This window comes from Gossypium hirsutum, chromosome A07 (genome assembly GCF_007990345.1).
Source record: "Gossypium hirsutum isolate 1008001.06 chromosome A07, Gossypium_hirsutum_v2.1, whole genome shotgun sequence".
Lineage (NCBI taxonomy): Eukaryota > Viridiplantae > Streptophyta > Magnoliopsida > Malvales > Malvaceae > Gossypium > Gossypium hirsutum.
Window position 1 is genome coordinate 26,193,348 of NC_053430.1, and position 72,089 is coordinate 26,265,436.

At 35.0% G+C, this 72,089-nt stretch overlaps 2 protein-coding genes across 2 annotated transcripts; one reads left to right on the forward strand and one right to left on the reverse strand.

The window, feature by feature from the left end:
• The first annotated feature begins 11,416 nt into the window (after positions 1-11,416).
• LOC107953089 (serine/threonine-protein kinase UCNL) lies at positions 11,417-12,964 on the forward strand. The gene has a single exon (XM_016888313.2). It carries the CDS (start codon positions 11,425-11,427, stop codon positions 12,769-12,771), a length of 1,347 nt encoding a protein of 448 aa, XP_016743802.2. The 5' UTR covers positions 11,417-11,424; the 3' UTR covers positions 12,772-12,964.
• Positions 12,965-22,632: 9,668 nt separating this feature from the next.
• LOC121203687 (uncharacterized) lies at positions 22,633-26,311 on the reverse strand. Its single transcript, XM_041074126.1, has 6 exons — positions 25,472-26,311; positions 25,163-25,265; positions 24,564-24,697; positions 23,180-23,393; positions 22,887-22,981; positions 22,633-22,731 (listed from the first exon to the last, which is right to left on the reverse strand). The coding sequence occupies exons 1-6, from the start codon at positions 26,309-26,311 to the stop codon at positions 22,633-22,635; spliced, it is 1,485 nt and encodes a 494-aa protein (XP_040930060.1).
• Positions 26,312-72,089: the final 45,778 nt, after the last annotated feature.

Sequence of the window (72,089 nt, forward strand, 5' to 3'; positions counted from 1 at the left end):
ATAAACAAAAGAAACAAATTGGCCCTGATCGGTGTAATCATGTAATGGACGTTGCCCCTAATGTTAACACAGAATTTCAATATTCGTACACCCAAATAATGAAGGTGGAAAACAATTGGTATTGCTCTTCTTTGAGAATCCAGAAATAAGATTAAAATAAAGCTTTAAAGCTGGTTCAAAAAACTTGGCCAGAAAAATCACACCCTTTTTTATTTGTCTTGCTTAGAATCTATTTCGATTCTTCATTTTAATCTAGTTTTTGAGAAAATTGAAAAGGGTATTTCCTTGTTCTAGGATCTTTTATCTTTGCCTTTAATCATTGGGTTTAGACATTACTTCGACAATATTTAATCATTTCAAAAATGGAAGCAACATGCCATTATTTCTATCTTTTTTTTTTCTACCAAAGAATCATATGAACAATTAATTCCCACATGATACACTTTTGATCAAAAGAGTTTTATCAATTCCAATAATTTTTCTTTTTGATTTGAAAATAGTTTGAATCAGATCCTTTCAATTTCTATATCACAAATAGACTTACAAGGTTGTTCCAACTTATTCATTTCCATTAACTAACCCTAGATCCTTGCCCTTGAAAAATGGATGTTTCTCTTCTAACTCTAACAGGACTAGCGCCATTGGATCATCACTTATTCAATAAAACCTTGAAATTAAGTCCAAAGATTCTTTGAGTAAGAACCATTGGATCATCACTTGTTCAATCAATAGAACAGATATAATAAATAAAAGTTCAAAGAAAAGAAATGTTTGTCCTTTGATCAAAATAAGCATAAACTAAATGAGAGTTTGAAAGATTAAAAAATCTTTCGATTTATAAATAATATAACTTTTTTTAAAAAAAATTTAGGTTCAATTCCCAGGAAAAGTTGGAGGGGTCACAAATAGTCCTGTTTAAAATCTAATCTCGTAGACAGAATTTCCTCTAATGTAATTTTAGTAAGATGCCAGAGTTTTAGAGAAAAGAAAGATGAAAGAATCGAGAAGAATGAGAGATGCTCTCATTTTGTTGCTTGGAAAAAATAAGAAGAAATAACCTCATATTTATAAGATTCTCAAAGTTGTAAAGTAGTCCAAAAAATTTAACGGTCATATTGCAACAGTCATATTCCAATGGTCATATTGTAATTGTCAGACTACAACATTCATATTTTTGCATTACCAACAAATTGTAAGGATGAAATGCATTCTTTAAAAATAAAGTAATTGATTTTCAATATAATATATATTTAAAAAATATATAAAACATATATATATTTTTAAAATTCATAACTTCTTTAAGAATTTCAAATTAATTATGAAATAAGCATACAACAAATCCATAGAATTGAGAAACAATAATGGATGTTGCTCAACAAATCTATATTATTTTTGAATTTAACTTCTCAATTATATATGATAAAATAACTATTTTTATTATATAAATAAGTTTTCATGAATATGTACGTGCTCCATTCCAAAAAGGATGCCCATGTTTGATTATTTGTGTCAAATGAATTTAACTTTGACTTGTATTTTAAAACATTATATGAAATAATATAATGTTTTATTTACGATATGGAAGTTGTAATTTTTGTTTTTTCATATTCTTTTCTTTGAAATTGTTTTGTTTATTTATGAGAATTCACTTTGAATTTTGTTTTAAATGATTAGATTATGGTGTTGCTACTCAATGTGTCTTTACCTTGATTTTTATTCTCCCATTATGCTTTAAATATTTTTTAATAAAACTTTTGATATACACTTTCATTGATATCTTGCTTTAATCGCTTTTTAATATACTAAAAATGAAGGGTAAGATGAAATTTGCATATATGCATGTCTTTTAAATGGTTATCTTTAATATGCAAATGAGTTGATCATCATGCATATGCTTATTTCTATACTGATATTCAATGTGTTTAAAAAAAAATATTCCATGAGGCAATATTTTGAAACTTAAATTTTCAAGGAACGTATTTACTAAGGGAGAGTATGTTTCAAAAATATGTAAATGACTTTGGGGGAATTTTTTAAAATCTAATTTTTTTTAAAAAAAAATTGTTGTTAAAAATTTCAAGATATAATAACATTTAAGATAAATTTTACACATTTATTCTTAAATTATTTTGCCTAAATATTATTAAACATTCTCAAAATTTTAAATACTAATAAAAAAATTAATAAAATGATTAGATATATTTCAAAATATTTTTAGTTAATCTAAAATGATTTCAAAGTGTTTTTAAGCAAAGAATTCATCCCCACAAAGATCCATCGTTTCTAAAGATAAATTGCAAGAGGGTAGTCCACAGGGGCAAAGGATCCATTCTCATTGAAAAGGATCAGTTTAAAAGGATGGATACTTTTTGTCATCTAATGATTATTTTTTTTTTCAAAAGAATGGATCTTCTATCGTGCAGAGTTATAACTAAAACACGATTTTCACCCTTCAATAACTATTGTCTCCAATGATTATAAATTTATTTAATGTAAGAAAAAAACCCATAAGTGCATACCACTTTTAAGTGGATCAACTTCTAAAAGGAAGTTAAATATTCTTTTTTTAAATGATGAAAACTACCAAGACGTAGTTAGTATGGAGAAAAACCGAAAACTTAATAAGAGTTTAAAATGGATTCTTCCATTGAAAAATAAAAAAAAGAAGTTCGAACTTATTAAAAAGATGTTAATGGCGAATGGCCATTTAAAAAAAAATAAAGGAAAGAACTTCAATAATTTTGCCGAAAACGAAGAAGAAGAAGAATGGTTCATGTTTCATGAAGAAGATGGCATTTAAGTCGTCGTTAATTAATGACAGTCGGCCATTTTTGTTAAAAATGGCGTAAGGCCATGAAATATGGCATTCGGGTAAAGTCGACAAATAAAATAATACTCAGATTTCACTATATATGTCAACAATTTAGATTCTGAAATTGTAGATAATTTTCATAACCTAATCTTGTCTCTTATAAGTGAATTAAGATTGATGTCACATCAAACGGTCCTGTAAGTTTATCAATATACCTCATGAACACTCCAAGAAATAAGAGATCGATATTCAAGCTAGAAATTAAAAAAAAATCATTAAAGATTTATTTTCTTCTTTTAGAGAACTTTAATGCAAATCTTTATCGAGTTTAACATTATCTTTTAATGAGATTAAACCTTGTAATCAATTACTTATTGATGGTTTTATTTGTTTACTCATTCCAAACCTTAGCAAAATGAGAAATTCTAGTAGAGCTTTGAAATTTAGGGAAAGAAATTTCTATTTTAGCCTAAGTAAAAGATAGGAATGGTAAAGGTTATTCATTATCTTGAATGGTATCAATTCAACATACTGAATTGAGAAAATTTGTGGCAAGTGAAGCTAAGGTAATGGAAGTGTAATGAGTTGTGGACCGAAGCCTGTAACATATGCACATATGTACATATGCACATATAACATCTTATGGAGGTCAACTGATGAAATGGGACTTATTTGACCCACTTGAACTAACGCGATTCGTGAAACACATAGAGAAACACATCTACTTGAAGTCTTGGTGGCCCAATGGAACACTTCAGTAAAACTAAAGTTATTATGGTGAATATTGTAAATCCTAAGGGATAAGATTGTATAGAGTTTAAATCCCTTAGGAATATCATATTGTAGATAGACTTTGATCTCAACCGTTGATGTAGTACTGTTGGATTTGGGGTAGCTCAACTATAAATAAAGGTCTTCCCCCTTATTTGTAATCATTTCACTCAAAGGTATTGAATATATTTAAGAGCATTTATTCAAACACGTGGCGTGCTTAAGTTTCTTGTGCCTTTTCTGTTTGCTTTTTGCTTATTTGCCTTTTAAGTTTTGCTTCTACTTTATTTTAGTGCCTTAGAGAATTTCCTTTATGAATACTCACTTTCAAGAGAAAGGCAGACTTAGGTGGATTTGAAGCAAATGAATAGTTGAAGGCACCGATTGACATGACGAAAGGAGTAGACGAGCAGATTGAGCCTAGGGAGACCCGTGGCAGAGGTAAGAAAACTAGTAGATCGAGGGATATTTCTGTCGACTTTGTAAAGTTGAGTGGTTATTTATTGGTTCAATTATATGTGCTTTTTAGACTTTTAACCCAGGATTTTATAATTTAATCCAACTCAATACAAGTTTTTCTATTCTCGAAATAAATATTATTTATTAAATTAATTTTAATTAAATAATTTTTTCAACCCAATTCTATTTTCATTAAAGTCATTGCAACTTTACCGTAAAAGAATCTGTGAGAAAATATATTTAATTTTCATATTCAATGGATTCACAATGATCAATTAATTTAATTTAATTTTGGTATTTCAATTATTTAATTAAAAATAATTCGAAAAGCTTAAATTAATTATCAGGTCATTTTCATACTTAGTGAGAAATGACATTCATTTCTAAATATAACTCATTTCTCTAATTTTATAATTTCTATCCATTTTTGTTCATTTGATTCAACATGCAATCCATTTATGGTTTCAAAGAGCTAGGGAATAGATCAATTGGACATATGTAATTAAAGCTCAAATGATTTATAATTAAGTTTTAGTTTTTCGCCTATTAATTATAAACTCATTTAGTCACAAAGTTATTTCACTATAATATTGTGACTAAGCTCTCCCCAATTACATACCATTAAAAAGCTACTCAATTAGTGCTCATTCAATGACCTTGTCATAAGTGTGTTACCATCATAGGATGTCCTTAATCTCTTTAGGATAAATTCGTTCCCCAATATGATCCTATTTTATCTCATAGTAACCATTATATTTGTTTTCATGAAAAGTCAATTACTATCAATTAGTAATTAAGTCATTCATTAAAAAGAAAAATGACTCATGGCCACGTTTACTTTTCATCTATCATGTAGTGCTAATGAGAGAATATCATTTACCTATTTCTTGGGCTATGAATTTCACTATTCTGAATGATTCTACATACTGCAGAAGTCGTATACCCAACAACCAGGTTTTGATTCCTTATCTATTTGAACTCAGACTTTTACTTACATCAAAATATACAAATTACACATACATAGTCCATCATCCACTTAGGATTAAGGTATGCCACACTATAAATGCCACAAGTGAATAAATGCATAAATGGATTTAGGATCTATTCTACTTGGGTCCTATCCGATGTCTTACTAGTCCAAGCAGTCACATCTGTGTCTCTATCTTCTAAGAGTCATTCGCATTGATGCTCAAGACAAAGAGTCTCCCCAATTGGACTTGATAAACAGAATATTCGGTTTTTCAATCGGTTTGCTCATTTTTTATTAGACTAAAGACATATTTAGGTTTATCTACTAATATAAGTTATCTTTTCGTTTATCTACTAATATAAGTTATCTTTCCGTATTACGTTTTAACCACGTAATACTGCTTAGTACTAGTTAAACATTAGATAACCAATGAGCTAATATTTGCTTCCATTTTGATTTGTATACAAAAAACCATTGAGGACAATATATAAAGGATATTAATGTAATTTATGGATAATTTTGTTAAACCAATTTTTCGAAAAAATACAAGTATACAAACGAATATACTAGACTTAGGGCACCAGATCCAACAAGATATGCATCAAACTTTGTGGGAAAAGTAGTGATGCAAACTAGGTAGTTAAAACGAGTAAATGCTATGAGTGAGGTACATCTTGAACACTTTCCTAGTGTTTTGCATTATGACTTACCATTGGCTTGGTAAAGATACAAGGACCCTTTCAGAGTTTTGAAGCGGGTAAGTCGAGGGGCTTACAAACCAGAGTTGGCAAAAATACTCAAGGTTAACCCACTATTCAATGTGGACATGCCTAATCCTATTTGTGTGGATCAATAGGATCCTGATCTAGGCAAGTCACAATGGGGGCAATTAAGAGCAATGGGCTCTAGTCAACGAGATTTACAAAAGAGAGAAATGGTTTGAGTTAGGCGACAGTGGAGACATAAGCCAAGGAAAATGTTTCGAGGGGCAGAACTAGCTGATAGAGAGACTAGTTGGGAATCGACTGAGGCATTGAGACAGTTTCAAGATGAGTTAGACCAGTGTTATTTTGAGAATGTGATGAAGGCGTCGCGAGAATGGGTGGAGGAGAATATCACAAATGTACATAGAATGTCTCATGGAGTTCAACTGATGAAATGGAGCTCATTTGACCTACTTGAATTGGCTCAATTCATGGAACACACGAAGAAACTCATCTACTTAAAGCCTTGGTGGCCTAGTGGAACGCTATAGTAAAACTAGAGTTACTATGGTGAATATTGTAAATCCTATAAGATAAGATTGTATAAAGTTTAAATCCCTTAAGACTTTCATCTTGTAGATAAGCTTTGATCTTAACCATTAATGTAATTTAAACTGTATCGTTGGATTTAAGGAAGCTCAACTATAAATAGAGGCCTTCTCCCTCATTTGTAATTATTTCATTCAAAGTTATTGAATATATTTGAGAGCATTTAATCAAACACGTGGTGTGCTTAGTTTTCTTGTGGCTTTTTAGTTTACTTTTTGCTTTTTCGCCTTTCAAGTTTTGCTTCAACTTTATTTTAGTGCCTTAAAGAATTTCTTTTGTGAATTCTCACTTTCAAAAGTAAGGCTAATTTAGGTGGATTTGAAGCAAAAGAATCACCTAAGGCTACGTAATTTAGTAGACTAAATTTCTAGTCCTATGACAGAAGTAAATAGTTAAGATTGAATCATTAATCTTATTAATCATTTCTCATCCTTAGTGAATATTTTTAATTACCAATTCACCTCCCTTCATAAATTTCGACCTAATGATACATTTACTCATGAATTTTTGTACTAACAAATTCTTTGGCTTTGTATTTTATAACAATGTCCATTTTATCATAACTCCTATCATAAAAAATGAAAAAGAATTAAAATATCATTAAAAATAAAAAAAAAGTATAATAAGAATTAAATGAATAAATTTAAAAACATAACTTTTATTACAAGAAAAAAGAATTAAATTAAATTATAAAATTATAAAATATTTTTTTTATTTCTCAAAATATCCATAGAGTAAATCTAGTGATTAATATTATGTGTTCATCGATCATAATATTAATACTAATATCTTAAATGAAATCTCAAACTTAAATATATATTCTAATTATTGGTCAACATATTTAATATAAATATATAGAATAATATAAAAAATAAAAAGTTTAATTGAGTAGGATGCCCTTAAGCTATGTTTTTTGTTTGAGTTAGGTATCTGAATTTTTTTATCGTATTAGATACTTAAGTTATAATTTTGTAACTATAATTTTGTAACTAATGTTAGTCTTTACTGTTACACTCTATTAAAAAAAAGTGAAAATCAATCAAAAAGTGTCAAGTCGCATTATTAAAATCTAATTAAATAAAAATATTAATATTAAATAAAACAAATAATATTTTCCTCCCTAGCCCCTCCTTCTCCCTCTCCCTCTCCCTTCCTGCGATGGGTGGTGCGTTTAGTTGCGATTAGTGTAAAAATAGTGGTGACAGTGAAATTAGATACTGTAACATGAAACCACAAAACACATGAACCGCACCCAATCCCACCTCCATCTTCTCCCTCGCACTCTTTATTTTTAAATAACAATTAAATACATTTAGTTCACTTATTATTTGTTCTTATAAGTTTAAAGCAAATAAAAAAGATTATATCAAAAACCATTTGTAATAATTAAAAATATAACGCTTATCGTTGATATTATTCGATAAGTTTCAATTCATTTGAAAAAATCAAACTCAACAAACAATTTTTTGTAACATAAAAGGTGCTGTCTGTAAACTTAAATCTCAATAAAAAGTGAATTTTGAAGCATTTATTAGTTTTTTTTTTTCCATGATGTTCTTTAGTCTCCATTAATCTTAGTGTAGGGTTTAGAACTCGGCATTGTAAGAACTGAAGAAATAAAAATATCCATAAAATATGGAAAACTTATTTAACAATGGAGGGGAGCAGGAGGGTGGGAGAGAGAAGATGGAGAGGGACGGTCGAGAGGAAAGCCTCTGTTTTAAAAGCAGAAAACATTGGTAAAGAAGTTTGAGTATTAAATTAAAAGAATTTGTAAATGTGAAGGGTTAAATCTAATGAATTATTTAGAATTAGGATTAAATTGATAGAATATATAAGTATTGAGGATTAAATATGTTATTATACCACTTAGAAAAAAAAACTTTTATATTATTAATTTAATGGTGAGTTACCAAACCAAGAAAGAATTCATATATTAATGCTTAAATTGAAAATTTTTAAAGTTAGGTGACCAAAATAAGAATAAGGGCATAGTTCCATGACTATTTGAATAGTTTACCCTAATTATAATTATTAAGGATAAATATTATTTTTAAAATAATTGTAAAAAATATAATATTATAACTAAAATTAAATTTTGTATTTATATGTGAAATGATTTTTAATGTTGTAAAACACTTTTTTTTAACTTAATGCTGTAAAACACTCTATTCATTAGTCTTTTAGAAATAAAACGTCTAACCCATATGGAACTAAAATGATTGGGTAAACTACGTATTGGTTATTTTTTTGGTCACTCATTTTAGATAATTTTCAATTATTTAATTAATTAACTTTTAAATTCTAAAAATTTAGAAATCCTCTTTGTTATTATATTGATTCGAATAAATAAACCAAATTAATAATAAAAACTTAAATGAAAAATTAATTCAATTTTATAATAAAAAAAGTTAAAGCTAAATTTGTATAAGCTCAAAAATATTTGAGAAAATGAGAAAGAAAAACTAGCATTGATTGAGAAAGAAAAGTGGAGACATCGGGGGAATGTGTGAAAATATAATAAATTTTAACAAATTTTAATATTTTTTTATAATTTTTGAGTATTTTATATATTTTTATAAATTTTAATACTTTTTGAATTTTTATGTATTTTTTCATTTTTATTTTTTATTTTCTTAGTTTGTAAAATTATAAAAAAATTAGTATAATGTGTAAATATTAAGGATCAAATTTTTTTCAAAATCACGATTATATCAAGCCTAGTCAGTATTATGTTTAGTGACTAAATCCATTTTAAGGTATAGTGGCTAAAATTGATAACTTATCTAACAAAAGTGATTAAAGTTGACAACTAATCTAAGAGAAGTGACTAAAATAACAAATTTTTTAAATGGACGGGTAAACCTGGATGACTAAATATGAAGTTTACCCAAAACTTTGTATTTACCTGAAAAAAGTTAAAAACCCTAAACACCTTGAAAATTCTTATTTTTTATTCAATATCGATGGCTACTGCGATTCAGCAAAAGACTTGTAAAATCTTTCAAATCAAGCTTTCCTCTATCTCTATCTCTTTTTCGCTTTTCTGGGATATTTTTCCTTTTGCGTACAGATTGTGAAAGGAAAACTTTTTTTTTATTGTCGTTTCTTATAGGGGTTGTTTCAAAGAAGATAGGTGAGATTGGCAGAAAAACATGGTTGGCATTAGCTGCATCCTTTTCAACCCGTCCAGTTTTAGAGTGTAAGAAAAGCAGGAAGAGTCGCAGTGGCAATCTTTATAATTCCACCAAAAAGTGTTAGACAGGATCATAAATTTTGTTTCTTAAATGTCTTGATTTTGAACTAGTTTAGGAGAAGCCCTGAAAACATAATTACTATGAATTGAGTTGTTGTATTGGAATCATATGTTTTGATGGTTAGATGATGTTCTTGACTTGATAATTAGATTTTAAGTGAAAGAGTATAACCTCAAACACACATGTATTGAAATGGTTGTCTCAGATGTTTAAATCTTGGTGTGAAGAATATGATAGAAGGTACCCCTCAGAGTATGAAGAGAGAGATGTAGAAATGGTTAAACACAACAAAAGGGGTCTGAATCAATTTTGTGGTCTGACTTCTGGAGAGGTGGCCAAGAAGTAGAGAATCTGTTGAAAGGAGCAAGGCAAGAGCAATGAAGTCGGGACTGATTGATAGAAAAGAGAAGATGAGTTCCAATGAACAGCTATGGTTTAGGACCTGATGAGTATCATCTTAATAATATGCTGTTTAGTTTGACGTGTATTTTGATGTTTGAATGACTTGTTGCTAAGGTTATGCTATTTTATTTATGATCACTACTGCACCAAAACCCAATGCTTTTACATAACCGTTAAACTTTGTTTGATATTTTTGATATTTAAAAAAATTAATTAATGTATTTAATGAAATATAGAAATAAATCTTTATCAATTGAACCTAAGTATTTATTTAAAATATAATAAGAATAAATATGATATATTTTATTAATTATATGAACTATTTTAAAACTTTAACTAAATAAAAAATTTGGCAAAAAAAAAATCAAATTAAAACAACCAAAGTTGAGGGAACATGTTATTTTAAATTATACACATGTAAAGACGATAGATCATCCGTATAAAAAAATATATTTTAGAGATTTTGATTTTAATATATAGAAAATAAAATTATAAATATCCTTGGAAAAAAATTAATGAATAAATAATATGTTGAGTAATTAATGTATTTTGTGTCAACGATAAATGAAATCTCTTTTTAACTTGTGATGTTGTATTATATTAAATGTATTTGGTTACATATAAAATTTGTATTGTTATTTATATGTATATATAAAATTTTAATTTAATTCTATATATTTTAAAAAATTGAATATATGTATATTTATTTTTATATTGGATTAATATAATTATTTGTTTATATAATATCTCATGTAAAATTGTGCTAATTCGGTAATTTGTTAGTGATTTTTAAAAATTGAATCAAATAAAAATTTTATGTATAAAATTGCACAAAATTAAAGTTCATGCATAATATTGCATAGGCATAATGATTTATTTAACCCTCTAACTTAATAAAAAAAAAGGTCGTTTTAACCATTCATTTAATTTTTCGTCTTTTTAAGTCTTTAAACTTGTTTATCAAATTACCCAAAAAAGATAGAATAGTTAATTTTGTTAGTGTGATATACACATAGATGATATATTAGTAATTAATTAATTTTTTAAATTTAAAAATTCAAAAAATTCAAAATATTTAAATATATATTTAATATGTTTATTTTTAAAAAATTAATTAATAGTTAATATGACATATATGTTGATGTCATATCAATAAAATAAATAAACATTAACTTTTATTTATTTATTTTAAAATGATTTGATAAATAATATAAGTTTAAAAATTAAAAGAAAAGTAAGATTAAATTAAAAATTAAAATAAAAAATGATTATAAAGTAGATGTATCCCTAAATAATATAATGAGTGGTTAATCTATTTTTTTGCCATGGATTCTCTTTTTTACTTGTGATGCTATGTCGTTTGATATATACAAATACTTTGATTTTGAAGGAAAATATCGGAAACGAGGGAAAAAAAACATTTTAAATAGCCGTATATAAATGAAACCAAACCATCTAAACATTCTCTCTCTCCCCAATAACATTCTCATTATATTTCCTTCCTCTCCCTCCCCTGTCTCTCTCGCTTCGCTCATTCTTTCTTGTCTCTCTGCAATGGAGAAACCGCCAGAGTTAGATTTGGAAAAACACAAGGCCATCAGAATCCTGGGCAAAGGGGCCATGGGGACTGTGTTTCTCGTCCACGACATCTCTACCGACCCAACCGCTCGTTCCCCCTTCGCCCTAAAGGTTGTGCAGAGATCCAAACATGACGCCGACCGTCGAGCTCGTTGGGAAATTGGGGTCTTGAAAACCCTTTCCCCTCCCGACCCTGCCCTTCAACACCCTTTTCTCCCTCGTCTTTTGGGTTGTCTCGAAACCCCCGACCTTCTTGCCTGGGCTGTCCCTTTTTGCCCTGGCTCCGACCTCAACGTCCTCCGTTACCATCAAAACGACCACGTTTTCTCCCCCTCTGTCATCCGCTTTTACCTCTCCGAGATCCTATGTGCTCTCCAATACCTGCATTCCCTGGGTATCGTTTACCGGGATCTCAAGCCCGAAAACATCCTCATTCAACACTCCGGTCACGCCACTTTAACTGATTTCGACCTTTCCCGCAACTTAAAGAAAAAACCTCCCTCAGAAATTTTAGCTGACGACAAAAAGGTTCCTAATTCTTTGCCTCAATTTACGGCTCGACGTAAACATCGACTCAAGTTCTTTCGATGGATCCCCGTCGTACCCGATAACAAATATAACTATGCTTTGAAGAAAGCGAAATCAGCCCGAGTCAGCCCAGTGAGACGACGAAAGCTGAGTTTCTCAAACGAGGAACGTTCCAACTCTTTCGTGGGCACCGAGGAATACGTGTCACCGGAAGTTGTACGTGGGGATGGACATGAATTCGCCGTCGACTGGTGGGCTTTCGGAATTCTAACCTACGAGATGCTCTACGGGAGGACGCCGTTTAAAGGGAAGAACCGAAAAGAGACGTTTCGAAACGTTTTGACCAAAGAGCCCAAGTTCATGGGTCAACCAAACGCTTTAACGGATTTGATCGGACGGTTATTGCAGAAGGATCCGGAAAAGAGGCTTGGATATCACGGAGGCGCGTGCGAGATCAAAGAGCACGCCTTCTTTAGAGGGGTCAGGTGGGACCTCTTAACGGAAGTGTTACGGCCGCCGTTTATTCCGCCAAGAGACGATGGTGACTTGACGACAGAAGTATCCCCAGGAAATTTTGATATAAGAGAATATTTCCAGAGTTCGAAGGCTCCAAATCCGAAGTCGATGCCACCATCGCCGTTGTCGGATCATAGACGGAACGTTTCATTCACAGGGTACTAACGCACATGAAAGGTTCAGTTAGATAAAATTATTTTCCTTTTAGTTTTCAGTTCGTAGTGTACATAACATAAAGGTAGAAGACGATGTTAAAATGGCAGGATTATAACTTGTAATATTTGAAAAAAAAAAGATTTGTCGTAATATATAATTGTTAAGACAGTTATCATACTTTTTGCCTCACTACTTTTTTTTTCTTTCTCTTTATTTACCATTTTGCATTCTTCTTTCATGACGCGTGTCTTCCACGCTCCGCCATGAGGCTTGAATTTGACGTAGAGAATTGCTTCCTCCTCCATCCTATAAAAGGAACCACAAATATGTTTGTTCTTTACAGTAAAAGAGATTCTTGCATTTGCTAGTAGTAGTTCTCCTAACAACCTTACAGATGAAGGGTTATGGGTAATTATTCGATTGTAGAGTTTGTGGAAACTCTCATTTTATGGAAATAATCAAATGCATAAATATATAGATTGTTCATGTACCATCGTCAGACTTTATATTATAAAATCTGGCAAATTAAACCTTGGTGATTTGTAATAATGTTATGCTATGTTGGAATAAACCAATAATATATATTTGTCTTTTTTTGATAGTCAAATTTGTAGGGAAAAAAAAGTAAAGTAATGCATTTTCATAATTTCAGTTTCGTTTAACGATGGAGAAGAAAGAAAGTAATTCATTATAATTATTTTTCCAATTATAACTTCTTTATGAAATAATTAAATAAAAGATTAAGAGGATGATAAAGATATTTTATATTTGATTTTTTTAATTTATAATTAAATAACTAACTAGATCTCTTCTAAATAATTCACACATTTGACATTAGCATGGGACTTAGAATTTGATATCTTAAAGATTTTGGGGAATCAACCTTAGTTTTGTCATTGCCATTGAACTAAGCTTCATTGTCTTATATTTATATATTTATTTATTTTATTTTACTTTTCTTTCATCAAATCGAAGTAAATAAAAATTGAATGAATATTTAATGTATGCTCAATGTATAATTCTCAAGTGTTGTAAGTGAACAACAGCATGACATTTCATCATTAATAAAATAAAAAATAATGGACTTATAAATAAATACTAAATAACTTTATTTAAATTAAACTAAACTCGAAATCTAAAACCTAAAACTTAATATAAACCCTAATTCCTAAACTCAATCATAAACCTTATAAACCCAAACTCATATAAACTCTAAATCCAAAACCTAAAACGGGAGCAAATATAACAATTATAAGGGTAAAGTACATCAACAGTTACTAAACTTTAAAAAGTTACAACTCGGTCACTAAACTTTATGAAAAAAAATAGTTGCTAATGTTACTGAAAAGTGAAAAATTAGTCACCCACTAACATTTTCCGTTACAGACCTAACGGGACAAGTGACGTGGCTCGTTAACTAACTAATGTGGCCAATTAACTAGCCATGTTGGGCTTGAGCAATCGAAGGAACATCATTTTGGGGGGTGGGAAGGGACAGGCAGAAAAGAAAAAAGAAAAAAGGGAAAATTGAAATTTGGGAAAATGGTTCTAGAAGAGCTTTTCAAGCTGTTGAAAACATCATCCATGGCAGCAATGATCATCTTTCATCTTCTACTTCTATTTCCATTGAAGCACCAAAGGGTTATGTAATGCCCTATACCTGACCCGATTTATCGGACTTGGATATAGGATGCCACAATACAAAAATACTTAACAAAAGTTTTACAACAACAAAAACCATATTGAACATACTTCTTATTTATACATATTCTTTCTAAGTCAAAAGATTTTAAAAGAGATATTTACTAAAAACAACAGATTTTCGAAAGTAGTTTAATGCATTACAACTTAAAACTTTGTTAAACCTACTTAATCATGGCGTAGAGTATTGTTCGCCATATTCCTGCGAGTGCCCCTCTGTATGCATAATATCGCTCTTCAAACTGCCAGCTAGGCGCATTCTTGGCTTGGTCTCTTCTGACATACCGGTTAAATGCCAAGAATTGCAATACCAATAGACGCATGTAAGTTCAACAGAACTTAGTAAGTGTCAAACAATATTACCTTTATTGTTATTTTTGGATTCCTCTAATTGAAGATTTTAGACCTCCCTTTAGACTTTGACGGATACTTCTTTAATTCCTGGCGGATAACTATACACCCATCTCTACACTTAACCACCTTATACACATTTCACCCAATGAGCAGATCACAAGCTTTACACCATAATGTAGATCCTACTTCACACCATACAACCATCACGTGGGAAGCCAGATTACGTTGTAACTCAAGGTCCCAATAGATAGTGATTATACAGTCTAGGGTTGAAGCTTAACTAGGGTTTCAAGTTTAAAAATGTTATGCTATCAAAGGATAGAGAATAAATGGGTCTGTATTTGACCGTTGTTATACGGGCACAACAACGAGTTCTTTTTATCAAAAGAAGATACTTTATAAAACTCAAATGTTACGAGAAAGAAACACACAAAGACGTTTCAGTATAATCAAGTAATGCATCTTATCCATCACTACTAAAGGCGATGACTCCGTTATTATAACATGTGATAGCATTGGGGTATAACAGATTGTACTAAGAAGGTCACCGCCTTCAGTGGAGAGGGAAAACACGGATTACTTGATTATACTAGAAGACGCCTCACCATTTCTTTCTTCGTGCTTATGTTTGAGTGTTATGAAGCGTGCTCATCTAATGAGGAGAAACTCATTATGGTGCCCGTATTAGCATAGTCAACTACGAACCCAATTATGCTACATCCTTTGACAACATAACCTTTGTAAACTTGAAACCTTAGTTACACTTCAATCCGAGATGATATAATCACCAGCAACTTGAACCTTGAGTTGCAAAGTGATCCCAGCTTCTCAAGTTATAACTCCATACTCACACGATAGGTGAAATTTTATGTTATCGAGATCCATAACATCACTATGAACCCAAACACAACTTAAAACTATGACTATACCTCTCTCAATGTAACACCCCAAACCCGACCTAGACGTTATGGTTGAATTTGGTGAAGTCACATGAGAGTGTTTTAGAAAATGTATTGACCTTCAAATCGTTCTTTTTATTAACTTTTACTCAGTTCGGGAAACCAAATTCTAATTGATTTGATTCAAACATCTCTTTTATGTAGAAGCTTTTGAAACCCAAATAATTAATTTTACCTTTTATTTAAAAAAACCTTAGTTTTTAGGAAAATCGTGTTTTGATGAGTTGCAGTTTAAATAATCACAAAACTGTCATAAGTCTCGAATTAAAAACCTATAACATCTAGAAATAGGGCCTAGTCGGAATAGTGGTTTTGGGACCACAAATCCGATATCAAAACATGTATTTTATGATTATTATAAGGCCTAAAATATGAGTATATGCATGTGTTAAAGTTTCATGAAAAAATTCTTTGAGTAAGGTGTTCAATTGGAAATTAGGGACTAAATTGAATAAATTGCAAAACTTGAATTCTAGAAGCAATTTGTATGAAATTGCTTTGGATTATAAATTAAAAGGTCTTGGAGAGTAAGTTTCCCAATTTCTAAATTTTTGGACAAAAATGGGCTTGCATGAATGAAATTTTAAAGAAATGACATAAGGGAATTTTGGTCATTTGGCTTTTTAATGAAATAAAATGGGAAAAATCAAGCCAAAATCAGCCATTCTTCTTCTCTATGCTGCCGAAATTCTCTTGTCACCATAGGTAGGGTTTTCAAACATTTCAAGCTCAATAGTAAGTGCTCCCAAGCCCCGTTTTCAATGTTCTTTGTATTTTCAAAATCCCGGTGGCTTGTTCTCTTCATTTCTACTCATATTTCATGCTAGGGTTCATGTTTAAAAATTTACCCATGCATGGTTTATTTGTATTTTGATGGATTATGGAGGATATGAAAGATGAATGTGTGTTAAACATATTTTCCTAGGTGATTTTCATGAAAAACCCTTGTAAGGACCATTTTGCAAAAGTTGTAAAATGTGTGGAAGAAATTATAAATAATGGGAAATATGGGCTTCCATAAGAGAGAAAAGTGTTTGGCTAGGCTTGGGTAAGATAGAAATTACATGTGTTTCATTATACGAGCCTAGGGACTAAATCGTAAAAATGTTAAAGGTTAGGGGCAAAATGGTCATTTGGGATGGGGGTGAGAATTAGACTTGTAATGTATAATGTGGGCTATTAATGATATAATTTTGTTGTTATAAACCCCGAGGAACAAATTTCGGAGGTCGATCGAGGTAAACGCAAGGTTTCGGAATAACCGAAACATAACTCCGAAACTAATACCAGGTAAGTTCAGATAATTTAAAGTAAACCCCTAATATGCATAATTGTATGCTTTATGAATGCATGATGATTGCATTTATTATTGGCATGAAATATCATAGAAATGCATATTTGATGGTAACATGTGAAAAATGTCTCGGTTGAGGTTGACGAAAAGAAATTCTATGGATAAACCCTGATTGATATGTGTAATGAGATCCTGCATGTGTTGCAGTAAGGATTTAGCCTGAATGGGTAATATGTTGGTCTCAAATATAGAAAGGATCTCCCCCGGACGGGTGTTCCTTGAATGATCGAGCCTCCCGAAGAATATGTGTGCATTATGGATTTAGCCCGGACGGGTAATTCGATTAGGGTCTGAATTTAGCCTAAACTGGTAATTCATATTCGAGCTCACTAAGGGTGTTTGTCGCAATAAGGGATTTAGCCTAGACTGTTAATCCCGACATCACCTTATGAGTTCATAAAATGGGGGATTTAGCTTGGACCGGTAATCCCGCCATAAGATGTGAGGTTCGTGGGAGTGCATACATGGAATGATCATTCGTATGAATTGATGGTTAATGGGTATTCCATCGAGATTCCTTAGAAACTCAACGAGATTAACATGAGATGTTAGTTTAAATGAGATGTTGAATGATGAGCTCATCTAGTTAAATTTCATGATGTTTGATTATGTTACTAACTCATTGATTGAGTGCATATAATAGGGAACCATTTCTTAAATGTTGGTTTCCTTATCTATCATGGATGCATATTAAATATTCGGTAAGTTTACTTTCCTGTTATTCGAGCTTACTAAGCATGTAAATGCTTACTCCTCTCTTTTTCCCTGTCTCACAGAGCTCGAGGACTCATAAGGACTGGAAGACGATTGGAGAGTCAATACACTATCAACTAGACAAGCTTTGGTATAAGGACATTTCTATTTTGTTCAATGGCCTGTATAGGATTTTTGAGTACTTTGTTATATGTGTCATTTGCTTTGCCAAATGAAGGCATGTAAAAATATGTTTATATCGTTGTATATGGCCATGAAAATTGGCTTAATTGAAGTAGGCTATGACCTACGAATCTATGCAAGATTTTATTTACATGTGATAGGTTATTACCAATTGTCAATGAGTCGAATGAACGAGCCAATTTCGAACGAATTAAAGTGACATGAAAACTCATAAACCCCAAATGGGAAATAACCTTTCATGTTTGAAACCAATGAAATGAGGTTTCTATACAACTAGTTTTATTAAGATTATTTACAAGTGTATAATCATGTTTTTCCTTGAAATCGGTAACCATTAAGTATAAGTGATAAGAAAGGTGACCAAAAGCTTCGAAAATAGCCTATAGGGGTCCATATGGTTAGACACATGGGCGTGCGTCTAGATCGTATGTGACACACGGCTTTCTCCCATGGGTGTGTTCTATGGCCGTGTCTCCCCTGCACTTTAAATTTTCAGCTCAAAGTTGCACACGGGTAAGCCACATGGGCGTGCGCCATGGCCGTGTTAAAAAGACAATGTTGTCCATGGGCAGGCAGCACGGGCGTGTGCCATAGCCGTGTTGATAAGTCAGTGTTGCACATGGCCGAAGGGCATGGGTGTGTCCCAAGTCACACGGGTATGTATGACCACACGGCCTACTCATGTGGGCGTGTGATACCTCAAATTAAGGAAAGATTCCTAAGATGCCCAGGGCTTATTGAACACTCCTGGTTTTGTCCCGAACTGCCTTAGGGTGCGTCTAGGGCCTCGAAGGCCTATTTAAGGGACGAGTTGTTTATGGGTGAAAAGGGTTAAAATTTTAGCGAAAATTTGCGATCCAATTATTGTGTTACAATTGTAAAGTCTCAGTAATGCCTCGAACCTTATCCCAACGTTGGATACGGGTGAGGGGTGTTACATTTAGTGGTATCAGAGCTACGATTTAGTCAGTTCTAAGACTATCGTAGAGGATGTTAAAGTATGGGGCTGAGGAATTCAGAGCTAAAGTTGACGATGACGTTGAAAGAGCCGAGTTCTGGCTTGAAAATACTACACGGGTGCTAGATGATTTGTCGTACATACCCGAGGAATGTTTGAAGTGTGATGTGTCCCTTTTGAATGACATTGCATACCATTGGTGGAAGACCGTATCCTAGGTAGTGCCGAAAGAAAATATTACTTGGGATTTCTTCTAAGCAGAGTTTAGGAATAAATACATTAGCCAGCGGTTTTGGACTCGAAACGAAAGGAGTTCCTGGAACTCAAACAAGGGAACAAGATTGTAGCGGAATATGAGAGATAGTTCGTACGACTAAGTTAGTACGCAACTGAATGGGTCCAAACTGAATCGGAAATGTGTAAACGCTTCGAGGAAGGTTTGAATGAGGACATCAAGTTGTTGATTGGGATCTTTAAAATACGGGAGTTTGCCGCATTGGCCGATCGAGCCAAGAAGGCTGAGGAACTTAATAATAAAAGAAAACAAGCTAAAAGAGAGGCTCGAGTTGTGAGCAAGAGGTCTAGCAGTAAAACACTTGTTTTCCACGAAGAAAGCCAAGAGCCAGCATGAACGCTCCACTTAGTCAGTGGGATATTCAGGTAAAGCGAGAAGCTCTAAGCGACGAGGTCAGAAGTCTTCTTCCCCGATGGTGACTAGTGTGGGGAGTGTAGACGACCAAAAATCGAAGTGTAAGAGCTGCAACAAATTTCATTTCGGAGGGTGCTGAATGAAGAGTGGCGCATGTTTCAGGTGTGGTTCTTTTGATCACTTCCTCAGAGACTGCCCAGAGCGAGTTGAAAAAAAAGTGGATGTAACCCCGAAATCGAGTACTCCTATTTCTCGAGGTAGACTTCTGAGATACCCTGGAAGTGCTAGTGGCAGTAGAGTCGTGACTAAAAATGCTTCAAAATCAGAGGTTCGAGCCTCGACAAGAACGTATGTGATACATGCTCGAGAAGAAGCCTCTACTCCTGATGTTATTACGGGTACTTTCTCTCTTTTTAATATAAGTGTTGTTGCTTTAATTGACCCGGGGTTGACGTATTCATATATCTGTATGAAATTGGCGTCTAGTATGAACATGCCTGTGGAACCTACATAATTCATCATTAGAGTGTCAAACCCGCTAGCAGATCAGTCCTAGTTGACAAAGTCTATAAGAATTGTCGTTTAACGATTTAAGGTCATTATTTCCTGTCTAACCTTATGTTGTTACCATTTGATAAATTTGATGTAATACTTGGTATGGATTGGTTATCCCTGTATGATATAATTGTAAATTTTGGTAGTAAGTATATTAAATTGAAATGCCTGGATGGTGAGATTCTGCGGGTCGAATCAAGAGAATTGGGTTCGCCACCGGTTGTAATCACAACTATGGTTGCTCAGAGATATATGAGGAAAGGATATGAAGCCTACCTTGCATTTGTACTGAATACTAAGGAAACCGAGTCGAAGATTGAATCTGTACCGATAGTATGTGAGTATCTAGATATATTTCCAGAAGAATTACCCAGATTACCTCTTGAAAGGGAGATAGAATTCGGTATTGAATTGATGCCAGGGACAACTTCTATTGCTATTGCTCCGTACACAATAGCACCAACTGAGTTGAAAGAGTTGAAGGCACAGTTGCAAGAGCTAACGGATAAAAGATTCACAAGGCCAAGTTTTTCACCTTGGGGTGCCCCCGTATTGTTTGTAAAGAAGAAAGATAGTTCAATAAGATTATGTATTGATTATCGGCAACTGAATAAGGTAACCATCAAGAATAAGTATCCTTTACCAAGGATTGATGACTTGTTCGACCAGTTGAGAGGAGCCACTGTATTCTCTAAGATAGATTTGAGGTCTGGCTATTATCAGCTGCGAGTTAAGGACTCGGATGTACCCAAGACAGCTTTCAGGATGAGGTACGGTCATTATGAATTTCTTGTTATGCCGTTTGGGCTGACGAATGCACCGGCCATTTTTATGGACCTAATAAATAGGATCTTTCGGCCGTATGTGGATAAGTTTGTCGTTGTGTTCATTGAGGACATTTTGATCTACTCTAAGAATGAGGCAGAGCATGCAAAGCACCTAAGAATCGTGCTACAGACCTTGCAAGAAAAGCAGCTGTATGCCAAGTTTAGCTTGAGGGAGTTTTGGCTCCAGGAAGTCAAATTTTTGGGTTATATTGTTTTGAATGAAGGCATCTGAGTTGATCCATGTAAGATTTCTACAATTGTCGAATGGAAACCGCCTAAGAATATAACTGAGGTTAGAAGCTTTTTGGGTTTAGCCGATTACTATCGAAGGTTTGTGAAAGGATTTTCCATGATAGCGACTCTGATGACGAGGTTGCTACAAAAAGATGTTAAGTTTGAATGGACGGAGGAGTGTCAGCAAAGTTTTGAGAAGTTAAAGACATTGCTGACTGAAGCTCCTGTTTTAGTATTGCCTGAGCCGGGAAAAGAATTTGTGATAGCGATGCATCCTTGAACGGATTGGGTTGTGTGCTTATGCAAGATGGCAAGGTGATAGCCTATGCTTCGAACTCTGGATCCCTAACTTACCAACACACATCTTAACTACCAGACTAGTAGGCCTATTCTGATGTGAAATTACAAATACTTAAATATAAGCCCATTGCTCAAGTATCAGGCTTAATTCAGAAAAATACCAAAATTTACCCAAGCTAATGCTTGAACTTGGGACCTTTCAAACACTTCCCAGAACACTTAACCACTGAAGCAGATACACATTTGTGTGTAACAATTTAACAGAATCAGAACATGAAATTTAGGGCGTTACAACCCTACCCCCTAAAAGAAAATTTCGGCCTCAAAATTTTACCTGATCAGAAAAGGTGAGGGTATTGCTGACGCATCGACTCCTTCAGCTCCCAAGTGGCCTCCTCAGTGCTATGATTCCGCCACAGCGCCTTTACTAAAGGAATAATTTTTCTTCGTAGAACCTTAATGTTATGATCTAAAATTTGAACCGGCTCCTCTTCAAATGTTAGATCTGGCCTAACCTCAATCTCCTCCACCAAAATAATGTGCTTGGGATCAGAGCGGTAGTGTCTCAACATCGAGACGTGGAAAACGTCATGAATACAGTATGGCCCAATAAACCTAGGGCTTAGCTTACCTTTGCAACCGAACCTCAAAATCTTCTTCCATGGCGAGACCTTGAGAAACCCTAAATCCTTCGTAGAATACTCAATCTCGCGTCTCTTTAGATCCGCATAAGACTTCTACCTGTCAGAAGCTGTTTTCAGATGATCCTTGATCAATCTAACCTTATCCTCTGTCTCAGGGACTAATTTGGGACCTAGTACATTTCATTTGCCCAACTCAATTCAACATAAGGGAGTACGAAACTTACGGCCATACAGTACCTCGTAAGGTGCCATCTGAATGCTAGACTGGAAGCTGTTATTATAGGTAAACTCTGCCAATAGCAAGTACTCCTCGAACCCATCTGTCTAACCATCTGCCAATGCCAGTATCTAAATCACCCTTTCCGTCTAACCATCTGTCTGAGGATGGAAAGCAATACTGAAGTCTAACCTCGAACCCAAAGCCTCATGCAGTTTCTTCTAGAACCGAGACGTGAAACGAAGATCCCTATCGGAGATGATCAGGACAGGCACCCCGTGAAGTCTCACTATTTCGGAAATGTAGAGCTTAGCCAATTTCTGCAGAGAGAAATCCGTCCTGATCGGAATGAAGTGAGCAGATTTGGTTAATCAATCCACGATGACCCAGAAGAATCTTTCTTAGTGGGTGTTAGAGGCAACCCACTAACGAAATCCATCGTTACTCGCTCCAGTTTTCATAACGATATCTTAACCGACTGCTGCAAACCTGAAGGTAACTGATGTTCAGCTTTAACCTGCTGACAAGTCAAGCATCGAGCAATGAAGTCAGTAACCTCACGCTTCAACCCTGGCCACCAGTATAATTCTCACAGATCTCGGTACATCTTGTTCCTACCGGGATGCATAGCATAAGGGCAACTATGTGCTTCCCTCAAAATACACTGTCTCAAGTCCTCATCATTCGGTACACAAATCTGACCAGGGGAACACAATACCCGATCCTTATTAATCCTAAAATCCATAGTAACACCACTCTCCACCTAACGGAAACGCAACTCTAAAGACTTGTCGCCCAACTGTTTATCTCTGATTTGATCAATCCATGTCGGTTTCACTTGAAGTTCAGCCAGTAGACTCCCATCATTGAAAAGACTCAGTCGAGCGTACATCGCTCTCAGATTGGTCATAGCCTTATGACTTAACGCATCGACCATCACATTGGCCTTACCAGGATGGTACTCGATTGTGTAATCATAATCCTTAAGCAGTTCAACAGTTCAACCCATCTACGTTGCCCAAGATTTAACTCCTTCTGGGTGACGAGATATTTGAGGCTCTTATGATCAGTGCAAATAGTACACTTTTCACCATACAGATAGTGCCTCTAAATTTTCAGAGTGAAGACTACTACTGCCAACTCCAGATCACGCGTCGGATAGTTAGCCTCATGAGTCTTGAACTGTCGAGACGTATAAGCAACTACCTTTCCGTCTTGCATCAGAACACAACTCAAACCCACATGCGACGCATCACTGTATACCACGAAGTCTTTACTGGGCTCAGGCTATATCAAAACAAGAGCCTGAGTTAAAATCGTCTTGAGCTTATCAAAGCTCTCTTGCTGTGTATCAGTCCAAACAAAAGGAACTCCCTTACACAGTAGCTTAGTCATCAGAGCCGCGATCAAAGAGAACCCTTCTACGAAGTGTCAATAATATCCTGTCAGCCCTAGAAAGTTGCAGATTTCAAACACATTCTTTGGTTGTTTCCAATCCAACACAGCCTTAGGCTTACGAGGATCCACTCGTATCCCCTCAGCAGAAACTACATGTCCCAGAAATGTCACTTCCCGAAGCCAGAACTCATACTTGCTGAACTTCGCATACAACTGTTTCTCATGAAAAATCTGTAGAACCACTCTGAAATGCTCATCATGTTGATCCTTTGTCTTAGAATACACCAATATGTCTTCGATGAACACTATTACAAACTGATCCAGATAGGTCTGAAATACTCGGTTCATTAAATCCATAAATGTTGTCGCTGCATTAGTAACCAAAGGGCACAACTAGGAACTCGTAATGTCCATAACGAGTCTTAAATGCCATCTTATGCACAACGGCCTCTTTAACTCTCAACTGATGATAGCCAGAACATAGATCAATCTTAGAAAACATAGATGCCCCACTGAACTGATCAAATAAGTCATCTATCCTCGAAAGTGGGTACCTATTATTGGTCGTTAGCTTGTTTAACTGACGGTAGTCGATACACATCCTTATTGTCCCATTTTTCTTTTTCACGAAAAGAACAGGTGCTCCCTATGGAGAGACACTGGGACGAATGAACCCACGATCCAACAACTCCTGAATCTGAGCCTTAAGCTCCGTCAACTCTTTCGATTCCATTCGGTAAGGGGCGATAAACACCGGAGCTGTACCAGGAATTAACTCAATTCCAAACTCTACCTCATGGCTCAGAGGCAACCCCGATAACTCCTCAGGAAAGACATCCGAAAAATTTCTTCCAATTTTAATATCCTTAACAGAAGAGTCCCTAGAATCTGAAACACTCACATAAGCCAGATAAGCCTCACATTCTTTTCAGACCAACTTTTCCGCCACCAACGTAGAAATCACATTAGTTAGAAAATCCTGACGTTCCCCAATCACAACTACCACGACATCCTCCTCAGTTCTTAGAATAACCCTCTTAGTCATACAGTCCAGACTTACTCAGTGCTTGACTAACCAGTCCATTCCCAAAATTAAATCAAACTCCCCAAATGGAAGCTCTATCAAATCTACTAGAAATACTCTCCTTTGGACCTCTAATGGAACGTCTCTATACAATTTGCTGACTTGGATAGATCGCCCCAACGGACTCACAACAGTTACCTTGCTAGAAGTACTTTCAACCGGATGCTCAAGGTTTTAGACATAGTACTAGCTATGTATGAGTGTGTATGAGTGTGTAGAGTCTATATCTATCAGTGCAAGATAACGTACATGAAATATTAAAAATGTACCCATAATGACGTTCGGAGCATCTTGGTCTTCACGGTGACGAGCAGCATAAACCAAAGTAGGTTGCCTCACTTCGGACGGTCCAGCACCTCTGCCCACTGCCCTCTGTCCTCAGCCCATGCTGTTACCACCCCTGGCCTGACCTTAGCCCCTAGATGGCTGTTGAACTACTATCGGCTGCTGTACAGTACCAAAACCTAGAGCTTGCACCTGATCAGTTCTCAATGGGCAATCTCGAACACGATGCTCAGCCGACTCACATCTCAAGCACGCCCTAGTAGTTCTCCAACACTCGCCCAGATGGCGTTTACCACAGTGCCCACATAGTGCCACCCAGTAGGTGCAATAGGAGGCCCAACTCTCACTGGCCAGTCAAATCTGGCCTTTTTCTTAGGCTTTATCCTAGAACTCGAGGGCTCTGAATCCCTCTTGTTCTTACCCCTCTCGCGATCTTTGTTCTGGCATTCTGTGCGCTTAACATCCTCAGCAATGTTGGCCTTTTGGATCAAAACAACAAACTCACACTCCTTTTGCGGAGCTATCAGCACTCTCAGGTTATCCCTAAAACCTTCCTCAAAACGGACACATCTTTCATATTCAGTCGCCACCATGCCTCGCGCATAATGGCTCAGTCTCAGAAATTTAGCCTTATACTCGGCCACTGAACGGTCACCTTGGGTGAGATTAAGGAACTCACGCCTCCTAGCATCAATGTAGCTGGCCTCTACATACTTACCCTGGAACATAGTTTTAAAATAATCCCAAGTCAATCGGTCGAGCTGAGTGCCCTCCTTAACCATGAGCCACCATTGGTATGCCTCATCACACAACAAAGAAACAACCCCATTAACCTTCTGCTCAACCGTAAAATCCAGGTCGTCCATAATTCTCTCCATAGACTCCATCCAGTGCTCAGCCACGTTAGGGGCGACTCTAACGACACCTCTGAATAACTCGGCCCCATTGGACCAGAGTCGTTCCGTAATCGACCCCCGGCCTCTAGAACCAGTATTGGGCCCAGCGACCTTCTCCAAAATCTTGAACATAACCTGGGACAATGCATCGTTCCTGGCCATGCAATCACGAGACCCAGTCTCAGTAGCAGACGACACTGGTATCTCACTTGTGTCAAAATTCGGTATATTATCCATGGAAGATGACTCAGCTCGAACCCCTCTACGGCATCTACCTCAGCCTCTACTACCACGATCGCGGATACCTCGTGCGCTCATTGTCTAATCAAATTTATCTATATTACAAATGTTATGGATTAACTAATGGTTTCGATATTTTATTAACAGATATTTTATGCAATACAGTATCAGAAGTTTAGATTCTGTTATCGCGAATCGTTGTCTCACTACTGGTTTCAGTTTTACACTTCTTAGAATGATTTCAGTATGGTATACTACCTAAAGTAGTTTCAGAATATCCTAGTCATATTTTCAAACAATTCTAAACAGAGTTTCAAAAAACTTACAAGATCGGCGCCGGAGACTCGGTGTGCCACATACTTATTCCAAAAATATTTCAAATTATTTACAAATTATTTTTTAAAATCAATCTTTAAAACCTAAATCCACAGTCGAGTTTTGTAACCTGGCTCTGATACCACTAAATGTAACACCCAAACCTAGCCTGGATGTTATGGCTGGATCTGGCAAAGTCACATGAGTGTGTTTTAAAAAATATATTGACCTTCAAATAGTTCCTTTTATTAACTTTTACTCAGTTCAGGAAACCAAATTCTAATTGATTTGATTCAAACATATCTTTTACGCGGAAGCTTTTGAAACCTAAATAATTAATTTTACCTTTTATTTACAAAACCCTTAGTTTCTAGAAAAATTGTGTTTTGATTAGTTGCAATTTAAATAATCACAAAATTGTAATAAGTCCCTAATTAAAAACCAAACAATCCAAGTCCAGAATTACATCAAAAACCCTAAATAAGTAATAAAAATTGGATGTAATAAAAAAATAGTCTAAAAATTTACGTGTGGCTACCATTGAGTCCACCGCTTCACCGATCCGTCAAGTCTAAGGATTACCTATACAGATTAAACAGAAAAAAGGTTGAATTTTTGCAACTCAGTGTGTAAAACCCTCAAAAAACATGCTTACAGTCATACATCAGATCATAATCATAATCAGTCAGGGCCAGAGCCCCTTACAGAAATCAGTGTAGGCCTTAGCCTACTCAGATGCAGAATCAAATATAAATATTAGGGCATTGGCCCATCTCAGATACAATATGCAGAATAGATCAGATTAAACAGAGTCCTACCCACCAGCCTCTACACACCAACTCCGTCCAACCCTATACACCATGTAGGGATAAAATCGACCCACCCAACCCTACACACCATGCTGTACTAGATGCAGCACATAATCAGATAATTGCAGCTGTGCTGTCAGATAACAGGCTAGGAGCCTTTTAGAATACTTCCTCCATTTACAATAACCCAACCCCAATGCAATGCAACATAGAATACATGACGTGCAAATATGCAATTAACAGATCATACATACAAATTTGTCTACATGCTAAGAGTAACAACCTAGAGCACATATATCACATAGTCAGATCATGTAACCAGGGGTCAAGTAACTTTTACCGACCCTACAGTAGGTCCCAGTCGACTTGAGCGACCCGAGGAACCTTTTAGAGTATTTCAAAAAATTGGGTTCACACGCCCATGTGGCCTGCCCATGTGGGCCCAGAGGCCCAAATAGCCTTAGCTGTGTGGATCACATGACCTGGCCCAGAATTCCACATGCCCGTGTGGTTCACCCGTGTGGGACCACATGGCCTAATAGGCTAAGCCCGTGTGTGACACACGGGCTCACCGGCCATCACACGACTGTGTCATGTGCCCGTATCTTGCGCACACGGCCTGGCTCATCGATCATACGCCTGTGTGTTTCCACAGGCCGTGCGGCATCAACAGAAAGGTTTTTAGCTTTCGCCAAAACCTCATTTCTTACAGTTTCGGGTACACACCTATTATGATTTTGCTCCTACACGCAATCACGAATCTTTAGAACTGAAGCGAGCTAAAAGCCCAACGTTTAAAACTCTGCAAAAGCACCAATCGCTACTTGATTTCCACCAAAACAAGCAAGTTCAATCACTGGACAAATGGAGGCACAAAAGAAAACAAAAGAAAAGAGGAAGAAAACAATGAAAAATTTGGCAGCACAGTAGAGAGAATTTTGTAGAAACCAAAATTTTGAAAAAGATTTGAATTAAAATTGATAACTTCCCAAATCCCTGAATTATCTCCCCATTAACCCACTACACAAAATTCCAACTACACTGAAACACCAACGTAGAGTTGAACAAAAATAAAACTCCCCTGCTTGCGGAAGGATTCGAACTCTAGACCCTCAACACACCAACACACATCTTAACCACCAGACCAGTAGGCCCATTCTGATATGAAATGACAAATACTTAAATATAAGCCCACTGCTCAAGTATCAGGCTTAATTCAAAAAAGTACCAAAATTTACCCAAGCTAATGCTTGAACTTGGGACCTTTCAAACACTTCCTAGAATACTTAACCACTGAAGCAGATACACATTTGTGTGTAACAATTTAATAGAATCAGTACATAAAATTTGGGGCGTTACACTCAAAGTGGGAAAGAAATAAATCTTTAAACCCAAAAATTTCAACACGTAAGAAAAAGAAAAATAATTTAGGATACTAAATCAAGGGGATGAAAAAGTGCATTTGTATAGGGGATAGGGTGGGGTAAAAAGGGAATTTTTTTATCCTGAGAATTTTGAGCTGCAATGTATGAAATTTATCCTAAGAATCTCGGGTTATAGAGGCTCAAAGTTAGAAGCAATCAAGTTGGCCTAGAGGTTGAAATGGCTAGAGAGAAAACACCCATTGTAGGTGGCGTTTTCATTTGACATGATAGTAAAAACACTTTCTACAAGACGCGTATGGCTGGAAAACACCTTCTACAGGATAGTTTTCACTATCATGTTCAATTAAAACGCCACCTGCAGGGGGCTTTTTTCTCTAGCCATTTCAACCCTAGACCAACTTGATTGCTTCTGCCTCAAAGCCTCTATAACCCGGGATTTTCAGGATAAAAATTTCATGGTTGACGAAAAATGCTGCTGTGGAGGAGCGCTTTCTCCCCCCACAAAGGAGCTTTATAGAAAGATCTCAATACAAGTCATTGATTTCCCATGCAGACCTTCGAAGCATATTGTTGATAGGAAGGATACCTGGAGTAATCGACGTTGTCGTGAAAACTTAGATTTCATTCGTTAAATTACGTGTAGATTTAGTGTTTTGGGTGATGAGAACTATATTTTTTTAATATTTTCCTGGTTTTAAACATGTGAAACAGGCTATTTGGTTGAAGATGAGACAATGAGTCAGAGTTGTTATCCATTACAACGGGCAAATATGTGAGACCGAAATTACGCCCATTTTTGTATCAGCACAATCTAAAGATTTGGCATTCAACCGGTCCATTACATTAGAAGATCTTTAAACAATGATTAGGTGCAAAGTTGAGATTGGAGAAGAATTTTAAGCCTCAAATGTATATATTTTTTGTCATTAGACCCCGCTAGATACTCCATTTTTGAGATCACTAAGGACAACGATCTAGAACAAGTGATTGAATCTTATCGCTCTAGTGGGAACGCTATACTATAGTTATGTGCCGACTTAATCGAAGAGGACGAAGGTGGCCCGAGCTCAAGTACACTGTGTTCGCCAAATTCAAAGTAAACTACAATATGATATGGTGAAATTTAAACTCACAATATGATATGGTACAAAGCAAACCAATTTTGTAACAACCCGTTTTTAGTCAAAACAGAATAGTGGTTTTAAAACCATAAAGCTGAGGTCAGAATAATGATTTTATTATTATTTTAAGGTTTACAGTATAATATTATGCTGGTGTGAAAATTTCGTTAAGAAATTTTATTGTTTGATTAGTTAATTTGATAAAAATGACTAAATAATGTAAAGTGCAAAAGTATTGTTCTAATAGTTAAAGGCATCTATTAGCTATAAAACCTTAAAGTTAAGGTTCTTAAGTGATAATTAACCCATTAGTGAGTTAATGGATGATAATGGTTTGGCATGTAGTGAAATAACAAATATTCATTAAGGTTATATTTTTAATTTGGTAATTAAGCATAAAATAAATAAAACAAAATGATGAAATAGTGCCCATCTTTCATCTAGCCAAAAATTTGAAGAAGAAAAAGCCATGGAAATAGCTTGAAACTTTCGGCCATTGTCTTGCTTCATTTTAAGTCATTTCTTACTTGGTTTTTAATAATTTTTACGTTTTTGAGATCGTTGCTTCGTATTCTAGCTAGCCCAAACCTTAAATTTTGAAACTGTTAAAGATTTATCATGTTGCCATTATAGAATGCTTGAGTAATTTGATGATTTATGATATATTTGGGAGGTTTAGTGTTAGATTAATAGCTTTTGCAAAATGATTTTGACAAAAATGTTAAAAAGGGATTAAATTGAGAAAATGTGAAATGTGGTGGTTAAAAGTGTGAATAAATTGAAAATATGGGCTGCTAGTAACATGTATTAAATTTGGCTAAGCATGGGTTTGTGCTAAATTGCATGAATTTTCAATTTTAGTGATAAGGACTAAATGGTAAAAATGTGAAACATTAGGGGTAAATGTGCAAAATTTCCAAATTGTAAAGTTTAGGCTAAATTGAATAGACTGAATGTTAAATGAGTTAATTTTGTATATTTTTAAATCAAGAAAAATGGAATTTGGATCAAGATCGAGGAAAAATGAAAGTTATCGACTAATCGACTCGATTCGCCGTTTTAATAACTGAGATAAGTTCATATGAAATAAGCACTGTGATAATTATGCTTCTTAATGCTTTGATATTTCATAAATTGTATATACGGGACTACAGTCATGTTTGACGACAAATCACCTATATATGGCACTTAGTGTGCGATTCGATAAAGCTTCGACTATATATGGCACTTAGTGTGCGAGATCGAGATAGCTTCGACTATAGATGGCACTTAGTGTACAATTTGAGATAGCTTCGGCCATGTATGACACTTAGTGTGTGAGATATCAAGTATTCAACGGTATTCCAAATATGGCTTGTTATGAATTGGTACAGGTATGTACATGCATAGTATGAGCTTTAAATCAAAGAAGTTACGAATTTTCCATATAAGTGTATGAATAAGCATGTGAAAGGTTTGTTAGAATCATGAATTTCATGTTAAATATGTTTAAATTAATGAATGGTGTATTTGTGATTAGTTAAGTTTATATCATGCGAGCTTGCTAAGCTATAAAGCTTACTTTGTTTATTTTCCATGTCTTATAGTGATTTCAAAGCTAGCTCTGATTCGGGGAATCATCGGAGACTATTTCATACTATCCAACCATCACTTTGATACTTTTGAGCTTATGGTTTGGTCATATGGCATGTATAGAATATTGGTCATGTTGGTTATGTTTTGGTAGTGAGTTTTTCTATTTGAGATGGCTTGTGAATGGTTATGTTTTGGTTTGCATATATATATATAGTTGTTAGACTTAGATTAATTTGGCTTGTTTGGTTGTGTTTATATAAGTGTGCTTATGGCTTATAATATGAGGTTTGTGGAATTGGTATCATGCTTGTGAATTGGAACAAAATGATGTATGTTAGGTAAATGTTTTTTAGATGTGATAATGCCATTTGTAATGGGTTTAATGTTACTTGGAAATGGTTGATGAATTGATGATGTTTGTGATTACGGTTTAGGCTAAGAAATGCTTAGATTAAATGGTAGGAATTATGTTTGATTTGGTAGTTTTGGGTTGCCTATTATACTTTGTTCTGGTGCCATATGTGTAGGTGAAAATGTGTACCAAATGGGGTGGAAAATTGGCTTGATAAATAGCCTATTTTAGTCCACACGGGCAGAGACACAAACGTGTGTCTCAGTCGTGTATGACACACGGTCATGTTATATGGCCGTGTGTCCCCTGATGTTAAAATTGAAATGAAGTCAGTATGCTCCACACAGTCTCAAACATGGGTGTATGATCGACCATGTGCTACAAGTCAGTATACCCCCTAATTTGCACATAGCCTAGCACACGAGCGTATGACTTGGTCGTGTTTCATAAGTCAGTATACCCTATAGGTTTGGCACAGCCTAGCATACGACTTGGTACACGGGCGTGTCTGGCCATTGTTTGGGCGCACGGGCTAGCCACACGATTGTGTGTGTTGGCCATATGACCCAAGTCAGTGAGTTACACGGGGTCGGGCATGGGCAGGGACACGACCATGTGCTCCCATTTTGAATGTCCGCACGGCTTGTGACATGGGCATGTCTGGTCACATGGCCTAGCCACACGGGCGTGTGTCCTCTATTTTGAAAATTTTTTTCAAAGTTTCGTGAAAGTTACTTGAGTTATTGGTTTAGTCCCGAACCACTTCCATTGCATGTTTAGGGCCTCGTAGGCTCGTATAAGGGATAAATTGATTAAGATTGAATGATGATGGTAAGTAATGATTGAATGTATGAGAAAAGTATGTTTAATTGTGTTGTAAGTCCGTTAATGATCTGTACCCCTATTCTGATGTTGAATACGGGTGAAGGGTGTTGCATTTATTGGTATCAGAGCTACGGTTTAGTCGATTCTAGGACTAACGTAGTGTGTGTGAGAATCTAGTTATACATGCCATATATAAACTGTGATAGTGTAATGACTTCTGAAATTTTTAAATGTGCTTTCATATAGTAAATTGATCCCAATCGAGCTATAGTTTATGAGGTTGAGAGTAATGCGCCCGCTCCCGCTCAAGGGGCAGTGCTGTTTGATTCTAGACCCGTAACGGGCAGCCAAGGAATAGAGGTTAAAGAAGCCTTCTTCCAAATGATGAACGAGTGGTTCACTCACGAACCTGACTGCTCAACAACCTTCACCCCCTCCTAATCCCCAACCGGTTCCTATAGCTCCTCTAGGAGTTGAGCTTTTAAGATTGAATAAGCCTCCAGTTGGCAAGATCCGTAAATACGAGGCTAAAGAGTTCAGAGCTAATGTTGAAGATGACCCTGAGAGAGCCGAGTTTTGGCTTGAAAATAAGATTCGAGTGTTTGACGAGTTTTCTTGCACACCAGCTAAAAGTTAAAGTGTGCTATATCCCTCTTGAGAGATATTGCGTATCAGTGGTGAAATACATTAGTATCGGTAGTGCCAAGGGAGTGAGTTACCTGGGAATTCTTTCAGACTGAGTTTCAAAAGAAATACATCAGTCAACGGTTTTTGGATCAAAAGTATAAAGAGTTTTTAGAATTGAAATGAGGCCGCATAACTGTAATCGAATATGAAAGAGAATTCGTACAATTAAGCAAGTATGCTCAAGAGTATGTTTCTGCTGAAGAGATAATGTGTAAGTGGTTTGCTGATAGGTTGAACAAAGATATTAAACTTCTGGTCGAGATTTTAGATTTAAAAGAATTTGTTGTGTTAGTTGGTCGGGCTTGCAAAGTCGAAGACTTTAGCCAAGAAAAGGGAAAGGCTGATTCAGAGGCAAGAGACTCGAAGAAGAAATCGTTGAGTAAACCTTACAAATCCTCGTCGAAGAAATCCAGAGACTATTTTAACCGATCGACAGCTTCAGTGGGATATTCCAATAGAGATCATGGAAAGTAATACACCAGTCTTAAGGCTCAAGTTACATCGGTATCGAGTGTTGGCAATGTGAAAGATGTTAAACCCAAGTGTCAACAGTATGGAAGATGGTATTTTGGAGATTGTTGGATCAAAAATAATAATATAGCTTGTTATAGTTATGGTTCGCGAGATTATTTTATCCAAGATTATCCTGAGTTAAAATGAAAAAGATAAATCTTAGAATGTAAGATCAAGAAATATAGCTACTCGAGGGAGGCCGGCAAGAAATACGGGAAATGTAAGTGGTAATCGTGGTACAACAAAATATTCTACAGTGAGATTTGAGGCTGGAGTACCTCTTAGAGCTTACGCTATTCGAACTCGCGAAGATGTGTCATCACTAGATGTTATTATCAGTACATTCTCTCTTTACGATACTAATGTGATTACTTTAATTGATCCTGGATCAACACACTCGTATATATGTATGAATTTGATGTCTAATAAGAGTTTGTTTGTCGAGTCTACTGAGTTTTTGATTAAAGTATCGAACCCCTTAGGCAAGTATGTTCTAGTTGACAAAGTATGTAAGAACTGTCTTTTAATGACTCAGGGTCACTATTTTTCGGTTGATTTAATGCTTTTTCCATTTGATGAGTTTGATGTGATTTTGCATATGGACTGGTTGACTATGCATGAAGCAGTTGTGAAGTGTAGATGAAAGATTATCAAATTGAAATGTCAGAATGGTGAAATTTTTTGGATTGAGTTTGATGATTCAAGTGAATAACCTACTGTGATATTGTCTATGTTAGCTCAGAAATGTATGAAAAAGGGCTGTGATACATATCTTGGATATGTACTGGATACAATGGTGTCTAAATCAAAGATTGAATTTGTATCTGTTGTTTGTGAGGTTTTGGATGTATTTCCAGAAGAATTACTGGGTTTGCCACTGATCAGAGAGGTTGAATTTACTATTGAATTAGTGCTGGGAACTTCACCGATATCTATAGCTCCGTACAAAATGGCTCTAACAGAGTTGAAAGCTCAGTTGCAAGAGTTAACAGATAGAGGTTTTGTATGACTAAGTTTTTCACCCTGGAGTGCACCAGTATTGTTTGTTAAGAAGAAAGATGGGTTAATAAGAATGTGTATTGATTATTGTCAGCTCAACAAAGTTACGATAAAGAATAAGAATCCATTACCTAGAATAGATGATTTGTTTGATCAGTTGAAACGTGCAACAATGTTTTCAAAGATTGATTTGTGATATGGCTATTATCAGTTGCGAGTTAAAAACTTGGACATGTCGAAAACTACGTTCAGAACAAGGTACTGACACTATGAATTCCTTGTTTTGCCTTTTGGAATAACTAATGCTCCTGCCATTTTTATGGATTTCATGAATTGGATCTTTAAACCGTATTTAGATAGATTTGTTGTTGTGTTCATTGACGATATTTTGATCTATTCACGATATGAGTCTAAGCATGCCGAGCATTTGAGGATTGTGTTTCAAACCTTGAGAGATAAGCAACTGTATTCTATATTCAGTAAATGTGAGTTTTGGCTCTAAGAAGTCAGATTTTTGTGACATATTGTCTCGGCAGATGGTATACGAGTTGATCCGAGCAAGATTTCTATAGTTTTTGACTGGAAAGCACCTAGATATGTATCTAAGGTCAGAAGCTTTTTAGGATTGGCTGGTTACTATCGATGTTTCGTTAAAGGGTTCTCAATGATTGCGACACTGATGACCAGACTACAACAAAAAAAAGTAAAGCTTGAATGGTCTGAGAAATATCAACAAAGCTTTGATCAATTGAAAACATTGCTAGCTAAGGCACCAGTGTTGGTTCAACTTGAGTCGGGTAAAGAACTTTTTATTTACAGTGACATATCATTGAACGGGTTAAGCTGCATATTGATGCCAGAAGGAAAAGTGCTACCCTATGCATCCAGATAGTTGAAGCCACATGAAAAAAATTATCTGACGTATGATTTAGAGTTGGCTACTATAGTTTTTGCATTAAAAATTTGGCGTCATCATTTGTACAGTGAAAAATGTCACATCTTTACTAATCATAAAAGCTTGAAATATATTATGATTCAGAAAAATTTGAATTTGCGACAACGAATGTGGCTTGAGTTACTAAAAGACATGAGTTAGTAATAGATTATCACCCGGGGAAAGCTAATGTAGTTGCAGATGCTCTGAGTAGAAATCGTTGTTTGCTTTGAGGGCAATGAATACACGGTTGACATTACCTGATGATGGTTCAATTTCAGCTGAGTTAAAAGCTAAACTAGTAACTCTTCAGCAACTTTGCGAAGCTCAAAAATGTAATAGTGAATTGCAAGCTAAAAGAGTGCAATGCGAGTAGACTAGTGATTCAGAGTACCAAATTGGATCCGATGATTGTTTGATGTTCCAAGATAGAATTTGCGTACTGAAAAATTCAAGGTTAAGTCATAAAATTTTTATGAGGCACATAGTGGTTGCTTATCCATTCATCATGTGAGTACCAAAATGTACAATGATTTGAAGAAGTCGTATTGGTGGTCGGGTATGAACATTTCTGAATTTGTATCGGAGTGTTTGATTTGTCAACAAGTGAAAGCTGAGCATCAAGTGCCTTGAAGTTTGCTTCAGCCTGTAATGATATCCAAGTGGAAATGGGATAGAGTATCTATGGATTTCATTTCGGGATTACCCCTGTCTTCGAAGAAGAAAGATGCAATTTGGGTTGTTGTAGATCGACTAACGAAATCCGCACATTTCATTCAAGTACATACTGATTTTCCACTTGATAGATTAGCTGAATTGTACATTGTTGAGATTGTTAGATTGCACAGGGTGCTAGTTTCTATTATTTCAGATAGAGATCCGAGGTTACACCGAGATTTTGGAAGAAATTGTAAGAAGCTTTGGGTACGAAGTTGAATTTTAGTACAGCTTTTCATCCGCAAACCGATAGTCAGTCTAAGAGAGTAATTCAGATTCTCGAAGATATGCTCAGATGTTGTGTTTTAGAGTTCGAATGCAACTGGGAGAAATATTTACCATTGGTTGAATTCGCGTATAACAACAGCTTTCAATTGAGCATAAAGATGGCTCCATACGAAGCTTTATATGGTCGCAAATGCCGGACTCCATTGTACTGGACTGAGCTTAGCAAGAAACGAATTTACGGGGTTGATTTGGTTAGAGAAATTGAAGAGAAAGTGAAAGTAATTCGCGATTGTTTGAAAGCAGCATCTGATCGTCAGAAATCGTATGCGGATTTGAAACAAAAAGGAATTGAATTTCAGATTGGTGATAAATTATTCTTGAAAGTATCTCCGTGGAAGAAAATACTTCGTTTTGGTCGCAAAGGCAAATTGAGTCCACGTTTCATCGGGCCATACGAGATCATTGAAAGAATAGGGCTAGTAGCATATCAACTATCTTTTCCGACTGAGTTAGGAAGATTCATAATGTATTTCACGTGTCGATGTCACACCGTTATTGATCGGATCCATCACATGTGATTTCTCTGTCAGAGATCAAAATCCAATCTGATATGATATACAACGAAGAACCGATCAGAATTTTAGCCCGAGAGATTAAAGAATTGAGAAATAAATGCATAGCTTTAGTGAAAGTATTGTGTAAACATCACGAAGTGGAAGAGGTTACATAGGAGCCCGAGGAAGCTGTGAGAAAAAAGTACCTTAACCTTTTCATTGGTAAGATTTTCGGGGACGAAAATCTCTAAGGGGGAGAGTTATAACAACCCGATTTTAGTCAAATCAAAATAGTAGTTTTGGGACCACAAATATGAGGTTAGAATAATTATTTTATTATTATTTTAAGGTTTACATTATGATATTATGTTGGTGTGAAAATTTCGTTAAGAAATTTTATCGTTTGATTAGTTAATTTGATAAAAATGACGAAATCGCGTAAAGTGCAAAAGTATTGTTCTAATAGTTAAAGGTATCTATTAGCTATAAAACCTTAAAGTTAAGATCCTTAAGTGATAATTAACCCATTAGTGAGTTAATGGATGATATGGTTTGGCATGTAGTGAAATAACAAATATTCATTAAGGTTATATTTGTAATTTGGCAATTAATCATAAAATAAATAAAACAAAATGATGAAATAATGCCTATCTTTCATCTAGCTAAAAATTTGAAGAATAAAAAGCCATGGAAATAGCTTGAAACTTTTGGCCATTGCCTTTCTTAATTGTAAGTCATTTTTGACTTGGTTTTTAATGATTTTTATGTTTTTGAAATCGTTGCTTTGTATTCTAGGTAGCTCGTACCTTAAATTTCGAAACTATTAAAGATTTAACATGTTGCCATTGTTGAATGCTTGAGTAATTTGATGATTTATGATAGATTTGCAAGGTTTAATTTTAGATTAATAGCTTTTGTAAAGTGATTTTGACAAAAAATGTTAAAAATGGATTAAATTGAGAAAATGTGAAATGAGGTGGTTAAAAGTGTGAATAAATTAAAAATATGGGCAGCTAGTAACATGTATTAAATTTGGCTAAGCATGGGTTTGTGCTAAATTGCATGAATTTACAATTTTATGTGATAAGGACTAAATGGTAAAAATGTGAAACATTAGGGACAAATGTGTAAATTTGTCAAATTGTAAATTTTAGGGTAAATTGAATAGACTAAATGTTAAATGAGTTAATTTTGAATATTTTTAGATCAAGAAAAATAGAATTTGGATCAGGATCGGGGAAAATGAAAGTTATCGAGTAATCGACTCAATTCGCTGTTTTAATAACTGAGGTAAGTTCGTATGAAATAAGCACTGTTATAATTATACTTTTTAATGCTTTGATATTTTATAAATTATATATACGGCACTACAGTCATGTTCAACAACAAATAAGCTATATGTGGCAGTTAGTGTGCGATTCGACATAGCTTCGGCTATATATGACACTTAGTGTGCGAGATTGAGATAGCTTTGGCTATATATGGTGCTTAGTGTGCGATTTGGGATAGCTTCAACTATGTACGGCACTTAGTGTGTGAGATATCGAGTATTCAACGGTATTCCGAATATGTATGAGCTTGTTATGAATTGGTACACGAATGTACATGCATAGTATGAGCTTTAAATCGAAGAAGTTACGAAGTTTGCATATAAGTGTATGAATAAGCATGTGAAAGGTTTGTTAGTAATCATGAATTTCATGTTAATATGTTTAAATTGATGAATGGTGTATTTGTGATTAGTTAAGTTTATATCATACGAGTTTACTAAGCTATAAAGCTTACTTTGTTTATTTTTCGTGTCTTATAGTGATTTCAAAGCTAGCTTTGATTCGGGGAATCGTCGGAGACTACGTCACACTATCCAACCATCACTTTGGTACTTTTGAGCTTATGGTTTGGTTATATGGCATGTATAGGATACTGGTCATGTTGGTTATGTTTTGGTAGTGAGTTTTTCCATATGAGATGGGTTGTGAATGGTTATATTTTGGTTTGTATATATATATAGTTGTGAGACTTAGCTTAATTTGGCTAGTTTGGTTATGTATATATAAGTGTGCTTATGATTTATAATATGAGGTTTGTGGAATTGGTATCATGCTTGTGAATTGGAACAAAATGATGTATGTTAGGTAAATATTTTTTAGATGTGCTAACGCCATTTTGTAATGGGTTTAATGTTACTTGGAAATGGTTGATGAATAGATGATGTTTGTGATTGAGGTTTAGGCTAAGAAATGCTTAGATGAAATGGTAGGAATTATGTTTGATTTGGTAGTTTTGGGTTGCCTATTATGCTTTGTTTTGGTGCCATATGTGTGATGTGTACCAAATGGAGTGGCAAATTGGCTTGATAAATAGCCTATTTTTGTCCACACAGGTAGAGACACGGGCGTGTCTTAGCCGTGTGTGACACACGGTCATTGATAAACCATAAAAGTAACATATTTTAATCCCATACTTAGCATATTTTTGGATGGTTTATCATATAATTTAGTGAATTAGATGCTCCTAATCTCTTAATTTCATATTTTATACATAGGAGAGCATAGGGGAACAAAAAGAGTATAAAACAGGCCAAAAACGGACAAAACGGGCTGATTGAAATATCCACACGGCCAAGAAGAATTCCACATGGGCTGAGCACACGCCCGTGTGATCCATACTGGCTGGACGCACGCCTATGTGGCAGCCCGTGTTGATATCGCTACCTGTTTCCCAAATATATAGAAAAAGCCAAATTTTAGGGTTTCTGAGTATTCCAAAGTTTTTATAAACACACTAGAAGCAGACCTAAAGGGACACGCATAGCAGAAAGCAGAAATTACTTAAAGGAAGCCGTTGGAATTGTCTCAGAAGTAAATCCACATCAAGATTGAAGATTTCCATTCAATTTTCTCTCGAAGTTTATTTGGGTTTTTCATGTCTTGTTGTTTTTCTAAATTTGAGATGTCCTCCTTTTATATTATGAACTAAATTCCCTAGATACCTAGGGAAGATGAAACCTAAGATGAATCTTATTATATAATATTTTGAATTTAATGATAAATACTTGTTCTTGTTCTTAATTAAGTGTTATTAATTCTTGCGTTAATATTTTCAAGATATTATTCCAAGCTTGATATGCTTATTCAGTGGAGCAAAACTCCCTGTTTAAGAGTAGATCTCACATAATTAAGCGGAGTTGCATGCAACCCTAGAAATAGGGTGACATAAATTTTCTAGGTTAGAGTCAAATCTAATAAGGGAATCCATAGATCGAGTTAATGCGACGATAGGGGTTTTAATTAGAAAGAGATTTCGATTAATCAACCTAGAGTTAGTTGTTCTTAGTCTAAAAAGAGTTATTAACAAAAATTAGGGATTTCTACGGATCAAGACAAGTGAATAAATCGTTTGATTCAGTGTCAGAATAATAAGTGAAGTCTAGGTGGGTTCTTCCTTGGGTATTGCCTTTATTATTGGTTTATTCGATTATTTTCTTCACTTTCTGTCGCGTGCAGTAGTTAATTAGTTAGTTAATTTTAAATTAGAACAAACCCCTTATATTTTAGGCTAAATAATAGAAAGAAAGTTAATACTAGTACTTTTAGTCATTATGGATACGATATTCTGGACTCACCATAACTATATTACCATTCGATAGGTGCGCTTGCGTTAGTTGTGATCGTAGTCTAGTTTAGTGGTTCATAAAATGATCATCAATCATGTTACATGGCCGTGTGTCTCCTAGTGTTGAAATTGAAATGAAGTCAGTATGCTCCACACGGTCTCACACACGAGCATGTGATCAGTCGTGTGGTAAAGTCAATATACCCCCTAATTTGCACATAGCCTAGCACACGGGTATGTGACTTGGCCGTGTTGCATAAGTCAGTATATCTTACAAGCTTGGCACGGTCTAGCACACGGCCTGGTACACGGGCATGTGTGGCCATTTTTAGGCCACATAGGCGTGTGTGTTGGCCGTGTGACCCAAGTCAAAGAGTTACACGGGGTCAAACACGGGTTCAGACATGGCCATGTGCTCCCATTTTGAATGTCCACACAGCTTGTGACACGGGCTTGTTTGGTGGCCGTGTGAGACACACGGCATAGCTGCAAGGGCGTATGTCCCCTGTTTTGAGAAAATTTTTCAAAGTTTCGTGAAAGTTACTTGAGTTATTGATTTCGTCCCGAACCACTTCCAGAGCATGTTTAGGGCCTTGTAGGCTCATATAATGGACAAATTGATTGAGATTGAATGATGATTGTAAGTAATGATAGAATGTATGAGAAAATTATGTGATAGAATGTATGAGAAAATTATGTTTAATTGTTTTGTAAGTCTAGTAATGCTCTGTAATCCTATTCCAGCGTTGAATATGGTTGAGGGGTGTTACAAATTTAATAAACACATTCCGTACATTGTAAATAAGTGTACATTTGGGATGTAAAACAAAATATACAATTTTGGAAAAATAGAAAAAAATTTAAAAATTGAGGATTGGGAATATAGGATGGAAGAATGAGTTGAAAAGAATGAAGTTTGGACGTATTTATATAGGAAATTTTATGGTTGTTGGAGCCCTTGTAGTTGTTGAAAAAGTTATTGTTATTGTAGAAAGGAAAACTTGTCTTAAAGGGTGCGTTTTCAGTTTTCTTAATAAATAATTAAAAATTAATTAAATAGGTTATACCAAAAAATTAAATAGATAAACATTAATAACCTTAAAATAAAAAGTACATGGCATGGAAAAACTCAGGCAATACATTAAATAAAAAAAAGTTAATGATGTATTTGATAAATTGAAATTTTAAGTGTTGAAAAATTAAGTATTAAATTTTTATTACTAAATTTTATAAGTTTTTAATTTATATTAGAAAATTATTTGGTAAATTATTAAAAAAATATTGAATATAATTATGTTGTTTGATAAAAATAAATATTAATTTTTAAAATAATATTGATTTTTTAATTTTAATCTTATTAATATAATATTTTATATTATTCTAGATAGTCTAGATGAAAGATAAATATATTAATTCGAATGTTTTATTTTTTAAAAAGTATGATTTATTTCAAATTTTTAATAAAATAAAATCTATTTAATATTTTCTACATTAAATGATAAATAACTACTATCTCTTTATCTTATTCAACATTTTTTATTGAAAATTTCATATTAAGTAAAATTTTATTTTTTAACCTAATAAAATGCCATGCCAACAATTTACACATGACTTAACAAAAAATTGTGCCACATAGATAACAGGGGTTAGTGAAATGTGAAAATTGAACCAAAATTAAAGTTTATTGTATAAAGTGCACCAAATTAATGTTTATGTATAACATTACAAATTGTATCAAATTTCATGTATAATTTTAGTATTTATCCTAAAGAAAAAACTCAAATATTATGATCAACCTCTAAATTTATTAATTTCTTATAATTATAAACTCGTAATTTGACTAGGATGAAGCTTGGGTGAAAGTAAGTGGAGGTCTGAACCAACTGATGTTGAAGAATCAGCGGATGAGTTGTGGTTAGGGGTGAAATGCCACTCGAACCCAGAGCTAGCTAGTTCTCCCCAAAATGCCTTGAGGCACAACAGTTGACTGGACATCTAGGGGTAAAACGCTATTTCGGTGCAGGTCATGAGAGCAGTACCAAATCGAGGAAACTCTAAATACTAAATATGACCTCAAAATAATAGGGGTTGAGGTCGGCTAGTGAGACGACGGGGGATAAGCTTCATCGTCGAGAGGGAAACATCCCGGATCACTAGCTAAAGTCCCTAAATGACCGCTCAGTGATAAAGAAGGTTGGGGTGTAGAGATAGCCAGGAGGTTTGCCTAGAAGTAGCCACCCTTGAAAGAGTGTATAATAGCTCATTGATCAAGCGCTCTTGCGCCAAAGATGAACGAGGCTAAGCGATCTGCCGAAGCTGTGGGATGTAAAAGTACATCGATAGGGGAGAGTTCTGCCTTAGGGGGAAGCACTCTCATGAACGGGAGTAGATGAAGCGGAAATGAGAATGTCGGCTTGAGTAACGCAAACATTGGTGAGAATCTAATGCCCAGAAAACCCAAAGGTTCCTCCGCAACGTCGTCCACGGAGGATGAATCAGGGCCTAAGATCAGGTCGAAAGGCGTAGTCAATAGACAACAGATGAATATTCCTGTACTACCCCTTGTTGGTCCCGGGGGACAGAGGAGGCTAAGTTAGCCGAAAGATGGTTATCAGTTCATGGACACAAGGTGCCCCTACTTTTTCAGGGTAAGAAGGGGTAAAGAAAATGCCCTAAACCAATGTTCAAGTACCAGGCGCTACGGCGCTGAAGTAACCTATACTATACTCCTAGAAAAAACTCGAACGACCTTCAAAAAAAGGGTACCTGTACTCGAAACTGACACAAGTGGGTAGGTAGAGAATACCTAGGGCGAGAGACAACTCTCTCTAAGGAACTCGATAAAATAGCTCTGTAACTTTGGGAGAACGGGTGCCTCATCACAAAGGGGGTCACAGTGACCAGGCCTAGGCGACTGTTTACCAAAAACACAAGTATCCACAAAGTCATAAGACCATGTATGGGGGTTGATGCCTACCCAGTGCCGGACCTGATGACAAGGGAGCCGGCGACTGAAGCCCCAGTGAACGGCGGTCGTAACTATAACGGTCCTAAGATAGAAAAATTCCTTGTCGAGTAAGTTTCGACCCCCAAAAAAGGCGTAACGATCTGGGCACTGTCATGGAGAGAGACTTAGTGAAATAAACATTTCTGTGAAGATGCGAACTACCCGCACTTGGACAGAAAAACCCTATGAAGCTTCACTGCTCCCTGGGATTGGCTTTGGGCTTTTCCTGCAGAGCTTAGGTGGAAGGCGAAGAAGGCCTCCTTTCGGGAGGGCTTGAGCCATCAATGAGATACCACTCTAGAAGAGCTAGAATTCTAACATTGTGTCAGGACTTACGGGCCAAGGGACAGTCTTAGGTAAATAATTTCTACGGGGCGTAGGCCTCCCAAAAGGTAATGGAGGCGTGCAAAGGTTTCTTCGAGCCGGACAGAGATTGGCCCTCGAGTGCAAAGCCAGAAGGGAGCTTGACTGCAAGACCTACCTGTCGAGTAAGGAAAAAAGTTGGCCTTAGTGGTCCGACGGTGCCGAGTGGAAGGGCTGTCGCTCAACGAATAAAAGTTACTCTAGGGATAACAGGCTAATCTTCCCCAAGAGTTCACATCAACGGGAAGCATAATAGGGAGTTGATAAAATAATTTTATTAATTTTTTATAATTATAATATCATAATTTGAATAATTAATAAAATTCATAATAGGAACTAAAGCGTCAGTAGGGCAAGTTTTGCGGGGTCCTATTCCGCTTTGCACCTAATTGGGTAGGGATAAAAATTAGACTCGTCGTAGATGGTGAGGCAGGTGTGGGTATGATGTTGTACCCGCCTCATCCCCAACTGCCTTACCTCACCCCCGCCCACCCCGCATAATATAGTAAGCATATTTAAAAAAAAAATTATACAAATTTAATTTTGGTAACAATACTCAACTCATATTCACTGCTAATTTTTTTTAGGAAAAAAAAAGAGAACACTCCACAGTTTCACCCAATTTAGAAAAAAAAGGAGAATACTCAACACAATTTCTCATATGCAAGTTTAGGTGAAGTTAAAGAAATACAATTCTCACAATTGATAGAAAAATTAGAAGATGAATGTGATACAGAAGCAATGGGGGTGACATGTATTGATTGATTTTTAGAATTTTTGCACTTGTGTTGCATTTGAAGACATTTATGATGTATTTAAGACATTGTTTGTATTTGGATTTTACGTAAGTACTTTATTTTCTAAATTTTTTAAACTCGTGTTGAAGTTATATTTTACTTATCAATTATAGGGCTGCAATGACTTTTTTTTAAATAGTGACAGTAGGAATAATGTTATATATGTGGTGGGAGTTCGGAGGACAGGTATTTCATATTGTTTTCATAAAAAAATTGGTTTATATTTATTTCACAGATATTTATAAATATATTATATGAAGTGAGTCGCGGGTTGGGATAGTGGAGATTAGATGGGTCTAGAGACCTACATAGGTGGTGGGACAAGGATGGTTTTAGTCTTGCGGGTGGTGGAGCGGGGATAGGGATGAAAAAGTCATAATAGAAACTTAATAAAATAATTTAAAAACAGCAACGTATACAAATGTATTGAAAATCCATAAGATGTTTTTAAAATTTAAAACTCTTGGCTAGTCGAGAAGTAGAATTATGAGTTTGAGAATTCGTTGTATCATTGATGTTTAGATCCACATATTTTCATTAAGCTCATGTTCTAAGGCTTTTATCGGAACAAAATGCAGTTTTATTGAATTTTTTTATTTAAGGAAAAATTTGAATCTATTTTGATAATATATTTTGTAAAAAACTGAACGTTAACAATGAGAATATAAAACAATTGTAAAGTAAAAAGAAAGAAAAGTAATAACACAGAGATTTTATATGGAAATCTTTCTGAGGAAAAATTACGGGTAGAGGAGAAGAAAATTCACTAATGTCGAACTCAAATGATACAAGAGGAATTTCGGCTACTTCTATTTATAGGCTGAAAAACTTATTCTAATTGATGTTAGATAAAAGGAGAGAAGTTCTGTACAGATTCTACTTGTACAATCAATATTAAACACAAAAAGTATACTTCTATATGAATTCCACTTGTGCAGCCTGTACCATACCTTCGGCCCTCGACCTTCGCCCCCACAGATCCCACTATTTTGCCACTACATTATTATTATTATTATTTTAACAAGAATTTAGATCATACAACTCTAACATATTTGATAATTTATTTGCTCATTTCTATAAGAAATTTAAGCTTTTGAGCTATTTTGGGTCCTTTATTTTTGTTTTTCCGATAGTATTAAACTAACAATTTTTGTTTAATATTTCATTGTTAGTTGACTAAGCCCGAAAGAAAAATCTGTCTAGAAGAATCAAATGATTTTTTTTATGATAGCCTTCCTTCAAGAGCAATTAAATTGAAGCCTAAAACCAAATTTAGTAAGTTATTATTAGATGAAATGCATTGCATCATAGGATTTGCTAGGGAGAAACCACGGTTAAATTTAGTTTGTCAATATCCAACAATAATGCAATCATGCATGATTAAATTTATTCGTTTGTCTATTATGTAGGAGTAAGTAAAACTCGATTTGATTTGAAAAAATCGAAAAAAATTAAATTTCGAGTTATTCAAGTCAACTTGAATAAGTAATTCAAGTTTCAAGTTCGAGCTGAGTTGAATTTTATAATTCAAATTACTCGAATAATTTGAATAGCAGATTGGTGTAAATACCCCTTTAGTCATTGTCGGTTCTGAAAATAAGTAAATTGATATCTCTCTCAACAAAAATTACAAAAGAATTTCAAAATAAATTTTAAAATTCAAAATATTTATAAAAATTTCAAAATTTATATTTTAAAAAATTTTAAAAAAATCTAAAGAATATATAAAGAAAATTAAAATTTTAATTTTTTTCTAAATTAATAATTTTGGGACCTAAATAAGTTAATTAACGATTCAAGTTATCATACTAAAGTGTTTTTTTTCTTACTTTGTATTGAAAAAGTTTTCAAATATATATGGTTTCAAATTTAGGTATTCTAACACGAAATTAGTTATATTGTGACAATATTTTAATTTGACATGTTTAAAGTTTTTTTTAATTTAACTCGAATAATTTCACTTGATTTGATCGACTCGAATTTCATTTCACTAGACTCGATTTGAAAATTTTTCAAATCGAGTTAGGATGATAAAATAGGACTTGTCAACTTGATTGACTCAAATTTTTTTACTCGATTCAATCGGACACTCACCCCTACTGTTATGGATGATGAAAATGTAGAAATCATGTTGAAGATTCCATCTATACACCCTTCAACTAGCAATGTTGAATTATACTTAGAAGTAAAATTGATCTTCTTTTAATCTACTAAACATGTGAGTGAATCTAAGGGTTTGGAATCACTTACTTGGATACTAACTCAAGAAAATGACACATTTGTCGAAACTATTTTTTTTGAAAAATGTGGACCGACTTTAAAATAAAATATGGAGTCGCCACCGATCTTTTGTCGAGGTGTGATCGGATCACCTTGAGATTAATCATTTTAACAAACCATTTTGACTCATTAAAACAATGATTTTATCTACAGAATTTGAAAAAACGGGTTCGGGAATCGGTTACGCACGAGGAAGGGTTAACACCCTTATAACGCCCAAAATTAGTACCTAATTGATTAATTACTATCTTAATGTCGAAAATTTGAAAAGGTTTTGGAATACGATCCTTTTTTAGAAGATGTTTGAATAATTCGAGTTGGATTTTAAGATTCTCCTACTCCGAAGGAATAAAATATCACATCCAATACGTTAGGATACGACATTTTAAACCTTCGAAACCAAGATCATCTTATGATTTCCAAAACTCATGCATTGAAATTTTAAAAGGATATTTAGCCATTTGGTCAAACGAAAAATCGAAACCCAGCACGTTAGGGCACGATTCCTCGGATTTCCAAACACGAAATATTGCCTTATTTTGAGAAAATTTCAAATACAAGCGATTATTTATTCGGTTTGCTTGGAGTAAATAAAACGATCGACGTCAGACAATAGTTGGAATTCCAATCATGGTGCAATAACAAGAAACAAGAGCATAGTAACGAGCATGGACCAATAATGCATGGCAATAATACTATACAAATGAGTAACAATGATATGAAAATACAATAGAACAAATTAGGATACGTACAATGGCAATAGTGTCACATCGTACATTATGCAAACACTAACATTAATATTCAAAGATTGACGAATTAAAAAGATAATTTTAAAAGAAATATAAAGCAAATTACCATAAATGAAATGTAACAAGTTTAAAATGATAATAAAAGAAGGTTAAAATGAATAATACGAAAAAGAAGAAATTTGAAATCATCAATATACAACAATAAATTATACGTATAAAAATTTTAAAATAAGTAATACACATGACAATTTAAATCACGCATATTAATCTAAAATAAATCATATTTATAGAATAAAAATAATTTAATATGAATTATGTATATATCTATATAAAATAATAATGTGTAAGAGTATTTGAAATGGCTATCATAATAATTTCAAACAAGGAATATACATAAAATAATTAATTCTACCATAAATAAATTATATAAATACAACAATATATAAAAAAAGAATATATAAAAATAACAATTGATATAGCATAAAATCAAAAATAATTCGATAGAATATTTATTAAAACAAAATTTCCAAAGAAAATCATGAATACCCCAAAATAATTTAAAATAAATAATAATATAAAAAAATGAATAATGACTCCTTTGTAAAATAATTTAAAATAAATAATATAAAAACAATTTTACTAAAAAAAACTAAAATTAGAAGAAAAATGACTCAATTGAAGTAAAAACAAAAACAAAAGGATAGTTTACAAACAAAGAAAACTATTAAACAACATTGAGGACTAAAATACAATGCGCACAAACAAATAGGGATTAAAAATGCAATTATCCCAAGCCCCTGAACGCAGCGTTCAACTATAGACCAAATTAAAACTGTGCATAAATATCGGGAAAAAAATTTAAAAAATAAAAGAAATAGAAATGGGACCCAATCGAATAACAGCGCGAAAGGGATGGACTAATCGTGCAAATATCCCTTCATCGCAAAAACACGCAGATCCTAAGGGCAATCGGGTCAGGTCAAGGGTCAAAGGCTCAAAACGGTGTCGTTTTGGCCTCTGAGAATACCCTTCGAAATGACGCCGTTTTCCCTTTGCTATTTAAATTAAAATTTTTGTTTTAAAATCATTTTAACCATTGTTTTTTTTTTAAAAAAAACATAAAAACTTTAGAACTCTCTCATTTCCTCCCCTTCTCTTCCGATTTGGGGGCTTCATCGACGCCTAAGGCGTCTCCATCTCCGGGGGGACTTTAACCGAATCCCCAGGGATCCGTCTGCCCTTGGACCGGAGGAGCAAACGTCAACTAGGTCGACACCAAACAACAAGTAAGTAAACCTTCCCCTTTTTTCTTATATATTTGCCAAATAGATTCAAAATAAAGTAAAGAAAAAAAATAAGAACGAAGAATCAATCAATGAATCACCTTTAATCTTCTCTGAGTATATTTCTTTTTTGTATCGTAAAAAAATACAATGGTTGGTTTTAGCCCTTTTATAGCCGAATAAAGAAAAAGAAAAATAAAAGAAATTTTCCCTTAGATCTTTCTGTTATTTGCTGTACATTGTTGCTCCCCTCTTTTCCATTATTTTGTTTCTTTTTTGCAGGTGAAACCACCGTATGGAGAGCTGCAAACATGGCCATGACGCGCTGGAGGTCACTGTGGCGCAGAGGGGAAACCGTAGTGTTTCCGAGGTCCCATTGTACTTGGGCCATTTGGGCCTATTTCGGAGTTGGACCATTGGGCCTATAAATTAGGTTTAGCTATTGTAAAATGGGTTTTGAAGTTTGGGTTGTAATTTGTATTTGGGTTGGTGAAGGCTGTAAATAGACTATTTTGGACTGCGTTTTTTTTTGGTTAATTATTTTGTTTTATTGTTTCTGATGGGGCCGGGCAAATTGGGCTACTTACAGCTACCCCTCTTTACTCATTGTCATGTAACGGGAATGAAGCAAAGACCTTAAAAAGGATCGATTTTGCCCAGTCTTGCTGAATCCTGACTTCTTGGCGCTTCTTTTCTTCAAGTAGCCCCATTCAATCCCATTGTGTCTTCAAGAGTATTGGAAATAGTGCTTTAATCTACTCTACTAGAACTTCAAGGAGATAAGAATTGGTGATCTCAACCTGCTCCACTACAACCTCAAAGAGATAAAGTTGATGACTTAAATCTGCTTCCCTGCTACCTCGGGAAGATAAGATTCATTGTCTTCGATCTGCTCCCTATTACTTAGGGTGATAAGATCTCCAATCTTCAGTCTACTATATCAGAGAAATAAGGCTTGTGGCTAAAATCTGCTCCCCTGCTACCTTAGGAAAATAAGATTCACCGCTTTCGATCTGTCCCATTGTTATCTCAAGGAGACAAAATCTGAAACATCAGTTGGCTCCCTTGCTACCTCAGGATGATAAGACTACAATCATTAGCCTGCTCCCTTGCTACCTCAGGGAGATAAGGCTAATGGCTAAAATCTGCTCCCCTGCTACCTTAGGAAGATAAGATTCGCCATCTTTGATCTGCTCCACTACTACTTAGGGAGATAAGATCTACAATCTTCAATCTGCTCCCTTGTTACCTTAGTAAGATAAGACTACAATCATTAGCTTCCTCCCTTGCTACCTCAGGGAGATAAGGCTAGTGGCTAAAATCTGCCCCCTGCTACCTCGGGAAGATAAGATTCACCACTTTCGATTTACTCCACTTCTGCTTAGGGAGACAAACTCTGAATTCACCAATATTACTACACCGTCCTCTGGGACATGTCCTGTAGACTCGGTTTTATATGCCTATGTTTATGCCAGATGATTAGGATGTTATAATTGCAATGAATCAAATGCTCCTAACTAGATCTGCCATGAATGATATATGAATGCAGAAATGAGAATGATCCTTTGGTAAGTGCTTAAGGTATCATCGCTCGTTGTTCATCAAGGCATTATCATTGACATATTACGCTGCCATCTTGTTCGGTTGGTATTTTTTTACAGAAAACTTTGAAGAAACAATCACATTTTACTCAACTAGTTTGCTTCACTATAACTTTAGGGCCTCTTTCACTGTACCTTTGGGACCTAAGGTTTGTACCATCTTCAAACCCTCCCATTGCAACTCAAAGGTGTAGGATCTGAATTTTTCCCATCAATTCAGTCTGTTACGCCATTCCCCAGCTGTTCTGACCAGACGTGTATGCCTCATGAATGCAAAATATCATTTTCCTTTTCTCGAGAATGACCTCCTTTTATACTCTTAGGTTGACGCTGATCATTTTTCATTAAAATTGTATCACCGATGCAATATCTTGTCCTTTTGTTCAATCATTATTTTGGACAAAATCCAAAGAGATGGTCTCAATTTAAACCCTTCCTACTAAAATATTTTCTTGAGCTTGGTGAGTTCTAAACAATAGTCTTGTTTCAGGTTCTTGTATTGTTTAGAAGCTTCTAATGTAATATGCGAAACTTCTGTTGTGAAAATGTTATTAGTTCATTAATCATTATTTCAATGCAACATCATAGCAATGGATAAGAATGGAATTGAATTAGTGCATAGCTCAAAATGAATAAATTATCAAAGATAAAAATGGTAACTGATTGGGAATGCATATCTTGAAAAGGAAAAATATTTCAAAGATAGCCAATTTATTACGAATAAGATGAAGAATAGGTACCCCTGATATTGCAACCTGAGTTTCTTTGTACGAACTTTCTGAACACCAATTTAAACTTGACACGTGTTTAGGAGATCAGAAGTACTTTGTCAATGCCTCAAGATGCATAATACCTTTCTTCCGTGTTAATTCAGGTATAGCAAGATCGCCGCCTTCCCCATCTTTGATCAAATTTGAGCCACCCTTTTCGGGTTTTCAACTCAAATCCCTTTGGTCTCAAGGCGCCCTTTGCGGGTTTTCACCTTGGCCTCTCCTTTTTATCTTTTTATTTTCATTTTTTATTGGGTCTCAAAGTGCCCTTTGCGGGTTTTCACCTTGGCCCTTTTTTTTAAGAAGGTTTCAAAGTGCCCTTTGCGGGTTTTCACTTTGGCCTCTTTCCCTCTTTAAATGTAGTACTTCTTAACTGAATCTGAATTCAAAGGATTGGGCAAGTTTTTCCTAACCATTTCAACCAGAATTAATGCTCCTCCGGAGAAAGCTTTCTTCACCACGTAAGGCCCCTCCCAATTTGCCATCCATTTCCCTCTAAAATCCTTCTGTGTAGGATGGATATTTTTCAAAACCAAGTCTCCCTCATGAAATTCTCTGAGACGAACCTTTTTGTCACAAGCCGGCATTATTCATTTTTGATACATCTGACCATGCTGGATAGCCCTTAGCCTTTTTTCCTCAATTAAGTTCAACTGATCATATTGAGATTGTATCCATTCTGCTTCATCTAACTTTAATTCTGAAAAAACTCGAAGGGAAGGTATCTCTACTTTAATGGGTAAAACTGCCTCTATTCCATAAGCCAATGAGAAAGTCGTTGCCCCTATAGAAGTTCTGACTGATGTTCGATAAGCATAGAGAGTGAATGGTAACTTCTCGTGCCAATCTCTATAAGTTTCGGTCATTTTCCCCACAATCCTCTTGATATTTTTATTGGCTGCCTCCACTGCACCATTCATTTTTGGGTGATACGGTGATGAGTTATGGTGTCTGATCTTGAACTGACTGCAGACTTCTACTTCATGCTATTGTTCAAATTTAATGCATTGTCAGATATGATCCTCTCAGGCATTCTGTATCGACATATGATTTCCTTTTTTAAAAATCTGTTGATCACCGACTTAGTCACATTAGCATATGAAGCAGCCTCTACCCACTTGGTGAAATAGACAATGACCACAAAGATGAAACGATGCTCATTCGAAGCCTTCGGTGAGATTAGCCCTATGACATCCATGCCCCACATGGAGAAAAGCTATGGGGAAGTCATAACATGCAAAGGAAAACGAGGTACATGAATTTTATCACCATAATTTGACATTTGTGACACTTATTAGCATAATTGATGCAGTCTCCTTCCATGGTAGACCAGTAATATCCAAATATCATAATTTGTCTAGCCATTGTGAAACTGTTAGCATGTGTTCCACAAATGCCTTCGTGGACTTCTTCCAAAATTTTCTTGACTTCCACAGTGTCCACACATCTCAATAGCACTTGATCTTTTCTTCTTTTATACAGGATCTCCTCATCTAGGACATAGTCACACGCTAGTCTTCTCAACATCTTTTTATCATTCTTAGTTGCCTGATTAGGGTACTCATGATTTCTCACGTATCGCAATATATCCTGATACCAAGGGTGGTCATCTCTCTCTTCTTCCTCTATGTTGTAACAATAAGATGGGGCCTCGCAAATATTCATCTGAATGGTTTTACATCTTCTTGTTTGCTCACTTTGATCATGGAAGCCAAAGTAGCCAAAGCATCTACCATCTGATTTTCATCTCGCGGTAGATAATTGAAGGTAATATCATCAAACTCCTCAATTAACCCCAGTACTAACCCTCGATAATTGATCAATTTGGAGTCTCTTGTCTCCCATTCACCTTTAAGTTGGTAAATCACTAGCGGAGAATCTCCATATACTTCTAATGCTTTGATCTTGTGTTCTATGGCTGCACGGAGTCCCATGATACATGCCTCATACTTTGCCATATTATTTGTGCAATCAAAATCCAATTTACATGTGAATGGATAATGATATCCATTTGGGGATACCAATACTACCCTGATTCCATTACCCACAACATTTGAGGCCCTGTCAAAGTTCAATTTCCAAGGGTGATCTTTTGTAGCGTCCTCTTCAATAGCTGCCACATACATTAGCTCTTCATTGGGGAAATCAAAATTTAAGGGCTCGTAATCTTCTAGAGCTCTGTTGGCTAGAAAATCTGCTATTGCATTTCCTTTCATGGCCTTTTGGCTCACATAGATTATGTCAAATTCAGAGAGCAGAATTTGCCATCTAGCCATCCTTCCATTCAAAGTATTTGACTCCATCATATATTTTAAAGGGTCCAACTTCGAGATTAGCCAGGTCGTATGGTACAACATGTATTGCCTCAACCTCCGAGTTTTCCAAATTAAAGCGCAACACAATTTCTCAATCGGCGAATATCTCAATTCACACTTAGTAAATTTCTTACTAAGGTAATACATCGCCCTTTCTTTTCTTCTCGACTCATCATGTTGTCTAAGCATACATCCCATAAAATTATTAAACACTGTTAAATACAATATTAACGGCCTATCTAGGCTTGGAGATGACAACACTAGGGGACTTGACAAGTACTTTTTTAACCTTATCGAAAGCTTTCTGGTATTCATCATCCCATACACCTGGGTTGTGTTTTTTAATAAGACAAAATATGGGGTCACATTTCTCAGTTAATTGTGAAATGAACCGAGCAATGTAATTTAGCCTTCCAAAGAAGCCTCAAACTTCTTTTTGAGTACACGGTGGAGGCAATTCTTGTATAGCCTAAACTTTGTCCGAGTCAATCTCAATTCCTCTCTTACTGACTACAAAGCCCAGAAGTTTTACCGATCTAGCTCCAAAGGTACATTTTGTTGGACTAAGCTTTAGTTGAATTTTTTTTAGTTTTAAGAACAACTTTTTCAAAACTTGGATGTGTTCCTCTTTGGTTCAGAATTTGCAATCATATCGTCGACATAAACTTTGATCTCTTTGTGCATCATATCATGAAATAAGGTCAACATGACCCTTTTATACATCACTCCTGCATTCTTCAGCCTAAACGACATCATGTTATAATAGAATGTACCCTACAAGGTTATGAAGGTAGTCTTTCCCATGTCTTCAGGATGCATCTTTATCTAATTATATCCCGAGAAGCCATCCATAAAGGAGAACAACGAGTAGCCAACCTTATTATCCACTAGAGTATCAATGTGAGGCAAGGGGAAGTTTTCATTTGGGCTAGCCTTATTTAAGTCTCTATAGTCCACACAGATTCGTACCTTTCCATCTTTCTTAGGAACAGGCACAATGTTGGCTACCCATTCTGAATATTTAACCACTTGCAGGAATCCAGCATCAAATTGCTTTTTTACTTCCTCCTTTATTTTTAGCACAATGTCTAGCCTCATCCTTCGAAATTTCTACTGAACTGGATTGTAATCTTCTTTTATGGGAATGTGATATACTAAAATATCGATGCTTAGCCCGGGCATATCCTGGTATGACCATGCAAAGACATCTTTAAACTCTTGAATTAACCCAACAAGGTCTCGCTTTGTCTCTTCGGTTATGCACATTCCAATTTTTACTACTTTTCCTTCTTCCTTGGTCACCATGTCTGCAATCTCCTTATGAGGTAGAATTTTCTTTTCCTCTTGTTCTACCATCCTTAACAAGTCCGGAGATAAGTCAGAATCTCTGTCATCTTCAAAGTCTTGGGATCCCTCTAAACACATGTCTTGCCCAAAAAGTGATTCTGAGTTAGTAACAACATCACTCATGTCATTGATATCCAGGAACCTATTGTAGGTACAAAAATATAAAAAGAATGAATGAATTTAAGAATTATTATATGTATGGTATGATTATGAATGAAATAAAAGAATGATTTGGAAGAAAATCCAAAAAGGACCAAGATAATTACTCGTATAGAAAGAATAAAATATTTACTTTTATAGAAAGAATGAATGAATATTTGCTCAAAACGATAGCAAAAATGTACTTCATTGAAATAATGATGTTTATCCTTATTATCTCACAAAGAAATCCTTATTATCTCTAGGCTTAAAGCAACAAGTATGTTTTGAACATTACTCTGAGTAAGCTCTAAAAACTACAGGAATTTCTTCTGCAGTCCAGTTGTCTAGAATGCTCCTAGGTTCATAAGGACGAATATCTGGCAAAGTCCTTTCTTCAGTTACTTCTTCAAATATGGCATTGATGTGAACATTTCCCTATGTTTCTTCAATGTTTTCTTTCTCTGGTATCCTTCACTCAGGATGAATAATCCCTCCTGATACGAAAGTCCTAGATATGTAAGGAATTATCATGGGTTCCCACTTGCTTTCTTCACCACTCAAACGTGTCCTTCTTTTTTCCTACCTTTTTTTCCAATTCTTTCCTTCTTTGTCTCGCGTCTGGCTTGAACCCTAAACCAAAACAGTCATATTTTTCCTTCAACATTTGAACCTCAACTCTTCCCTATAGACGTCTCCCAAGTCTCTTTCCTGGTAAAGCTCCCCTTCTTACCATCAACTGTAGACCCATCCTTGTAGTTTTCGATAATTTCGGCTCCAGAATCTTGCTTCCTTTAGTGATGAATATTGTATTTACAAACTCCCAAGACCAAAAAGAAAATTCGATTGCTTCATCATCTGTCTCCAAATATAGCGCATCACTGGTTATAGCTGTAATAATATCTTCTTCGGCGTTTATCATTACTAGCTGCCCTTCTGATTCTAGCTTTAACTTCTAATGTAATAATGAAGGCACTGGCCCTGCTAAATGTATCCAAGGTCTCCCTAACAAGCAATTGTAGGAGGGTTTAATATCCATCATTAAGAAGTCCACCTTGTATGTAGTTGGGCCAATCAACAAACATATTTCCATTCTCCCCATGACACTCCTTTCTGTGTCATCAAATGCCCGCACTATATTCTAACATCCTTTCATGTGTGAGCTATCCATAGATAATCTATTTAATATAGATAGGGATAATACATTCAGTGCCAACCCATTGTCTATCAAGACTCTTATCAACGTGTACCCTTTGCATCTGGTAGTAATCTGTAGAGCTTTAGTGGATCCTATACCCTCTAGTGGTATTTCGTCATCATTGAAAAAGATGAAGTTATCAGCACTTATGTTATTAACTAGCCGATCCATTTTATTGAAAGAGATATCATTGGTCACGTACATCTCGTTTAGCACTTTCATCAATGCACTTTTTTGTACCTCTGAACTTAGGAGCAAAGCTAGTATAGATATGTGAGCCGGTTGTTTATGCAACTGTTCCACAACACTATACTCACTGTGCTTCAGAAATTTTAAGAGCTCCTTAGTTTCCTCCTTTTTTACTGGTTCATTAACAGGTAACTCAGGTTCGACTGCTTTTCCCTTCTTTTGTTCCACTGTCAGAGCTTTTCCTTTTACAGGTTCTGTTCGGGCATTTATCAAATCATAGCATCTTCTACTACACGTGTGAGAACCTACATCTTGATCCTCTTTTAAAGTGCTGGCTGAACTCTCTTTTCATGAGACTGTTACATTACAATCATAATTCCAGGGGACCCTTTTGCTATCCTCATCTGTATCTCAGCTTCATTACTTTTAGGACACGAAATAATGACCATAGGATAATTGACTTTTGGTAATTTCGTTGTTGATTTGAACGCACATATACTCTCTTCTTCTTTAGCTTCTTCACAGAATTCTATCTCTTTGTTGTCCATCAGGCCCTGCACCAAAGCCCTGAATTCTTTACATTCCTAAATTTCGTGCCCCTCTTCATGATGGAACTCACAGTAGTTCCTTATCTCTTTGCAACTCTCTTTTGGATTCGAAATAACTGACCCCCTTTTTGTCATCTCCTTCCAGACCTATTTTAAAGGAGTTTTTACTTCTGCAATATCTGCCTTGATCCTTCTCCCCATACTTCTACCTATCGCGTTTACCCCATTATCGGCATGATTGGGTAACAGGTTTTCTACATTAGGTGCATTATCAAACTTCACAATGCCCACTTGAATAAATTTTTCAACTAACTTCTTAAAGGTAGTGTAGTTTTCTATTGAATGCCTTGTAATCCCTGCATGGTACTCACATTAAGCGTTTGCATCGTACCATTTGGGGTATGAGGGCTGTAATGGCTTTAAATAAAAAGGGGCCACCACATACGCATCAAATAAACTTTGATATAGCTCCCTATACGTCATTGGGATTGGCGTAAATTGGAGTTTCTTAACGTTTTGCTTTACACCAGATTCTTGTCTTGATGAGCCCTGACTAGCTACCATTGCTTTTGATTGGCTTATAGTAACTGATTTTGAGTACCCATATTTGTATTGTTTACCTCGTTTTCCTTTTTTCGCGAGGCTGGCCTTTTGGTATTCTCCCTGCCTCTATCCTTCCACTTCTTATTGCATTCTCAATCATTTCTCAAGTCATTACCACGTCTGAAAAGCTTCTTATGGCACTTTCCAGCATGTGGATGATAAAAGGAGCATTTAGAGTATTAATAAAGAGTATTGTGGTTTCTTTTTCCAAGAGTGGCGGCTGAACCTGGATGGCCACTTCCCTCCATCTCTTTGCATATTGTCTGAAACTCTCATTTGGTCTCTTCTCCATATTCTGTAGAGTAATCCTGTCAGGAGTCATATCCGTCATATGGCCGTACTGCTTCATGAATGCTTGTGCCAAATCTCCCCGTGAACTAATCCTGGTATGACTCAGCTAATTGTACCATTTGGATACTGCCCCTACCAAACTGTCTTGGAAGCAATGGATCAGTAGTTGATCGTTGTTAACATACCCAGTCATTCTTCTGCAGAACATGGTAATATGAGCTTCAGGGCAACTAGTCCTGTTATACTTCTCGAATTCTGACATTTTGAACTTGTAAGGAAGTACTAAGTCTGGGACCAAACTCAGATCTTTAGCGTTGATTCCATGATGACTATTAGCGCTGTCCATTGCCCTGAACTTTTCCTCCAGCCATTTACATCGGTCCTCTAACAGCTTTTGTGATTCTTTCCTTGCCCTTTCCCCTTCCACAACTTTATCCAAATCAGGAACAATTGGATTATTTGGGTTATCTCTTGGGTTAGAGCCTGAGCCAGCTTGGAAATTCATTGGTATCGAAGCCCCAGCCTGAAACTGTTGAGGCCTGATCGTAATAAATGGTCTCTGTGGGTTTACTTCTAGTGGTGCTTTGAGCATGTGTTGGGGTAAAACCCGGAGGATAAAGAGGCTCCTCATTATTCTCTTTATAATTAATCGTAGGACTTTTTCCTTTTTCCTACCCCTAGCCAGCAATTGGGATATCTGATTCATCATATTCCTTTGAGACTCTAACATTTGGTCCCTCATATCCTGCTGGATCTTAGCCGATTACTCTTGCATTTTTGCTTGCATCTATTCTTGCATCTCTTTCTACATTTGTTCCAACTTTTCTAACCTTTTGTCTATTGCTTTGGTATTTCTTTGTGTACCATAAGAATGCGTACTTGGTTGATTTTTGTCGGTTTCCGGATTACTAAAATATTCTTAATTAATTAGGATATTTTGGTGGACTTTAATGCACATGATGTAATGTAATGCAGATGCATGAAATGCATGCAAAAGGCGTCGATTCTGATTCAATCCCATTTAGAAAATTTTACTAGAAAACAAAGTTCTTTACATAGAAATGGATTACAGATACGACCTAGCCCTAATACTCAAAGATTTTACTTTCCTAAGCAACCAAGATAATTCCTGGCCTCGGTCTGATTCTAGCTCGTATTTCACACTCAATACATCTGCTTGAACTGCTAAAGTCTGTAGATGGTTGACCACCTCTTGAATCTGGGCCACAGCTTCACCCATAATGTAGTCTCTACCCCTAATTTGACTCTGAGATCGATAGAGTTGCTAATTACACCGCTCATTACTTGCTTGAAGGAGCTCAATCTGGAGCTCACTGTTTTGTAGCATAATGTCGAGTTCTTGGACCTTTATTTTTAGTTCTTCAATCTTATCCAAGCTTGCCTTCAGCTCCATTATAAAGTTACGGCTACGATGCTGATGAAGCGATTTTTCTAGTTCGGCTATCCTAGCCTTCACCCGATCTTTTCATCTTGGGCTTCCGATAGGCTCTTTCTTAGGGCCTCGCTTCGCCTTTGAGCCTCTTGAAATTTCTTCGGCTATCCTAGCCACTACTTTAAAGTTTTTCCCAACCCGGCTGTTCTCATTAATAGACATAGCTTTTTATACTCTGTCTTCAAACTATCCAAGTCCTCCTCAGCCTTTTTCTTTTCTTTTCTTAATTTCTCAGTCTCCAATTTCTGAACATCGACATCTAGTCTCAAATGCATCTTTTCCTCTTCTAGTTGTTCTATCTTCTTACCGGGCTCTAAATTTTTCCTTTCAAAGTCTTGCCTTATAATCTCTAGCTCTGATAGGACCACTTGCAAGTATTCCTCCAATGATCGAGCGTCCTCTAAACTCGACCCAAGGATATTATCATTAATCATTTTACTAAACCATCCGTTGTATTCAGGTGTCGTCATTGAACCAACAACCAATCTCTTCATCCAACGGGTCTGCTTCCAAGCATCAGAAATCTCTCGAACCTTTTTCTTATAATTGTCCCCCTTACCCTTGTGTCGCCGGTATAAACTACCTTGATTTATACTACCTTAATATGAGCAAAGGGGCATATCCAATGGCTCCCCAAATTCCAAGTAAAGGTACCCAATCAAAACTCCTACACCGATAAAGGATCTCGTCGGGGACCATCCAAAAGGCTCTCCATTCAATATCCTCCTCTTTGAGATTTTGAAGAATTGCCATCCACCTTTCCTCTGATATGTCATCCCTCCTTTACGTAGCTGCTTCCTCCTTTAATAGGGAATAATTTTCAGAGAAGACTCGATAAGAGACATTGTCCACTTTCTAGAAATGACTATGAAAGCATGCCAATAATAGCTATGCGCACCTGATAAATCTGCCTTCGCCTGCCCTCTGACACATGTTCAAAGATCTGAATGTCTCAGCTAGAATTGCTGGTACAAGTGTGACCCTTTTATCAAGTCGATCAAATAAATCAGCGACTGCTTCATTTATATGCTTTAAAGCTTTAGGAAAGATTACCAAACCATAAATACTCAAGGCGAAGATGTCAACTTTCTTCTTTACATCTAGATGTGCTAGGATCAGGTCCTTCAAACTCACCCAAGGAATGCATTTACTATCCCATTTTTGCCGAATTTGGGCTGTAACCCACTGTTCACTCATCCCAGTAATATTCATTAACTTATTCACAAAAGTTGGGACATTAGCAGCCCTAGAGTAAGCTTTGTTGATTTGGATCTTTGGACAGCGAAGCAAGGTGGTATATTCTTCTACAGTGGGCACCAAGTCTACCTTTCCGAAAGTGAAACAACTATAGGAAGGGTTCCAAAACTAAGCCATAGCCTGAAACAAATGCTTATCCACCTTGATGTCGAGCAGATAAGGTAGATCGCCATAATTATGGTAGAACAACTGCTTAGTCTCATCATCCCAATGAGCCCATATATCTCTCAATTCTTGAAGCTTATTTTGTGTCACACTGATACGGGTGAAGTCCCAAAACTCTGATTTATACCCCTCAGCTAAACTATCCCCTTTTTCTAATTACAATTTCTCTGACCATATACGGACAGCTGCATTATCCTCCACTTTATCAAGAAATTCATTCTCCATGGCAAACCTTCTAACTTAGTAACCGAACACGAATCGACACCACTTGAAATATGTAATGTCACGCAATTACAGCCAAAACAAAACACAACAAGTCAGTATCATATACAAATGATAAAAATCAAAGCAAACAAAAAAAATAGTCAAACACCTATTTGGGTAACCGCTAAGGTTCAGCATAGCTCTACCTATGGTGGGCTCTTAGGGTTCACTATATGCAGTTCAGTTCTAAAGAAAGGGGTACTTGAACTAGCAGATTCCTCAATCTTCACCCATTATAGGCTCGTATGGATCGAGTTCAGTTTAGGGGAATACATTTCCCTATGGCCATGCAGAGATGAAAATCTCACGAAGACATAGGTACGGATGTATCCTAGAAGCAATCCACTAGCCCATGCGGAGGTGAAAACCTCACGAAGGCATAGTTTCTCACTCCCACTTAAAGGTGTAACCACAACGATCATGCAATGCAATGGAAGAGTATTCTACAAGACTCAAACCACAGCAATCATAAGGATCACAAACAAATGCAAAAAAAGAATCATGATTTTTCAACTCAAGTTTTCAATTTTTGACAAAAGGATAGAAAATAATCAATTTACAGCTTGACTCTCTTATTTGTCCCCAGTGGAGTCGCCAAGCTTTCGAAACCATTTTTTTGAAAAATGTGGATCTACTTTAAAATAAAATATGGAGTTTCCATCGATTTTCTGTCGAGGTGTGATCGGATCACCTTGAGATTAATCATTTTAACAAAACATTTTGACTCATTAAAACAATTATTTTAATCTATGAGATTTGAAAAAATGGGTTCGGGAGTCAGTTACGCACGAAGAAGGGTTAGCACCCTCATAACGCCCAAAATTGATACCTAATTGAATAATTACTATCTTAATGTCGAAAATTTGAAAAGGTTTTGGAATACGATCCTTTTTTAGAAGATGTTTGAATAATTCGAGTTGGATTTTAAGATTCTCCTACTCCGAAGGAATAAAATATCACATCCAATACGTTAGGATATGACATTTTAAACCTTCGAAACCAAGATCATCTCATGATTTCCAAAACTCATGCATTGAAATTTTAAAAGGATATTTAGCCATTTGGTCAAACGAAAAATCGAAACCCAGCACGCTAGGGCATAATTCCTCGGATTTTCGAACACGAAATATTGCCTTGTTTTGAGAAAATTTCAAATAAAAGTGATTATTAATTCGGTTTGTTTGGAGTAAATAAAACGATCAATGTCAGACAATAGTTGGAATTCCAATCATGGTGCAATAACAAGAAACAAGAGCATAGTAACAAGCATGGACCAATAATGCATGGCAATAATACTATACAAATAAGTAACAATGATATGAAAATAAAATGGAACAAATTAGGATACATACAATGGCAATAGTCTCACATCATACATTATGCAAACACTAACATTAATATTCAAAGATTGACGAATTAAAAAGACAATTTTAAAAGAAATATAAAGCAAATTAACACAAATGAAATGTAACAAGTTTAAAATGATAATAAAAAAAGGTTAAAATGAATAATATGAAAAAGAAGAAATTTGAAATCATCAATATACAACAATAAATTAAACGTATAAAAATTTTAAAATAAGTAATACACATGACAATTTAAATAACGTATATTAATCTAAAAGAAATCATATTTATAGAATAAAAATAATTTAATATAAATTATGTATATATGTATATAAAATAATAATGTATAAGCGTATTTGAAATGGCTATCACAATAATTTAAAACAAGGAATATACATAAAATAATTAATTCTAACATAAATAAATTATATAAATACAGCAATTTATAAATAAAAAAACAAAAGAATATATAAAAATAACAATTGATATAACATAAAATAAAAAATAATTCCATAGAATATTTATTAAAACATATTTTCCAAAGAAAATCATGAAAACCCTAAAATAATTTAAAATAATTAAAAATATAAAAAAATGAATAATGACTCATTTGTAAAATAATTTAAAATAAATAATATAAAAACAATTTTACCAAAAAAAACTAAAATTAAAAGAGAAAGGACTCAATTAAAGTAAAAACAAAATCAAAAGGATAGTTTACAAACAAATAAAACTGTTACACAACATTGAGGACTAAAATACAATGCGCGCAAACAAATAGGGATTAAAAAATGCAATTATTCCAAACCCCTGAACGCAACGTTCAACTATAGACCAAATTAAAACTGCGCATAAATATCGGAAAAAAATTAAAAAATAAAAGAAATAGAAATAGGACCCCATCGAATAACAGCACAAAAGGGATGGACTAATCGTGCAAATATCACTTCACCGCAGAAACACGCGGATCCTGAGGGCAATCGGGTCGGGTCAGGGGTCAGCGGCTCAAAACGGTGTCGTTTTGGCCTCTGAGAATACCCTTCGGAACGACGTCGTTTTCCCTTTACTATTTAAATCAAAATTTTTGTTTTAAAATCATTTTAACCATTGATTTAAAAAAAACCTAAAAACTTTAGAACTCTCTCATTTCCTCCCCTTCTCTTCCAATTTGTGGGCTTCATCAATGCCTAATGGGTCTCCATCTCCGACGGGGCTTTAATCGGATCCTCAGGGATCCATCTGCCTTTGGACTGGAGGAGCAAACGTCAACTAGGTCGACACTGAACGCAAATATCGGGAATAAAATAGGGATAGTTTACAAACAAATAAAACTATTACACAACATTGAGGACTAAAATACAATGCGCGCAAACAAATAGGGATTAAAAAATGCAATTATTCCAAACCCCTGAACGCAACGTTCAACTATAGACCAAATTAAAACTGCGCATAAATATCGGGAAAAAATTAAAAAATAAAAGAAATAGAAATAGGACCCCATCGAATAACAGCACAAAAGGGATGGACTAATCGCGCAAATATCACTTCACCGCAGAAACACGCGGATCTTGAGGGCAATCGGGTCGGGTCAGGGGTCAGCGGCTCAAAACGGTGTCGTTTTGGCCTCTGAGAATACCCTTCGGAACGACGTCGTTTTCCCTTTACTATTTAAATCAAAATTTTTGTTTTAAAATCATTTTAACCATTGATTTAAAAAAAACCTAAAAACTTTAGAACTCTCTCATTTCCTCCCCTTCTCTTCCAATTTGTGGGCTTCATCAATGCCTAATGGGTCTCCATCTCCGACGGGGCTTTAATCGGATCCTCAGGGATCCATCTGCCTTTGGACTGGAGGAGCAAACGTCAACTAGGTCGACACTGAACAACAAGTAAGTAAACCTTCCCCTTTTGTTTTATATATATTTGTCAAATAGATTCAAAATAAAGTAAAAAAAACAAAAAATAAGAACAAAGAATCAATCAACGAATCACCTTTAATCGTCTCTGAGTATATTTCTTTTTTGTATCATAAAAAAATACAATGGTTGGTTTTGGCCCTTTTATAGTCGAATAAAGAAAAAGAAAAATAAAAGAAATTTTCTCTTAGATCTTTCTATTATTTGCTGTCAATTTGTTGTACATTATTGCTCCCCTCTTTGTTGTTATTTTGTTTCTTTTTTGCAGGTGAAACCACCGTACGGAGAGCTGCGAACGTGGCCATGACGCGCTGGAGGTCACTGCGGCGTAGAGGGGAAACCCTAGTGTTTCCGAGGTCCCATTGTACTTCAGCCATTTGGGCCAGTTTCGGAGTTGGACCATTAGGCCCATAAATTAGGTTTAGCTTGGGTTTTAATTTGGTATTATTGTAAAATGAGTTTTGAAGTTTGGGCTAGTGAAGGCTGTAAATGGACTATTTTGGACTATGTTTTTTTTTTGTTAATTATTTTTTTTATTGTTTCTGATGGGTCCGGGCAAATTGGGCTACTTACAACATTAGTTAATGATGCTAATGCCTACCATGTGAATCATTCATTTTCACCGAGCAATGAATCTACCATGGAAATATTGGATCTGGTGCCCTAAGTGTAGTATTTTCGTCTAAGTACACATATAAATTTTCGAACAAATTGGTTAGTAAAACTATATGAATAACATTAATACTTTGTATATTGTCCTCAAATGGTTTTTGCATGCAGTGCAAAATGGAAGTAAATGTTGCTCACAGGTTATCTAATGTTTAACTAATATTAAGTTGTATTACATAGTCGGATCGTAATATAGAAAGACAATTTATATTAGTATACAGACCTAAATATATCGTTAGTCTAAGCGGAAATGAACAAATCGATTGAAAGACTAATATGATGTCTATCAAGTCCAAATGGGGAGATGCTTTGTCTTGGGAATCGGAATGGATAATTCCTAAAAGATAGAAACATAAATGTGACTGACTAGACTGATAGCACATCGGACAAAACCCAAGATGAATAGAACATGAATCTGTTTATGGATTTATTCATTTGTGAAGTTCATAGCATGATATACCTAGATCCTGAGTGGATGACGGACTATGTATAGATGACTCGTACATTTTAATGTAAGTAAAAGCTTGAGTCGAATAGATAATGAACTGAAAGATGGCGTGTTAGGTGTATGTAACTTCATTGACAACAGTGAAATTCATAGCCCGATACATAGGTAAATGATATCCTCTCATTAGCACTACATAGTTGATGAAAAGTATACATGGTCACGGGTCGTTCGTCTTTGTGAAGAATAGCTTGATTACTATTTGATAGTAATTGACTTTTCATGAAGGAAGAAGTTATGGTTACCATGAGATAAAATAGGATTATATTGGGAGAGCGAATATTATCCCAATGAGATTAAGGATATCCTATGAGGGTAACACACTTATAACAAGGTCATTGGACGAGCACTGAGTAGTTGCTTTTGTAATGCTATGTCGTTGAGAAGAGTTCAATCATGATATTATAGTGGAATGACTTCATGACTAAATAAGCATTTGAATTGCATATTTGAATCGAAATTAACAAAATGAATAGAAATAGATAAATGAGAGACATTTAGGGATGAGTATGGTTTTCTCCAAAATGGAGAAATGGAATCATTTGGAAATAAAATAGAAATTGAAATAAAAATGAGAAATGATTCATTTGTAAATATATATATGGATTACTTAAACATGATCGGAAGAATGGATTTATGTTTTTGAACTGTTTTAAAGCCAAAAAATGAAAATAAACCATTTGGTCATAGTGAACATGTTAAGTGGTGAAATATTAAATATATTTTGTCGAAATTTTACGAAGATAAAATCGTTATAATTTTATTAGGGCTAAAATTTGGATGAGAAAATAATTTAATATAAATATTGAATTTTAATTTGAAAATAGAAAAGAAAATATTGGGTTGGATCAAATTATAAAGTATTGGATTAAAAGCCTAAAAAGTACTTGTAATTGGACCCAATATAAAAGAGGCCCAAAAGCCCCTAATGTTAATAAGGTGGACGACTAACCCTAGTTAATATTAACTAGGGTTGTTGCCACCTGTACTTCTAGTTAGACTAGGAGTTCATTTTTCTAGTTGAAGTAAACTTTTATAATTCAATAAATATTCTACCTTTTCTTTTTATAAATAGATGGCATCGGTAGGGCTATTAACACAACTCTGAGAGATTTTTACTCCGCCGAAAAATAGAGAAAATTTATTCTTAACTATTAAATATATTTTTCCAGAATAACAATTCTATCAATTTCTATTAAATGAGAAAATTTTCATTTTCACCCCAAAAAGGAAAAGAATTTTTTTCCTAGTTCTTTGTTTTGATTCAATTGGTTCGAGTGCACACTCGAAGTAATTTGTGGTACAAAAATAGCGACGAAAATCGTTTGGTTGAAAGCCGAAAAGCATTAAGAATCTGTTTATACGAAAACACAAGTACGATTTCGGTCTAAAATTTATTGCTACAAGTATCACAAATCGAATCAATTTTCAAAATTTTAATTTTCTGCATCTTTACACCTGTGAAGTCATCTCACACTTCATCACTTCGTAGTGTCATCTTGCAGTTCTCAATTCACAGCCTATAAGCGTGCTATTCGCAATCCACAGACACACTCCGCAAGCATACAGTCCGCAGCTTCACAGTCCACAGAATCAACTCGCCAAATGACTGTCCGCCAAGTGATTCGCATTTGGGCAGTTCGCATGACAACTTGCAGCATTGTTGTCCGCAATACTGTTTGCATCTTGGTTGTTCGCCATATGTGCTTCCTGTTTGTTCTGTCCGCCATTTTTGCGAATACTTTGACTGTTCACCATATTTATCCGCTATATGTACTCGCCAATTGAATTGTTCGCCAAGTGGCTTATAGCCTGAACTGTCGCCACATGAGTTGTTGCATGGTGCCAATTTTTAACACATGTTAATTTGGCCCCTAGGGTTCTTAATCATGCAGTTTAAGGTAATGTAATTTAATAACCTTTTATGTTACTTTTTGGACTCACAAAATGTGTCATTAGTTTCACAGCTATTCATCCAACATGTAATAATTCGATCTTGACGTGCATATCTTAGTTAGATATAGCCTTCAATCTTAAGCTCATAGCAGGCAACCATTTTTTCCCCTTTCAGGAGCTACAGACCACCTCTTCAAGATCATAACTGTAGTGAATTTACAGTGTGGATATAGAGTTGAGTTCCATCAACTCCACAAGCCTCAATATCAAACTATGATCCCTCTTTACAAAGGTTGCATATATGAATATCATCTCCAAGTTGTTTGGATATGAACTCTCTGCAAATTCCACAACCAACCTAACTTTAGTACATTTCAAAACAAGAACCAAACCACCAATAAATAAGAAAATGGCTGGAAACTAATCGAAGAAAAGTTATATCACGTAATCCTCCTACTTTGCTATATCACAAGCAATGGTTACGATTAGTCGTACCTTTGATTTTCTGAAGAAGCTCCTCTTCTGGTACATAAATCTTCTTCTCCCACATTGCTACTAGCTCATTCATGGAGTATACATTTCCCGGGGGTTTCGCTGCAATGTCTTGTTAAGTGTATCGAGGATCATCTATGGCATTGGGGGTGCAAGCGGCGACGTTAACATCCTTCACGAAGATCGCTGCAAGAAAGGGGGAGAAATAGCCCAGAACAAGAGGCTATGAACCCTTAAAAGTCAATCAAATGCAATGGCCAGAGCCATTGACAAACTTAAATTGGTGTGTAGGCTAATACTCACAACATCACCATCACTAAACTCAGGTCTTTTTGCTAACTTTAAAACATATTGAGGCTTCAATTTTTGGTTAATTTGGTAAGAAGTATGTTGTAAAAACAAGAAGGCTAGACATGTTCCTCTCTTTGATACTAGTCCGGCTTATGCCAAAGCATTCAAACAACCAGAAGAAACTAAAATTAGCAAAACATTTCATCAAAAAAAAAAAAGCATCCAAATAAAACCCAATATGATAACCCACTGTATCAAGCCATTGAACTAAATCATGAATCAAACAAACTAAATCATGAAAAGAGGCCTAAAATTTAAGGGGAAAAACTTCACATGAAGCAGAAGCATGGGAGTGTTCAAATAAGTGACTAAGAAAATTATTGGCTTTTATGAGTGAGATTAAATCAATAAATACTAAGGATTAAAATATTAATAAGATTTAGGTCACTGATAAAAAAATTACGGAGAGAAAAATAAAGGTTAGGGTTTATAGAGGTATTATGACAAAGTAAAAGGGAAATAAATCTGTTTAAAAGTGTCTTTTCTCCAGTTTATTTTCTTCTTGGCCAGATCCAATTTTTATTAATGTCGAATAAATTGTATTTTATTTTGTAAAGATTAAATTATTTTAAAAAATTAACATGGAAATGATATGATTTGAATTCACCCCATTCTTTGAAGTAAAAAGATGGCAAAGTTTTGTTTGGGGTGAAGTAATGTTAGGGTGAAGTAATGTTAAGCATTTAGATGGAGGGAAGAATTAAAATAGAAATCATTAGGATTAGTAATGAAAACAAAATAGTGTTGGTTCCGTGAAGAGTGGTTATGAAAATCATTACAACAAAAAGCTACTGCCTTAATTACTTCTCCCCATAACACCGGCTCAACCTCCTACGATTTCACCTTTCCTGTTGAGGTTATAAAAAGAAAAAGAATGAGTAAATTTTATTAGAGGAAAGTAATCTACGGAGGAAGTGGCTTTGAAGATTATGTAAATGCGTTAGTATAATTTATCATAAAAGATTATATGATTGTTATATCATTAACTCTTTCAACAAAATAAATTTTGTAAATTAAATATTTAAATAAATTTAAGAAAGACTTTTTTTTTTTTGGAGTTTAAGAGAGGTGAAAGTTTTGGAATACTAGTTATGAAATAAAATGAAAGTCCAAAGATGATATGATTAGTAGGGAGACAGAAGGTGAGAAATTAGGGGAATTGATGTAGGGCAGCAGGGGCTGTTCCTTAATCATTTCCCACGCCCTCCACCATTACTGTTTAATTTCCAGAATCACAATCAGATGTGGAAATCCATCCTTTCGCTTTACTTTTTTGCTATTTATTATTTTAATTAATATCATTTAATGTTTTTTAATTTTGTATCAATAATAAACTTTAAATAATAACAACTATTTTTAATTTTCTTTTACCGAAAGTCCAAAGGTAACGTGAAACCTTAAGAAAGAGTAAAATATTTTTTAATTTAATGTTCATAGATGAGTGAAGAATTTTAAAATGAGAATCATAAAAATTTAAATATTTTTAATTCTTAAATTAAATCGAATTCTTCAAAATTATAGATTTATAAATTTAACCAAGATAAAAACTTTAACACTCAATTTCTTTTTTTCATTTTATCCTCAAATAAAGGGTGAGAAAATCTTACCATCTCGATTCCAATTTTAATTAATTAATTATTATTATTATTAATCAATTTTCATGTATTGAAAATCCTACAACCAAAATATATCTGCAAAAGATTTATTAAGATTTCAAATCAATAAATCTTCAAATCATTGTCACTAATAATATTGCTATTAAACACATATGATGTGAATCTTTTTGCACATATTTTGGTTGTAGAATTTTTAGTGCATGACAATTGATTACTAGTATTGAGAGTTGATTGAAATTGGAATCTAGATTGTATGATTTTATTCACCTTTTACTTGTAGCAACATCATGGTCAAATAGGGAGATGTTGTGGTTTTTATTTTAGTGAGATAAGTTATATCATAAATCTATGGATTCAATTTGATTTAATAATTAAAAATATTTGTCATTATAATTTTTATTTTAAGAATTATCACTATAGTTATTGTTGTAACTATTTTTTTGAAAAACGGGAACCGACTTGGATTTTGGAAATGAAAACGAAAAAAAGGGAGTCGTCACCAATCTTTTTTGATGAGGTGCGATCGGGTCACCTTAAATTAATTATTTTAAGAAAAGTTAAGATTTACTAAAACGATAATTTTTTTTTGGTCTACGAAAATCAGAAAATGAGTTCGGGAGTCGGTTACGTACGAGGAAGGATTAGCACCCTCGTGACGCCCAAAAATCAGTACCTAGTTGATTAATTAGTGTCTTAGTGTCGAAACTTTAAAAACTTGAAAGACTCTAAAAATATGATCCCTCTTTTGTAGAAACGCTTGAATGTTAAAGACATTCTCGTCTCGAAATAATAGAATGTCACATCCAGTAAGTTAGGACGCAACATCTTGAAATCCCAAGCCCAAGCTTGTCTTTGATTTTATTGAAATTTCGTGTATATTGTAAGGCCCAAATTTTGCCCGGGGCCCAATAAACCAAATAAATAAATACAATACCCAATTATAGCCCAAATATTAAAACCCTAAAAGCCCAATTAGCCCACAACGTTAACTAATTTTCAGTAAAAAAAAAAGAGAAAAAAAACCTAGCCACCTCCACTTGCTCCTCTTACACCTGCAAAAGCCAAAAGAAGAAAAAATAAAAAAGTGGCAGAAAAGAAGCAAGAAAACAAGGAAATAGATAATAGCAAATCCATGGTATTTCGGCTATAAAGCCTAAAATTCTGGATTTTTTTTTGGTACAAAAACAAGAATATTGTAAAAGGGGGTGGATTTTTTTTGGGGGGATAAAAAAAAGAGATTGAAGAAAAAAAAAGTGTAATCTCTCCGAAGATTTTTCTTTAAAAAGAAAAACAGCAAGCAATACAAAAAAAAGATAATAACAAAGCCATCAAAAAAAATAGAAGTGCAAACCGGCTTAAGGTTTTTTTTTCTTTTTTATTTTATTATTCGAATCCATCTCTTCTCATTCATGTATTAAAATATATCAAGGTATATATATAAGAAATATATATAAAAAAAAACCTTTTTGAAATTTCCGGCCACCGTGCGCGATGGCCGGCAACGTGGCCGGCGGCGGCGGATGGCGGCAGACGGAGCCGGAGTTTGGTCGGAGGGAGAAGGCCTTGAGAGAGTTTGAGAGAAAGGGGTTAGTTTCTTTTTTATGAAATGGGAAAAATGAGTTTCTTTTTTAGGAATTTTGACTTATATAGCCCTATCAAAACGACGTCGTTTTAGGTTTAAGCCACTAATCCCAAAACGACGTCGTTTTGGCTCTTAACCCATGGCCGACCCGCGAC

Excerpts from the sequence above, each read along its gene's own strand:
- LOC107953089 (XM_016888313.2), top strand. The coding sequence starts at position 11,425 with ATGAAACCAAACCATCTAAACATTCTCTCTCTCCCCAATAACATTCTC.
- LOC121203687 (XM_041074126.1), bottom strand. The coding sequence starts at position 26,311 with ATGGATAATATACCGAATTTTGACACAAGTGAGATACCAGTGTCGTCT. Across the intron at positions 24,698-25,162 it reads TGCTCCGAACGTCATTATGG|ATTCTAGGGACTCTTCTGTT; the intron begins GTACATTTTTAA and ends TGAGTGTTTCAG. Across the intron at positions 23,394-24,563 it reads TAATTCCTGGTACAGCTCCG|GATTATGATTACACAATCGA; the intron begins GTGTTTATCGCC and ends GAACTGCTTAAG.